Below are 72,089 nucleotides of genomic sequence, written 5' to 3' on the forward strand. Positions count from 1 at the left end.
TTCACTGTACTAAAATGGCCCCCACAGTCACCAGATCTCAACCCGATAAAGCATCTTTGGGATGTGGTGGAAAGGGAGCTTCATGCCCTGGATGTGCATCCCTCAAATCTCCATCAACTGCAAGATGCTATCCTATCAATATGGGCCAACATTTCTAAAGAATGCTATCAGCACCTTGTTGAATCAATGCCACGTAGAATTAAGGCAGTTCTGAAGGCAAAAGGGGGTTCAACGCCGTATTAGTATGGTGTTCCTAATAATTCTTTAGGTGAGTGTATATACATATATATATATATTAATATAATATGCATTGCATATTTTGGTGCATAATAAGATAGTCTAGTAATCATAACCCTTGTACATGAGAGCAATGATTGAGTCTGCAGTGTCGTAGGCTTGTACTTTGCATATCAGATTAATTTTCCTATATGACATCATATAATTAATGCAACACTCAGTTCTCTTCCTGCTCTGTGCTACTTCTGCAATGATGTCAGTGCTCGGCTTTGCGTATGAAATTTTGCAACACGTACATTTATTGAGAGAGATTTAAAGTGTTGGTCTAGTTTAGGCTGGGCACGTCCTTCCCATGTCTTCATTCAGAATATATGAGGATAATTAGAGAAGAGATCCATTAAAGGAGGTCTGTCACTATAAAATTCAGGGATATACCAGTCACAATACCTTTCATTTAGGCAATGTCCACATCTGTAGTCTGTTCCGGCAGAGGAGCGTACTACCAGAATTACCGTACCATATCCAGACACACCAGATCCACATTGACTATTATGGGCTCTGTTGCGTTTCCGGAATTATAAATCTATAACTGTTCCTAAAAAGACAAAATGTTTTGACAGCTTTTGTAAAAACCATTGCATCCTCGTTTTCCAGGACAATACAGTATATATATATATATATTTTTTTTTATAATAGCAAATCTGTTGTCCCCAAAAAGGGATCATTTTGTACTGTTTGTTAAACACAAACCATTGCTTCCTCCACCACTTTTGATAAGTACAGGTGTGAATCTGCCACCAATATCATAAATGCAACAGAGCAGTGTGTTACCCAAATTTGATTTGGACCTTATTGACCAAACAATTTTTTAATCAAAACATTACAAGAGCTATAACTTTTTTTTTTCTTCCTTAAAAAATTGGATTTTTTTTTTGTGGGACAAGTTGTCGTTTTTAATGCCTCCATTTTGGGGTACATATAACTAATAGATTAACTGTTATTCACTCTTTCTTTGGCAGGATAGGAAAAACAAGCTGAGTTTTTACATTGTAAATTTAGCAAAGTTCACTTTGCAGCATAGCCTACATGATAACTTTACTCTCTGGGTCAGTATGATTACACCACTAGTGAATACATATAGTTTTTGCACAATATAAACCATTTAAAAAATATATATTTTCACATTGCCGCATCTCAAGACTCATAACTTTTTTTATTTTTCTTTCTACAGACTTGTGGCAGCTTGTGGCAACCTATAGTTTTCATTGGTATTATTCTGCCTAGAAGAGTTTGAGAATCATTACAGATCACGTCTGCCTGTCACGGATGGTGTACAGGAAACAAGACAATACCATATAAACAATGTCTCTCTGGATCCACAAGTAAGGAACAAAGGGAGACCCCTGCAATAGAACTGCCGCTCTCCCTCACTGCTCAGCCTATGCGAACACCCCAAAGGTGGATGGCCGCATATCCACGTTCCTCGGCTATCTATTACCTGAAGACCCTACAATAGTGAAGGGACACGACCACCGGCTCCCTACACTGACACGGAGGGAGTCAGGGTCACCTGGATCCAGAAAAGACAAAATCATAAATACATAAACAGCACTTATCTTGCAGACGACTGATGACTGGGAACTGGGAACTGCATGCACACACACTCCAGGAAGTTGTATCAGCCGCACACTACTGCATTATGGGGAGGAACTTAAAGGGTAGCGATCAGTCCAACTGCATGACAGCTGAGAGACTAACGAGATGAGAAACTAAACCAAAACAAAGAAATTCAAGGAGGAGGATCTGAGAAGCTCCTGTGAGTGCTTCTCAGCTGTCTGACTGTGACACTGCCTCAGTTTTGGTATTTCTGTAGTGATTAGTGTGGTTATAGCACCATCTAGTGGTGTTGTAATACATTTTGTTTTTCTTGTTACAAAGAATGCTGCATTGTGGGTGGTGCAAAGCATTGTGGGAGTGCAAAGCATCCTGGGAAAGAGAAGTCTCCAGTCACCAGGGCACATCAGCAGAGCTGTCCTTATGCATATCTCCTTCTCAAACTCCACCATCCTTGTAAAAGCATATCTGGTGAGAGATCTACCTTTGTTTCAGGGATATTATGTTATGCAGAGCTGTTCAGTCAGTTGTAATTGTTAGGGTACTTTCACACTACCGTTTTTTTTTCCGGTATTGAGTTCCGTCACAGGGGCTCAATACCGCAAAAAAACGGATCAGTTTTATCCTAATGCATTCTGAATGGAGAGCATTCCGTTCGGTTTGCATCAGGATGTCTTCAGTTCAGTCCTTATTATGTATTTCCTGCATTTTCCTCTCCAGCCAAAAATCCTGAACACTTGCCGGAATCCCAGATCCAGCATTAATTTCCATTGAAATGTAGTAGTGCCAGATCCGGCATTAAAATTGCTGCATTGATGGATCCGTTCTTCCTGTCCGCGCATGCGCAGACCTTTAAGTCTGTGGAAAAAATATATATACCGGATCCGTTTTTCTGGATGACACTGGAAAGACAGATCCAGTATTTCAATGCATTTGTCAGATGTATCCGCATTCGGATCCGTCTGACAAATGCCATCAGTTTGCGTCCGGATTGCCGGATCCGGCGACGAAACTGTCTAATGGAATCATCTGACGCAAGTGTGAAAGTACCCTTACTCAGGGAGTTATAACTGTTAGATGTTAGACATGTAATACTATGTTAGGCAGCCATTTTAGCATGTGCTTCAGTGTTAATGTAATGTTATAGTACACGCTACGCTATGATTAATACTTATATGTGTTATTTGTATCCTTGTAGTTTTACCGCACACTTGTACAATCTCTCACTCACGCGCAGAGAGTACAATCTGTTGACCAAGAAACAAGTTAGACTACAAAGAATAGTCCTCTTATTTGGAAGACAGGAATGGTTTATGCCGAATGTCAGACTGCACACTGTGTGAACGTGTATGAGGACAGAACAGGTATCATTTTTGGGTACTTAACTGTTTGATCTCTTTTTATTCTATTTTTTGCGGCAAATAATCAAAACACCAATTCTGGCATTGTTTTTTTGTTACTTTTTTTTTACAGCATTCACCAAGCAGGATAAATTAAAATGAAAATTATATATTACAGGTGGGGATTTTATTTTTGCAATTGTTTTCCTTGGAAACATTTTTTTTCAATGAAAAAAGTTATATTTTTTTATGTAATAAAACTTTAATTTTTTATTTTATCATTTATTAGTCCCACAAGGGGACTTCTATAAGCAATCTTCTGATCGCTTCTATAATACACTGTACTGCAAGGTACTTCCATCCCTCAGGCCTCCAGTCCACATTTAGAGCCCCAGATTAAGCTTCCTGAGCCCTTGTAGTCCGACTTGACCGACGGGTTAGAGAGAGACGACAGGAACGACAGTTCTCTTCTCAGATGGTGGTCCAGCCTGAGGTCTATCCCAGAAACAACGCTGAGGTCTCTACCGAAGAACCCATGCAGGTCGACATGACTCAAGGGAATCTGCGCCGCAGACGTGGAGTGTGTTTTACTGCAGAGATCCTGACCAGTGTCCTAAGAAGGCCCTCTCCGTTAAGTCTCCCAAGGCAAGGCAACCTAAAGACCAGGTACACCCTGATATTACGAAATGTAAGCTTTTGGTACCTATAACAATATCTCTGGGGGTTAATAAATGGCCGGGTAAGGCTTTTATTGACTCTGGTTCAGCGGCTAGCTTTATTGACTCTGAGTTCGCCATTAGACTGGGTATTCCAATTTTTTCTCTTCCTACACCTATCCATGTCATGGCTATTGACGCCACTCCCCTGGTAGGTGGTATGGTGAGGTCATGTACCTCAGAGATTTCTTTAACTGTGGGGATTTCTTTAACTGTGGGGGTGTGCCACTCTGAGAAATGTTCCCTCTTAGTCCTGGAGAACTTACCGGTCGAGGCGGTACTAGGGTTGCCTTGGCTCCGATTACACAACCCCACTATTGATTGGTCCAGGGGGGAGTTGGTGAAATGGGGACCTAAGTGTGACTCGTGCTTGTCTGTGGTACAAGCTGGGGTCTCAGTAGAATCTGATATATTACCCACAGTCATTAGGGAATATTCTGATGTGTTCTCATTATTTACCCCGGAGGTTCTACCACTCCATAGACCTTATGATTGCGCCATAGAGTTAGTAGAAGGTGCCAGGTTACCTAAGGGGCGTATTTATAATCTCTCTAAGCCCGAACGCAAGGCCATGGAGGATTATATTAAGGAAGGCCTCGGTAAGGGGCACATTAGACCTTCTGTCTCTCCTATGGGAGCAGGGTTTTTCTTCGTTAAGAAGAAGGATGGTGGTTTTAGGCCTTGTATCGATTACCGGAAATTGAATAAGATCACTATCCAGAATAGATACTCTCTCCCATTGATTCCGGGTTTATTTAACCAGGTTCTGGGGGCAACCTGGTTTTTAAGATTGACCTGAAAGGGGCATATAATCTAATCCGAATCAAGGAGGGAGACGAATGGAAGACGGCGTTCAATACTCCGGCAGGGCACTTTGAATATCAGGTTATGCTTTTTGGACTCAGCAATGCCCCAGCTGTGTTCCAAAACTTTATGAATGATATTCTTAGAGAGTTTTTAGGTAAATTTGTCATTGTCTATCTTGACGACATTTTGATATTTTCTCCTGATTTCAAATCTCATGTGTCTCATGTTAGACAAGTATTAGAGGTGTTGAGGGAGAATCAGTTGTCTGCTAAACAAGATAAATGTGTCTTTGGTGTACAGGAGATACTGTTTCTAGGGCATGTCCTGACCCCTCACGCCTTCAAGATGGATCCTGGTAAGGTACTAGCTATTAAGAAATGGGTAAGGCCTTCATCCTTAAAGGCCTTACAACGGTTCTTAGGTTTTGCCAATTAGTACCGTAAATTTATTAAGAATTTTTCAGTAATTGCTAAACCGTTGACCGACCTTACTAAGAAAGGGGCGGATTTGGAGAACCGGTCTACTGAGGCCATTACTTCATTTGAAACACTAAAAAAGGCATTCAGTAGCACTCCCATTCTGATCCAGCCAGATCAGGAGAGACCTTTTTTTGTGGAGGTGGATCATCTGAGGACGGCGCAGGAGCTGTCCTTTCACAAGGTCCTGCTAGTCTAACTAACCTGAGACCGTGTGCATTCTTTTCCAGAAAATTTTCTTCCACCGAGAGAAACTACGACATAGGGAATCGGGAGTTGCTGGCCATTAAGTGGGCATTTCTGGAGGGGGCAAGGCATTGTGTAACTGTTGTCACTGACCATAAGAACCTTATGTTTCTCGAATCTGCTAAGAGGTTGAATCCCCGTCAGGCTAGATGGGCACTGTTTTTTACTCGTTTTGAATTCTCCATTACTTTCAGGCCTGGAAGTAAAAACGTGAAGGCTGATGCATTATCTCGAAGCTTCCATGCTTTTCAGCCTACAGAGGCACCGCCTGAATCCATCCTACCAGCAAATATTTTCGTAGCAGCCTTAACCCAAGATATCTCGGGTCTCATTAAGGCTGAACAACATCTGGCACCGGCAACCACCCCAACAAATAAGTTGTTTGTCCCCATACAATTTCGTCTCCAGCTGTTGCGTGAGTGTCATGATTATGCCTTTTGTGGACATCCTGGTTTTGAGGGCACTAGAGAGCTGGTTTCTAGATCCTATTGGTGGCCCACTCTATTTAGGGATGTCAAGTCCTACGTGTCAGCCTGTGAGGTTTGTGCTAGGTCTAAGACACCTAGGACTTGCCCTGCTGGTAACCTACGATCCCTACCCATTCCCAGTAGACCCTGGTCCCATATCTCGATGGACTTTATTACTGACCTGCTGCCGGCGGAGGGTAAGACTGTGGTTTGGGTAGTGGTCGATAGGTTTAGCAACATGGTTCATTTTATTCCTCTGTCTAAACTCCTGAATGCCAAGACCCTGGCGTCTATTTTTGTGAAAGAAATTGTACGTTTACATAGTATCCCGGAAAATATTGTATCTGACAGGGGTGTGCAGTTTGTGTCCAAATTATGGAGGGCTTTCTGTCAAAGATGTTAGATTTCATTGTCTTTTTCCTCTGCCTACCACCCTGAGAGTAATGGGCAGACTGAACGCCTTAATCAGTCTGTGGAACAATTCCTGAGGTCATATGTTGCTGATGACCAGCAATTATGGGTTAAATACCTTCCGTTGGCCGAATTTGCTTTGAATAACCGTGTTAATTCTTCTGCTGGGGTTTCCCCTTTCTTTTGTAACCATGGTTTCCATCCCCATTTTCATTCTGGGTCATCCGTCTCCTCCTCTAACCCTAGGCTCTCTTGTGAACTGTGCACAGTTTGGGCCCGGGTTCAAATGAACCTAGAAAGCTCAAAGTTCTCAAAAACTCAAAGCCAATAGGAAACGTTCAAGGGGCGCAAATTTTCTGCTTGGGGATAAGGTGTGGTTATCCTCCAAGAATCTCTCTCTCAAGGTAGATTCAAAAAAATTAGCTCCTCATTTTATTGGACCATATAAGATAATGGAGGTGATTAACCCAGTATCGTTTAGGTTGGAGCTGCCCGAGTCATTCCACATTCATAATGTGTTCCATAAATCTCTACTTAAAAGATATGTTGAACCAGTAGTACCATCAAAAGCCTCGCCTCTGCCGGTTCTTGTTAATGATGCTGTCGAGTATGTGGTGTCTAAAATAGTGGATGTCAGGAAGGTGCATAATTCCTTGCAGTACCTGATTCACTGGAAGAGGTATGGACATGAAGAGAGATCTTGGGTACCTGCCAGGGAGGTTCATGCTCCTAGACTTGTTCGAAAATTTCATTTAGAACACCCTGAAGGGCTATCGCCTGAAGTCTTGGGACCAGTGGCCCCTCGTAAAAGGGGGGGTACTGTCACGGGGCGCCAAAGGCGCACTCTGTCTCACATCAGCCGCAGACCTCCTGCTTAGCTTCGGGAGCGAGGATCTGTGTTTGGCTTCATTCCAAGGGCGGCTTTGCTAGCTGGGAGGCTCCCTGCTCCTAGGTCTGCCTTGAGCGCCGAGCTGATCAATCGGTGCTCGATTTGTCTGCCTGTCGGTCATGTGACGTTGGCCACGTCACATGACCCTCACATGACCCTCACTCCACACTATAAATACAGGCAGCCTGCTGGCCACAGGTTGCCTGTTAATTTTAGTATCTGGTGATTGTTTTGTTCCTGCATACTTACCTGATCCTGTGTTCCCTGACGATTATCTGCCTGCTCCTCCTGTACTGCGCATCTCTCCTGGTATCCTGACCCCGGCTTCCACCTGACGATTCTTTGCGGACTACTGTTGTACTTGGTTTCTCTCCTGGTATTTGACCTTGGCTTTTCCTAACTATTCTCTGCTCATTCCTTAGTACTGCGTAGCTCTCTAGGTATTGACCTGGTCCGTTCACGTTCCATTATTTGTCTTGTCTGTCTTCCCAGCACGTATCCTAAGTTAGGGACTGCCGTCTAGTTGTCCCTTGTCATTAGGACTTGCGAGGCAAGTAGGCAGGGCCAGGAGTGAGGGTGGAGCGCAGTGGTCACTATCCTCCCCCCTGTGTGTAGTGTACGTTACCGTCACACGCATGGACCTTCTCCAACTTCCCACTTAGGCTACGGTCTGGTGCACCTGCATGACCCCTTCCACCCTGTTAGGGCAAAACCCTTACTTCTATGACCTGCTGGGGTCCAAATCAGATAAAAGTACGAGTACTCAGAAGAGATAAACAATACAGACGCAAGGTTGTATCAGAATGATCTCTCATCTTTATTGGGCGGATACAAAATATTTATACCCATTTTCTAGAACTCAAGTCAAACATAGATATCGTCATTTAAGTAAGCATCACGTGATTAATAATAATAATAATTTATTTTTTGATGTTTGCAAGTCAAGCATATTTAATTACAAAAAACCTTATCTTATCCTTGAGTTGTTCATCCTTGAGAAGTATCTAGAACCAGTTGTACTCCCAGAACATCAGACACACATAGTTCTGAGAACTAACAAGTAATTAACTTTGTCTCAAGTACACACGGCTCAGCAATTCTCAATTCTGACCTAAAATAAACCAGCAAAGTAAAATGGAATCCAGAATACAAAATGAAGGTGCAATCTCTCACAAGTCCCCCATTTTGAGATATTCACTCGCTGCAGGCAACAGGTACACATACTTCAGCCGGGCATTTCCCTTTGCTGCTGGTTTTCCAGATTCTGCATATCCGTACCTGCATGAGGGATAATCTCAATACATTTTAATAATCTCTCCTACTACTGGTTTTGTTACACACTTTACTCAAGCACATTAATGCTAGCTTAATCACAATGTAAATAAGTGAAATAATCAACAAAATGCACTATGCCCACAAGCCATCCACCAATGTTTTTGAACCGATTTGCTGGGTTCAAGATAGAGAAAGTGTCTGACCACCAAGAATCTTTATTCGCACTATGTTCATCCAACCACTTAACTCTCATTTTTTACATCTTTTCAATACCTGCCCTTATCTGGAGGTTACCTTGTGGATCTACGGATGGAGTTTAGTTAACACTCCTGTTTTCTGAGATTTCTGAGTTGTGTTATCTAATCTAAGCAAACACCTTCAATTGCTTTTCAATGGCTTTTGTCTCAAGATAACGGGATGAGTTAAGAAATTTGAGTTAAGAGCTGGAGTGCTAACTCTGCATCTGTATATAATGACAGCAGGTTGGTCCTATCACTTGACACATTCCTTCTTTCCTGGCAGTGAGATAAACCAGAACTAAAGTATGCTGGTTAGTGACTAACTGAGATTGTACATCGTTAGTTTGATTTACAAGGCCTAACACATCCAGTATTTGGTCATCTAGATAATCTGTTGCCACAACTAGCTTATCCTACATCTGTATAATCATTGGGTAAATAAACAGAGTACTAAACAACTTATTTGCAATACTCATCTCTACTACATGAGGCTTCCCATTTGGTCTGGGTTTGTTGTCTGCAGCTCTTTTATATAATGTATGTTTAGGAACAGCATTTATATTAAGCTTATCAAGTGACAGTATAAATCTGTTGGACAAGAGTACAGGTTCAGTAAGCTCCAGGTGGAATCCACTTATATGCTGCCACTCCACAAGCAAAATATAGATCACCAGAAAGAGTATACTTATAGGTTACATGATAAAGGAGTATATAAACAACTGCAGTAATGGTTACACTTTCATTATATAAACACAATTTTTGGCCACCATTATTATCACTGCCTATTTTCCCCCCAAACCCACAGGAATAACTGTCATTAGTTTTGGGAGTCAATACAGCTCCGGGGTGTTCTTTAAAGTCATCACTATCCTTTATGGACCCTTCAAACTTGTTGTTATGCTCCCATGACACATTATGTACAGTCCTTTGTATTGCCACTATAGTGACTCCATCAGTCTGATCGTATCCCTGGACCAGTGCAAAAGAGACTGATACTGGAAAATCTAAATCTCCTAGATGAAACTTTTCTACTTTCTTTCTGGCCCACTTCTGTCCATCAAAATCCCATACTCTGACAGTGTTATCCTTTTTTTTTTCAGTCAAATTGGCCTGCCACCAGGGGGGCTCTACCCATCCAGCAATAGGAAGGGGCACTGCAGTAGAGTTAAACTTAAGACTTTCATTCTCTGATCTTCGAATCGATAAAAAGTCTCTACAGTTTATGTTAGCAAGCTCTAACCACGGTACCGGGATCGCTAAATAAGGCATAGTTTTTGAACTCACAAGATTGTGAGAACAGATCCAACAGTTATAATAATTGTCCGCATCTGTCATATTCTTTAACATGACCTGATGATGCCTAATAAGGGCCCAGTCCCAGTCACTTTTTAGGTTCACATGTAGAGCTTGGATACTTAGAGCCAGGAGTAGCAGTGCAAGGATCTCCATCCTCAGGGTTTGGCACTTTCTTGCAATGTGAGGTGTGAATCCAGTTAGGCTATCCTGCCACCTTTATGGAGGTTGCAGTTTTCAACAGGACTAGGAAGGGACCATCAAATCTGGGCTCAAAGGTTTTACTTGCGTGCCTCTTTATCACCACCCAATCTCCAGGTTCAAGACTGTGTGTACCTTCTACTGAGTCGGGATCTGGAATGGAAGCAAACACTTGTTTATGAGTGTGATCTAACCTTTCAGTAAGGGCCTTCATGTAACTGACCATACTGTCAGCGTGCAATTGCAACTGTTGAGGGAAATACAATCCTAGCCTTGGGGCACTGCCAAACAATACCTCAAAGGGGGACAAGCCTGTCTTCTTGTTTGGTGTGGTTCTTATTAAGTACAAGGCTACAGGCAAAAACTCTGTCCATGGTCTACCTGTTTCCTGCATGGCTTTCTGAATTTTCAGTTTTATTGTCCCGTTCAAGCGTTCGACACGGCCGCTGTTTTGTGGGTGGTATGGAAGGCTTGGGTCACCCCTAAAGCTTGCATAACCTCTCTCATCACTTCACCTGTAAAGTGGGAGCCTCTATCTCACTAAATAACCTCAGGAAGACCATACCTCGATATCCGTTCATTGACCAGTTTCTTTGCGGTGTTCTTTGCATTTGCCTTACACACAGTAAAAGCTTCCGGCCACCCTGAAAAGAGATCAACACACACGAGAACAAACCTATATACTCCTACCTTAGGCAGTTGTATATAGTCTATTTGCAGTCTCTCGAATGGGTAAAATGGCCTTGAAGTATGCTTGCTTGGAGTCTTCACCACTTGACCTGGATTATTCAAAGCACAGATCATGCAACTTTGTACAAACCTGCTTGCCATGGTGGAGAACCCTGGAGCAATCCAACTTTTGGCCACAGTGTTGATCATAGGACCTTTCGCCTGGTGCGTCACCCTATGGGCTTCTTGGGCCATCATCGGATACAGGGCTCTGGGTAGGCAGAACTTACCTTGAACTTCCTATAGTCCCTGCTCAGTTAGGGTAGCGCCTCTCTTAGTCCAAGATTCTTTTTCTTCTTCATCTGCTTGAGCAGACAGTTTTACCAAAACCTCCACAGACATCTCCTGAGGCTCAAAGGCATTGAACGTTACAGTCTCAGTGTCTCTGGGCTTGAGGGCGGCTTGTTTAGCAGCTCTGTCAGCTCTGTCATTTCCTTTTGGGCTTTTACCTTTATGACAGCCACTTCTTCAGGTAACAATAGAGAGTTCATTAGTTCAAATACAGAGTCTTTGTTTTTAATGGACTGGCCTGCCGATGTCAAAAAGTCTCTGGCCTGCCAAATTGGTCCATAATCATGTGCAATACCAAAAGCATACCTGGAATCCGTATAGATGTTCGCTTTCTTGTTTTTAGCCATTTTACACGCCTCAGAGAGTGCCTTCAAGGAGGGAGTGGTTTAGCAAGTACTACCTCATGCTGTGTGACCACTGCATATCCAGTGTGGAACCGGCCATCCTCTCCCATAAATCTGCTTCCATCTACAAAATATTCAAAATCAGGATTATCAAGAGGTTTGTCATGAACATGGGAAAGAACAGAGGTCTCTTGTTGCATCAAATACTCACAATCATGACCTTTTGTTTCCATTAACTGGAACTCTGTAAGTAATGGACCTGTTCCTCCCTCCCCCATTTCTGAATCTGTGATTGGTAACAATGTAGCAGGATTCAGAGTTGTGCATCTCTTAAAGGTAATGCTATCTGGCATGAGGAGGGAACATTGTAACCTCAGTTGTCTGGCCATAGAAATGTGTTTTTGCTGTACTTGACTGAGTAAGCCTTGAATGTCCTGTGGTGTTTGTACCACTAGAGGGAAGTCAAGGACAATGTCAGATGCTCTTTCCACCATGAGCTGGACAGCCGCCACAGCTCTGACACATGAAGGAGCTCCCCTGGACATTAGTATCCAATCTGGCAGAGAACTATGCAACTGGTCTGTGCCTATCACCATGTTTTGGAGTGAGTACTGCTGTACTGTGTCCCTGGAGCTCTGAACAAAACAGGTTAAATGGTTGATCATAGTCTGGGATTCCTAACGCCGGTGCAGACAATATTGCCAGTTTCAGAGTGAAAAAGGACTTGATTGCATGTTCCGTCAGACAAAAAGGTTCTTACGACAGGCAATCATACAAAGGCTGCATAAGCATGGATGCAGGCCTTATCCAGGGTCTGCAGTATGAGACCAGACCTGAAAACATCCTGAGGGGTTTGGCCCCTGAGGGAGTTTTATGTCCTTCACCGCTTGTTTTCTCTCCTCAGTAAGGTGTCTTGCACCCTCTGAGAGACAATGTCCCAGATATGTGTAACGGGGTTTTGGTGGCGCCCCCTAGTGTCTATGGGGTCCCTAACCCTAGTTAACTCACTATGCCTGACAGGCGGATCCTGAGCCTCCGCTATCTGGGAGTTGGGGTACATGTCTGCGGCAGTGCCTCCACCCAGTGGAACATCCGGGGTAGGGATGTGAGGCTCCACTGGGAACATACTTGGTGCAAATGAGACTGACACAGCCTAACTGGAATTAACTTTATATAGTGCGTAACAAAATAAACCAACATACACAGGAAAATACAATAGCGTAACACAAATAACAGAGTAATGTGGATTCTTCCTCACCCACCCACTAGCACACCTGCGTCCCACCCCCTATCTTCGCCCTAATGGCCGTTGGTGCACATAGGAGAGTTGGGGCCCTTATAAGCTCTTGCTCCGCAGGGTCACTGAAGCAGCCTGAGCTGTGTAATGTCCGTCACTGGACCTCAGAGTCTTTACTGTGAGTGAGGAGACAGGTGCCCTGTGGTGATGCAGGGAGAGGTTTGACTTACCCTCACAACACCATTTACCAGGCCAGTCCGCAGCAATCTCCTTTCACTGGATTCACCAGACGTCTGGACTCAGTGCTTGTCTTTGCCAGCGGTCCCTCTCTCAGCAGGTGTGATCTTGGGTAAAGCAAGTTCTCTCAGCAAGGTTCTATCTCTGTGCTGCAGTCTCTCAATGCCAGACCCATGTCCTCTCTCTGGCTGAGCAAATCGTAACTTCCAGAAACTTTTCCAGGACCTTCCTCTTTAGAGCTGTGCAGCCCGCGTTGTTTTAGGACCTGCGATGATGTCACTAACCATGTGACTCATTTCAGCCAGTCATGTGATAAATGCTCAATGTCTTATTAACAGCATACTGAGTCCATCTACTGGGCATTTCAGATAACGCAGCCGGTGTAACTTCACAGGGTTACATATGTAACTCTTGACTGGCAGTATTGCAGTTTTTCTCTGGAGACTTTACATCCACTTTTTGCCAGAAATATCAACAATGACAGTGTGGCTTCCCTGCAACCTTTCCAAGTTCCTGCGCGCAAAAGTAAATCATCAACATATTGCAATAGAACAATGTCATCAGGAATTTGACATCCAGATAATACAGACTGCAAAGCTCGTGTGTACATGGTAGGTGAATTCTGTGCTCCTTGGGGTAAAACTGTCCATGCATATTGATTACCTTTCAATGTAAATGCGAACAGGTATTGACAGGCTGGGTGTAGGGCAACACTGAAAAATGCATTTGTCAGGTCTATCACTGTGAAGTGTGTAGCACTTGGTGGTACCTGCGATAACAAAGTGTGTGGGTTTGGTACAATGGGAGTCTGCAGCACCGTGACCTTATTGACCTCCCTAAGATCATGAACCATCCTGTATGTTACTGGTTGTCCCTTTACTGGTTTCTTCTTAACTGGGAACAGGGGTGTATTTGCTGGTCCTTACTAAGACACCCTTTCTCTCATATTGTTTCACTTGTAATGCTACTGACTGCTCTTGGGCATGACTCAAGGGGTACTGCTTAACACGGGGTGGTTGGCAACCTGGTTTGAGATGAACCATAAAAGGGGTAACATTAAGTTGCCCAATGTCTAACTTTGTGGATGCCCATAACTTGTCCGGCACTACATGTAACTCCCCACAATCCTTGTAGTGTAAATGGAATCCTACATCGGGCTCTAGGCACAGGGCCATAACTTGACACAGAACCTCATTCAAGGCCCATATATCTACCTGTGTGGTACCGTCCTCATTAAAATGAATATGTGCCCCCAGTGCCTACAAAACATCAGTGCTGTGTTAACCACCGTGCTATCTTTGATCTTCAACTTTATAGGCAATGTTTCTGGAACATAGACTACTTCCCCCGTGATCCCAGATGCGGGTACACGATGTGCACTTATCTGTCATGGTTTAACATAATACAGATTTATCACTGTTCTGGCTGCCCCTATGTCTACCAGAAAGGGAACTTGTTGATTCCCCACCTGAACCGGTATTTATATTTGACATCCTGCTTTTGCTGTACTTATGGCAGATAAGCACACAGGGTTGCCGGCCTCCTATTGTGAACCCACAGAGGCAGGGGTGCATGCAGGCCCTTGAGTCTGAGGATCCTGGTCCTGTTGAGGCTGTTAGGGAGGGGAACGACAGTTTCTCCGAATATGTCCTGGTTTTCCACAATTGTAACATTTAAAATCATTCCTCCTCTGTCTCCCTTGCTCAGACCATGGTCTCTGTTGGACCTTGACCATGTTTATCTTTGAGGGCTTGGAACTAGACATGTCTAGCTCTGGACCTTTTGCAGCAGCAACTATTTGAGGTAATGGTGTTACCCTCCACTCTGGTTTGCAGGCTTTCAATTTTGACTGCAAAGCAGGTCTCAGCCCTTCCATGAAGACAGATGTCAACAGTTTCTGTCCCATTGGTCCTGTCGTGTCCCATCCCATGTCTGTCCACACAGTCTGTAGCCTGGATTCAAATGACACCACGTCCTCCTTGGTCTCCTGTACTACATCCTTCAGGCTCCGTGCACTGTCATCTTCTTTTGTCCTTGCCCATTTCCCAAAAATTCTACAGTATTCTGTCCCTGAGACCTCAGCCTTCTCCCAGTCACCCCATGCTAAATTCTGCTCATTCTTTACCCTCTCATTAAAGCAACTGCTCCTTAAGTGGACTGTAAGAAGACTCTCCCATTTTTAAAGCCGTTAAATCATTTAAGTCAGCCCATGTCGCACTGTAAGTGACCAGAATCTGATGTAACATACTATGGGCGAGCATTGGTCTTGTCAGTGGGTCAGGGACCCTACTTAGAAGCCCCATTTGGTCCTTAGGACTCCATGTTGCTTATGTTACTATATGCTGCTGGGCGTACTGAGGTTGGGCAGGTGGTCCATGAGGAGCCTGATTGTCCCCATCCCCACCACCAGGAGCACCGTCGAACAGAGGTGGAGGCTGTGGGACAAAACCTATTCTCACGGTTACTTAAAACAGTCCTGCACAATGTTGTCTATGTCTTGGTGCTCCACAGACCCTACACACGTCAGTCCAGTCAGGGTTTTGAGTGTCATATACTTGGCATATCCAACCGGCCAGTCCCTCAACCATAATCGGATAAGCCGGTGGTGGAGCAGGAGGGGCAGAGAGAAAACCATGCCCCCCCCTTCTTTTTCCCTTGAGGATCTGACTTGGTATCGTAATACAGATTACCTCTCATATGTCTGCACACCCAGTGCTGATTCTCCACATGATTTGCGACTTTACACCAAGCGTTCACTATCTCCTCACATTCATGATCCTTTATCCACTCTCCATTTAACTCCTTAAACTTCTGCCATGTTCTAGGGTTTAAATTTCCATACTTCATCCCATCCTTTTCTAACACTTTCTCTCTCTTTTTCCTATCTTTTTTACCTTCCATATCCTCTACCATTTCCTTAGCCAGTTTGTAGCCCTCGGGGATTTCATGGGAGTTTCCCATTTTACTTTCCAATCCCTTAACTGAATGGACTAATTATCTCCAGACGTCTGTATTTTTAATTCACTGCTTGTCCCTTCCTCGTGGTGCTTCCCCACTAGACTTCCTTCAGTGTACACTAGGTAGGACAGCAGAATACAAACCCTTACCTGCTTTTAGCAGTGCCTTATGGGGTTCCATTACTCTTGATTGCCCTGTGCTGCATTCATTGTGATTCTATACAAAATCCAGAGGACTACTAAGACATATATCAAGTTACAAAGTGCAAACCCAAAGGTGTTCCAATAAACAATATAATCCATACTCAGCGATCATAGGAATGACGTGGTTGGGGTTCTTACCTCTCAAATATGGTAGACTTTTTATACTTCCCCACAGTCCCGATCCCAGGCAGAAAGGCAAAGGAGACACAGATAGATTTGTAAGAATAAGCTTCTTACCTTAACCGCGCTGTTTTTAGATCATCTGTGCGTCCTGGTCCCTCTACTTAATCGGTCGGAGTTTTTGGGAGGGGTCCACTGGTCGAGCCCCACGTTGATGGCGCCAAGAATTGTTAGGGCAAAACCCCTACTTCTATGACCTGCTGGGGTCTAAATCAGTTAAAAGTACGAGTACTCGGAAGAGATAAACAATACAGACACAAGGAATGATCTCTCATCTTTATTGGGCGGATACAAAATATTTATATCCATTTTCTAGAACTCAAGCCAAACATAGATATCATCATTTTACGTAAGCATCGCGTGATTATTAATAATAATACTAATAATAATAATAATTTATTTTTTTATGTTTGCAAGTCAAGCATATTTAATTACAAAAAACCTTATCTTATCCTTGAGTTGTTCATCCTTGAGAAGTATCTAGAACCAGCTGTACTCCCAGAACAACAGGCACACATAGTTCTGAGAACTAACAAGTAATTAACTTTGTAGTAATAGAGTAATGAGCGAGCACTCATACACTTGGCAACCAAAGTTGAGTGCTCGCTCATTACTCTATTACTACATTTGCCTTTAAGAGAGGGTGGGGTGATTCCCTCTATATGAGCTTGCAGCACCATACCTTAACTACTTGCTAGTGAGCCACCACAACCTACCACTATTTTTTAAGTAATTAACTTTGTTTGTCTCCAGAACACACGGCTCAGCAATTCTCCATTCTGACTTAAAATAAACCAGCAAAGTAAAATGGAATACAAGATACAAAATGAAGATGCAATCCCTCACACACCCATGCAGAATTGCCTGCCTCTTCCTCTGCCTGTCATTTTCAAAATGACCCTGTGCCAAAGTCCCAAGAGAAGAGCAGTATTTGTGGAAGCAAGCAGGGCCGGCGTCATAACCAGGCATCCCCGGGCAAGTGCCGGGGCCCAATGCTCCTGGGGGGGCCCACTGAGCTGCTATGAGCACTTCCATCAATACAGATGGGAGCTCTCACTGCTGTCATTTCACATACGCAGTACCCCTTTGGTGGGCCCTCTGAGCTGCAGAGACTCAGGACACGCCCCCTCTACACAGGACACGCCCCCTCTACACAGGACACGCCCCCTCTACACAGGACATGCCCCCTCTATACAGGACACTGCTGCCTGAGGAGAGAGACCGCAGGGCTGGAGCTGGAGCAGAGAAGTGTGGAGACAGTCTGTGAGTCTGCACTGTGACTGTCTCTTCTCTGTGGGACAGAAGGAAAGGGGGGGACACTGCTGCTTCATTCTATTTAGTTGTGTTACTGTTTTATTAAGCTGATTGTCTCCATGACACCTGTCCCCCCCATATCCTGTCCTATATCACCCTTATGGAGCCCCTGCTGTCTCCTTTCCTCCCTCATGTATCCAGGGCTCCTGTCCCACCCTCCTATCTCCTATTGCTGCCCTGCACAGACCTCCTGCCACTACTTATATGAATCCCCCTCAGAGCCCCTTCAACCTACTTGCTGTGTCCACCCCTCCTGTCCATCCAGGGCCCTGTCTCACTCCTCTGCCTCTCATTATGGTGGCATCTGAACCGCATTCACCATAAGAACCTTCTAATGTCACAGGGTCATGTGACTGTGCCCCCCACCCCGTACTGTGCCCCTTTATACCCTGCATTGGGCCCTCCTACCACACCCTGTGCAGTGCCCCTAGTCATTCCCTGTACTGTGCCCTCTTATACCCTTTTATCCGGTCACTGTATGGTGGTTTTATCATTGTATGGTGGTGTTATCACTATATGGCGGTGTTATCACTATATGGCGGTGTTATCACTATATGGCGGTGTTATCCAATAACTGCATGGCCATAGCTGTACCCCTTTCCCTGCCCACACCACTTTTTTTAGACCTGGCATGAGCGGGAAAAGATACAGATTGCGGTGCTAAGGACCTTTGCGCCACATCTGTGTCAGAAATACGCCTAAGGCTACTTTCACACCTGTGTTCAGGTGTCCGCTCGTGAGCTCCGTTTGAAGGGGCTCACAAGCGGCCCTAATGCATTCTCAGTGAGCGGACACCTGAACGCTGCTTGCAGCGTTCGGGTGTCCGCCTGGCCGTGCGGAGGCGAGCGGATCCGTCCAGACTTATAATGGAAGTCAATGGGGACGGATCCGCTTGAAGATGACACCATATGGCTCAATCTTCAAACGGATCCGTCCCCCATTGACTTTCAATGTAAAGTCTGGACGGATCCGCTCAGGCTACTTTCACACTTAGAAATTTTTCTAAGTTATAATGCAGACGGATCCGTTCTGAACGGATGCAAACGTCTGCATTATAGGAGCGGATCCGTCTGATGACCCGCTCCGAACGCTAGTGTGAAAGTAGCCTAACATAGACTTATTTCTATATAATAAATGACCCCCTAATTGTATTATCATTCGGGGATAGGGCTAATATCTTCATATATATAGATTCTAGTGTATTATACTGTGCCCTGTATTTCCCAGTAGAAAATGATCCTTGGGAAGCACAGTCCTCATCCCTGACCACCAGGACCAGGTAGCGCTCTGTCAGTACATGGCGGCCTCCCCTCTCCGCCCCGCTGCTCCGCTGTGTACTGGTGCTTATTCTGACACTAGGGCTGGGTTCACATCACATTTTTTCCATCCATTTAATGTATACCAAAAATGTATGCGTTAACAGATGCCTCAGACTGATGCCGTACAGGGGCGTCCGTTCACCATACAGTTCCATGGTAGAAAAAACATATACGTTAACGTCTGCATTTTTTACTTGACTCTGCAGGATACAAAAACGTGGAGTGCTGCACATTTGTATACATCAAACCGATAGGAAAAACGTAATGTGAACACAGATTGGGGGGGAGGGGGGCGTACTAAATTTTGCTGTGGGGCCCAGTCAGTTCTAGCTCCATCACTGCACATCTCCTTCTCTCCTCCAGGCCTGGCTCACTGCTGCAGTGGGCCGCCGTAGAGAAGGAGCGCAGGGAGCTGCGGTTAGTGAATGACAGGACCACCAGCTCCCCTGCAATGATAGGTATGTGAGGGGGCCACTGGGGGGTCATTCATCACACTGTGAGGGCCCCTTACACAGTATAATGACTCCCAGTGCCCCCCATTTAGTATAATGATCCCCATTGACCCTCCATTTAGCATAATGACCACCAGAGCCCCCATTAAATATAATAACCCCTCGTGCCCCCTCCATACAGTATAACCCCCAGTGTGGGGGCGACTGGGGGTCATTATTCTGAATGGAGGGTCACTGTGGGGTCATTATACTGTGAGGGCCCTTTACATAGTATAATGACCCCCAGTGTCCCCCATTTAGTATAATGATCACCAATGACCCTCCATTCAGTATAATGACCCCCAGAGCCCCCTCCATACAGTATTCCCCCAGTGTGGGGGCTGCGGGGGGTCATTATTCTAAATGGGGGCGACTGGGGGTTATTATTCTGAATGCAGGGCCACAGGTGGTCATTATACAGTGGGGGGGGGGAATTGGGGGTTCATTATACTGTGTGAAGGGCCACTAGTAGTCATTATACTGTATAGGGGCCACTGGGGGTCATTATACCGTGTAGGAGCCACAGGGGGACATGTCAATGTAAAAAAAATGCCTCATGGGGGCCCACAAGGATTTATCGCCCAAGGGCCCACATGAACCTGGAGCCGGCCCTGGAAGCAAGTATATTGCAGGCCTCAATCAGTATTTGGTGGAAGCAGATATATCAAACCCCTTAATCAGTATTTTTTGGAAGCAGGTGTATCGCAAGCCTCAATCAATATTTGGTGGAAGCAGATATATCAATCCCCTTAATCAATATTTTGTGGAAGCAGGTGTATTGCAGGCCTCAATCAATATTTGGTGAAAGCAGTTATATTAATCCCCTTAATCAGTATTTTGTGGAAGCAGGTATATAGAACTTCCTTAATCAATATTTGTTGGAAGCCGGTATATCGCACCCCTCAATTAGTATTGTGTGGAAGCAGGTATATCAAACCCCTTAATCAGTATTTTGTGGTAGCAGGTATATCAAACCCCCTAATCAGTATTTTGTGGTAGCAGGTATATCAATCTCCTCTAACAGTATTTTGTGGAAGCAGGTATATCGCACCCCTCAATCAGTATTTTGTGGAAACAGGTATATCAAACCCCTTAATCAGAATTTTGTGGAAGCAGGTATATAAATCCCATTAATCAGTATTTTGTGGAAGCAGGTGTATCGCAGGCCTCAATCAATATTTGGTGGAAGCAGGTATATCAATACCCTTAATCAGTATTTTGTGGAAGCAGGTACATAAATCCCCTTAATCAGTATTTTGTGGAAGCAGGTATATAGAACTTCTTAATCAATATTTGGTGGAAGCAGGTATATCGCACCACTTAATCAGTATTTTGTGGAAGCAGGTATATAAATCCCCTTAATAAGTATTTTGTGGAAGCAGATATATAGAACTTCTTAATCAATATTTGGTGGAAGCAGGTATATCGCACCACTTAATCTGTATTTTGTGGAAGTAGGTATATAAAAACCCCTTAATCAATATTTTGTGAAAGCAGGTATATCGCACTCATCAATCTGTATTTTGTGGAAGCAGGTGTATAGAACTCATTAATCAATATTTGGTGGAAGCAGGTATATCAATCCTCTTAATCAGTATTTTGTAGAAGCAGGTATGTCTATCCCCTCAATTAGTATTTTGTGGAAGCAGGTATATCGTACCCCTCAATCAGTATTTTGTAGAAGCAGGTATATAGAACCCCTTAATCAATATTTGGTGGAAGCAGGTATATCGCACCCCTCAATCGGTATTTTGTGGAAGCAGGTATATAGAACCCCATAGACAATAGTTGTTGGAAGCAGGTATATCACACCCCTTAATCAGTATTTTGTGGTAGCAGGTATATCAATCTCCTCTAACAGTATTTTGTGGAAGCAGGTATATCGCACCCCTCAATCAGTATTTTGTGGAAACAGGTATATAGAACTCCTTATTCAATATTTGGTGGAAGCAGGTATATCACACCCCTCAATCAGTATTTTGTGGAAGCAGGTATATCAAACCCCTTAATCAGTATTTTGTGGAAGCAGGTATATAAATCCCCTTAATCAGTATTTTATGGAAGCAGGAGTATTGCAGGCCTCAATCAATATTTGGTTGAAGCAGGTATCTCAATACCCTTAATCAGTATGTTGTGGAAGCAGGTATGTCAATCCCCTCAATCAGTATTTTGTGGAAGCAGGTATATAGAACTTCTTAATCAATATTTGGTGGAAGCAAGCATTTCGCACCACTCAATATGTATTTTGTGGAAGTAGGTATATAAAAAACCCTTAATCAATATTTTGTGGAAGCAGGTATATCAAACCCCTTATTCAGAATTTTGTGGAAGCAGGTATATTGCACCCCTCAATCAGTATTTTGTGGAAGCAGGTATATAAATCCCCTTAATCAGTATTTTGTGGAAGAAGGTATATCAAACCCCTTAATCCGAATTTTGTGGAAGCAGGTATATAGAACTTATAAATCAATATTTGGTGGAAGCAGGTATATCGCACCACTTAATCTGTATTTTGTGGAAGTAGGTATATAAAAACCCCTTAATCAATATTTTGTGGAAGCAGGTATATCGCACTCATCAATCTGTATTTTGTGGAAGCAGGTATATAGAACCCCTTAATCAATATTTGGTGGAAGCAGGTATATCAATCCTCTTAATCAGTATTTTGTGGTAGCAAGTATGTCTATTCCCTCAATCCACTTAATCAGTATTTTGTGGAAACAGGTATATCGCACCCCTTAATCAGTATTTTGTGGAAGCAGGTATATCGTACCCCTCAATCAGTATTTTGTAGAAGCAGGTATATAGAACTAATTAATCAATATTTGGTGGAAGCAGTTATATCACACCCCTCAATCGGTATTTTGTGGAAGCAGGTATATAGAACCCCTTAATCAATAGTTGTTGGAAGCAGGTATATCACACCCCTTAATCTGTATTTTGTGGAAGTACGTATATCAAACCCCTTATTAAGTATTTTGTGGAATCAGGTATATCGCACCCCTCAATCAGTATTTTGTGGAAGCAGATATATAGAACCCCTTAATCTATATTTGTTGGAAACAGGTATATCAATCCCCTTAATTAGTATTTTTTGGAAGCAGGTATATCAAACCACTTAATCAGTATTTTGTGGAAACAGGTATATTTCACCCCTCAATCAGTAATTTGTGGAAGCAGATATATAGAACCCCTTAATCTATATTTGTTGGAAACAGGTATATCAATCCCCTTAATTAGTATTTTTTGGAAGCAGGTATATCAAACCACTTAATCAGTATTTTGTGGAAACAGGTATATCGCACCCCTCAATCAGTAATTTGTGGAAGCAGGTATATAAAAACCCCTTAATCAATATTTTGTGGAAGCAGGTATATTGCACTCCTTAATCTGTATTTTGGGGAAGTAGGTGTCACGGCTGTATGTGAGCAACAAGAGCATACACAGTAAATAGAGCTACTGACCGGACCCAAACTAGGGAGGATAAAGGGTGACCCCTGTCAGACCCTCAAAGCTCTCCCTATGCTGCTAAGCACATGCCCGGATCCAAATGGTGGAACGAGGCATGCCCGCGTACCTAAGACTGATGACCACTGTAACCCCTACAATAGTGGAAGGGGCACGGCCACCGGTGCCCTGCTCAGTATATGGACGGCCCCGGGGTCGCCTCGGATCCAGTCAGAAAACAAACAGAAACACTACAATGTCTGCACACTTATCTGAAGGAGCTGCAGCAGCCGTGAAGACAGATCCAAAGACAGCTGGCAATATCCGGAGTACTTGCTGCAGCAGAACACAGGTCCAGTGAAATGATAGCCCACAAGTGAAGATACTCAAGCAAGAGATACAACTCAAATGAGAAATATAATCCGCTCCCTACAAAGGAGGAGGGGTGATTTAAAGGCAGAGAAATCAAACACAGGAGGAACAGCTGGGAGGAAGGAAACAGAAAGTAAAGAGCTCATCACAGGGGCGGAGAAACAGAGCAGTGAGAACTCCTCCAAGCTCTAGTAGTGACATCATCATAGGGGTGGAGAAACAGAGCTGTGAGAATGTCTCAAAGCTCTGGTAGTAACAGTCCCCCCCCCCCCCCCTCTACGGGTGGACTCTGGACACCCAGGACCCACCTTCTCAGGATGAGCCCTATGAAATGCCCTGATGAGGCGAGTGGCTTTAATGTCCGACACCGGAACCCACATCCTCTCCTCAGGACCATAACCCTTCCAATGAACGAGGTACTGAAGAGAACCGTGGACAATGCGAGAGTCCACAATTCTGGAAACCTCAAACTCCAGATTGCCATCAACCAAAATCGGAGGAGGAGGCAAAGAGGAGGGTACCGTGGGCTGGACATATGGTTTTAAGAGAGATCTGTGAAATACATTATGTATCTTCCAAACCCGTGGAAGATCAATACGGAAGGCAACAGGATTGATGACTGACAAGATTTTATAAGGCCCAATAAACTTGGGACCCAATTTCCAGGAGGGAACCTTCAGTTTAATATTTCTTGTAGACAACCACACCAGATCACCCACATTCAGGTCCGGACCAGGCACACGTCTCTTATCAGCCACACGCTTATACTTCTCACTCATTTTTCTAAGATTACTCTGAATCTTTTGCCAAATGGTAGACAAAGACGAGGAAAATCTCTCCTCCTCAGGTAAACCAGAAGAAGCCCCTCCCGAGAATGTCCCAAACTGCGGATGGAACCCATATGCACCAAAGAATGGTGACTTATCAGAAGATTCCTGACGACGGTTGTTCAGAGCAAACTCAGCAATCCTCCTGGTTCTCTGCCACAAAACAGCGCAAATATGTCTCCAGATTCTGATTGAGGCGCTCAGTCTGACCATTCGACTGCGGGTGAAAAGCAGAAGAGAAGGACAGCCGAACCCCCAGTCGAGAGCAGAAAGCCTTCCAGAATCTGGACACAAACTGCGTGCCTCTATCGGAAACCATGGAATGCCATGCAATTTAACAATATGGTCGACAAAAGCTTGCGCCAACGTTTTAGCATTGGGTAAACCAGGGAAAGGTACGAAATGAGCCATCTTGCTAAAACGGTCCACCACCACCAGGATCACCGACTTCCCTGAGGAACGAGGAAGATCCGTGATAAAGTCCATGGACAGGTGTGTCCAAGGACGGGAAGGTATGGGTAACGGAAGAAGGGAACCTGAAGGCCGTGAACGAGGGACCTTAGCGCGAGCGCACGTCTCACAAGCAGCCACAAAACCCTCCACCGACTTACGAAGAGCCGGCCACCAAAATCTCCGAGCAATGAGATCTACTGTGGCTCTACTCCCGGGGTGACCAGCAAGAACAGTATCATGATGCTCCTTGAAGAGTTTGTGACGTAGCTCAGGAGGCACAAACAACTTCCCAGAAGGACAACGGGCAGGTGCCTCAGTCTGGGCAGCCTGGACCTCGGCCTCCAAATCAGAATATAGAGCAGAAACAACTACCCCCTCCGCCAAAATGGGACCCGGGTCCTCAGAGTTTCCTCCTCCCGGAAAACAGCGAGAGAGAGCATCAGCCTTCACATTTTTGATCCCAGGGCGGAATGTAACGACAAAATTGAATCTGGAGAAGAACAGAGACCATCTGGCCTGTCTCGGATTCATACGCCTGGCCGACTCCAAGTATGCCAGATTCTTATGGTCGGTAAAAACGGTGATAGGGTGCCTGGCCCCCTCCAACCAATGGCGCCATTCCTCGAAAGCCAACTTGATGGCCAACAACTCCCTATCTCCCACATCATAGTTTTTCTCTGCCGGGGAGAGTTTTTTAGAGAAAAAGTCACAGGGTCGCCATTTGGCAGGAGAAGAGCCCTGGGACAAAACCACACCCACACCCACCTCGGAAGCATCCACCTCAACAATAAAAGGTAAGGAAACATCGGGATGCACCAAGACGGGAGCAGACGCAAAACTCTCTTTAATCTTAGAAAAAACTGCAAGCGCCTCCTCCGACCAAGAGGAAAAATCCGCCCCCTTTTTTGTCATGTCAGTAAGGGGTTTGACAACAGAGGAATAATTCAAAATGAACTTTCTGTAATAGTTCGCAAAACCCAGAAAGCGCATCAATGCCTTCCGATTCTCAGGAAGCTCCCACTCAAGTACAGCACGGACCTTCTCCGGATCCATGCGAAAACCAGAAGCAGAGAGGAGAAAACCCAGAAATTGAATCTCCGATACCATAAAAAGACATTTCTCCAGCTTGGCGTACAATTTATTTTCCCGCAGAATCCGCAGAACCTGAAAAAGATGATCCTGATGGGTCTGAACATCAGGGGAAAAAAATCAAAATATCATCAAGATACACCAATACAAATTTCCCCATTAAATGCTAGAAAATACTGTTAACAAAATGCTGAAAGACGGCCGGAGCATTCATTAGGCCGAAAGGCATAACGAGATTCTCGAAATGCCCGTTAGGGGTATTAAAGGCAGTTTTCCATTCATCCCCCATTCTGACCCTGATCAGGTTGTACGCGCCTCTCAAATCCAATTTGGAAAAAACCTTGGCCCCAACAATTTTGTTGAAGAGGTCCGGGATCAGAGGAAGGGGATAGGGATCGCGAATCGTGATACGGTTCAGCTCCCTAAAATCTAGGCAAGGTCTCAGAGAGCCATCTTTTTTTTTAACAAAAAAAAAACCAGCGGCAACAGGTGATTTTGAGGGACGAATATGCCCCTTATCAAGACTCTCGGAGATATAGGTTCGCATTGCGATTCTTTCCGGTTGTGAGAGATTGTAGAGGTGTGCTTTTGGCAGCTTGGCGCCGGGAATGAGGTTAATGGGACAGTCAAACTCCCGGTGAGGAGGTAGCTCCTGAACACCGCTCTCGGAAAACACGTCCGAGAAATCAGAGAGAAATGATGGCACAGTTTTAGTAGACACCTCTGCAAAAGTCGCTGTGAGACAATCCTCTCTACAAAAGTCACTCCACTCATTTATTTGCCTTCCTTGCCAATCAATAGTGGGGTTATGTCTAGTGAGCCAGGGTAACCCCAAAACTAGAGGAGAAGGCAATCCGTTAAGGACAAAACAAGATATATCCTCCACATGAGTGTCACCTACAGCTAACCGGATATTGTGAACAATGCCCTTCAGAGATCTCTGTGAGAGTGGAGCAGAGTCAATAGCAAAAACAGGTATATCCTTTTCTAATGTGCAAACCTGAAAACCATGCATGGCTACAAATTGAGTGTCAATAAGATTGACGGCCGCTCCACTATCGACAAAAATCTCACAAGAAATGACTTTGCTCTCTAGCGCCACCCTGGCAGACAGGAGAAAACGGGAACTGCAGGTCAGAGGAAAAGCATCAATTCCTACATCAACTTTTCCCAAAGTAGCAGATGAAGCAGAGTTTGATGATTTACCTTTTGAGGTTTTTCTCTTATTATCGCTCTTAGTACAGTTCAAGAATCTCCTAGACGGACAAACATTTGCCAAATGACCTATGCCCCCACAACAAAAACACCATACTCTGAGGACTAAATCCTCTTTTATCAGGGGCAAGTCGACCTAGCTGCATGGGCTCCTCCTCAGAGGGGACCGAGACAGGATGAGGCCCCTGCACACTGAATGAGTCCGCACTACTGCCCCTAGACTGACAATGGCTGGACAGAGAGGTCTCGTTTCTTTCTCTTAGACGCCTGTCAAGGCGTACCGCCAATGACATGGCAGACTCTAAGGACGTTGGTCTGTCATGGAAAGCAAACGCATCTTTCAATCTCTCTGAGAGACCATGACAGAACTGACTCCAGAGTGCAGCATCATTCCAACCTGAATCAGCTGCCCATCTCCGAAATTCAGAACAATAAAGCTCCGCAGACAGTTTGTTCTGGCATAAAAAAACGTAAGTTAGATTCGGCCAGAGCAACACGATCCGGGTCATCATATATCTGCCCCAGGGCCACAAATTTTTTTTCCACGGATCGAAGGGAGGTATCCCCTGATGGCAGCGAAAAAGCCCAAGTCTGAGCATTACCCCTGAGCAGGGAGATGACAATCCTCACCCTCTGCTTCTCATTACCAGAGGAATGGGGACACAAGAAAAAATGGAGTTTGCATGCCTCTCTGAAGCAAACAAAATTCTCACTGCCCCCGGAGAACGTTTCCGGAAGTGAGACCTTTGGCTCGCAACAGACTCCATGGGCCGGAACATAGCCCAATGCATGAAGTTGAGTCATAGATTGACGGAGATCCGCTACCTCCAAAGAAAGACCCTGCATGCGGTCAACCAGGCCAGAAAGCGGATCCATGTCAAAAAGGACGGTTTTGGCGGATTATAATGTCACGGCTGTATGTGAGCAACAAGAGCATACACAGTAAATAGAGCTACTGACCGGACCCAAACTAGGGAGGATAAAGGGTGACCCCTGTCAGACCCTCAAAGCTCTCCCTATGCTGCTAAGCACATGCCCGGATCCAAATGGTGGAATGAGGCATGCCCGCGTACCTAAGACTGATGACCACTGTAACCCCTACAATAGTGGAAGGGGCACGGCCACCGGTGCCCTGCTCAGTATATGGACGGCCCCGGGGTCGCCTCGGATCCAGTCAGAAAACAAACAAAAACACTACAATGTCTGCACACTTATCTGAAGGAGCTGCAGCAGCCATGAAGACAGATCCAAAGACAGCTGGCAATATCCGGAGTACTTGCTGCAGCAGAACACAGGTCCAGTGAAATGATAGCCCACAAGTGAAGATACTCAAGCAAGAGATACAACTCAAATGAGAAATATAATCCGCTCCCTACAAAGGAGGAGGGGTGATTTAAAGGCAGAGAAATCAAACACAGGAGGAACAGCTGGGAGGAAGGAAACAGAAAGTAAAGAGCTCATCACAGGGGCGGAGAAACAGAGCAGTGAGAACTCCTCCAAGCTCTAGTAGTGACATCATCACAGGGGTGGAGAAACAGAGCTGTGAGAACGTCTCAAAGCTCTGGTAGTGACAGTAGGTATATAGAACCCCTTAATCTATATTTGATGGAAGCAGGTATCTCAATCCCTTCAATCAGTATTTTGTGGAAGCAGGTATATCGCACCCCTCAATTAGTATTTTGTGGAAGCAGGTATATAGAACCCCTTAATCAATATTTGGTGGAAGCAGGTATATCGCACCCCTCAATCTGTATTTTGTGGAAGCAGGTATATCAAACCCCTTAATCAGTATTTTGCGGAAGCAGGTATACAATATTGCAGACCTCAATCAATATTTGGTGGAAGCAGGTATATCAATCCCCTTAATCAGTATTTTGTGGAAGCAGGTATATAGAACCCCTTTAGTCAATATTTGTTGGAAGCAGGTATATCGCTATATTTTGTGGAAGCAGGTATATCAAACCCCTTATTCAGTAGTTTGTGGAAGCAGTTATATCACACCCCTCAATCAGTATTTTGTGGAAGCAGGTATATCAAACCACTTAATCAGTATTTTGTGGAAGCAGGTATATCAATCCCCTCAATCAGTATTTTGTGGAAGCAGGTATATAGAACCTCTTAATCAATATTTGGTGGAAGCAGGTATATCGCAACCCTCAATCAGTATTTTTTGGAAGCAGGTATATAGAACCCCTTAATCAATGTTTGGTGGAATCAGGTATATCGCACCCCTCAATCAGTAGTTTGTGGAAGAAGGTATATCAAACTCCTTAATCAGTATTTTGTGGAAGCAGGTATATTGCAGGCCTCAATCAATATTTGGTGGAAGCAGGTATATCGCACCCCTCAATCAGTAGTTTGTGGAAGAAGGTATATCAAACTCCTTAATCAGTATTTTGTGGAAGCAGGTATATCGCACCCTTCAATCAGTTTTTTTGGGGCAACAGGTATATCACACCCATTGCAAATAGTTGTTCAAATAGAGCTTGTCCCTCTATATACCTGCGGTATCGCAGCAGAACCGCACACAACTGCTGCACAATACAAATGCACTATATACTATCTATGTTAGAAAGTATATTATAGGTATATCACACCCCTCAATAATTTTTGTGGGGGGCAACAGGTATATCACATAATCATACCAGTTGCAATTAGTTATTCCAATAGCGTTTGTCCCTCTATATAGCTGCGGTATTGCAGCAGAACCGCACACAACTTCTGCACAATACAAATGCAATATAATTTACTGTCACGGCCTCGTTGTTTTGCGTGTGACACGTTTGCCATGACACTTTCACCACGCATGCTGGTTGCCAGTGGCAACGTGTTTTTGTTAGCATGCGTGTGTGTTTTCCCTTTATTGCTTTTTCCCTTCTCTCCTGGTGTGCTCGGGGTTAAGGTGTAAGCTTAGTGGAGATGGGTGTGGTCTCTTGTCTCTTTTTATATATTGTTGCTGTGAGACTGATATCAGTTGGATGCCTGCCTTTGTAGGATTAAGAGCTTGCTCCTATCTCTATTTTACTTGAGGGCCATCCTAGCTGTCATCGATGTCTCCTGCGATGTCATTCCCTTGTCTTCCCTTTGTCTTTTTGTCTATACCTTTGCTCACTTGTTGTCTATGAGTTTGGTGTGTTATTTTCAGGGTGATATTTGTTTGTCATTTGGTGTTCCATGTCTGGTCAGTGTGGTGTTTGTTATCAGCATGGTTGTTTGATATTTCCCCTATTTGTCTGTTGTGTCCTCTGGAAGGGGGTCTCATGGTTCCCTGGAGGGGAAACCAAAAGTCAAATCTGTGAGCTGTTGCTAGAGTGCTGGTTCCTGTCAGTACATACTGCATCTGATTGGTGTTTGGATTGCAGTGAGTCTGTATGGGTTCCAGTTTATCTCAGTGTGTTCTTCTTTGGTGCCTTCCAGCAGCTGCGGCAGGTAAGTCACCAAGTTTCCATTGTTCTTGGTTCAGTGGTTTCTTGCCACTGGATACTTAACTGCCGTTCCACTTGACTTCCTCTCCTTGCTGTTAGGCCTGCAGAGACCCCTGCTCTTCCATGTCTTTGAAGAGCAGGTCGTATCTGGCCCTGACTTTACTCTTCCAGGGATCGCTAGGGTCAGTAGAGCCCATGTTCTGGAATATGAGCCCCCCCCCCTACCATTGAGGCCGGCTAATACAGTTAGGAGGTCAGGGATAGGTTGAGGGACGTGCTACAAGGTGTCCCATTCCCTTATCCATGTTTTCTGGCCTGGTGGCATCCTATTTATCCCAGACATTGTACGGTGTGGGGTTTCCCCCACTCCCCACCATGACAGTATCACAACTAAGGCTCCTCTGTTTCCTATCCTTCGAAAGAGGGTTCAGCATGTGTCACCTTCCGCTTTCTGGCGTGCATGCTTGTTCTCCGGAGGGAGGATGAAAGGGGAGATCCTGTAAACAGTGCGGTTCTCTGTAACAGTGGTTGTAGTAGGTGTCAACCGTCACTTGTGTTTGTGTCTCCCCTCGTCCATGTCTCAGTGATTCAGTCGCTTGTGTTGTGGTGCTGGCTGCATTCCTTTTTGTACTGGCTCTTGTGTTTGCTGGTTGGGGATGCATGCTGGCAGCGACCTGGTGTGAACTGTGTCTTAGTGTGGACGCAGTGGACAGTGCGGTCTCTCCTGACTGTTTGTTGACTGGCTGCCTGGTTCCTGGTTAGTGGTTCTGGGGTGCTGACGACATTCTTGGGGAGACTCTCTGGCACTGACACTGATTCTGCCACTCCCCCCCCCCCCCTTATTTTGGGTCTTCCTTTTAGTTTCCCCTTTTTCAGTTGGGAGGGCTTTGAGGGTTGGGAGTATAACGGCCTCGGTGCCATGACACTTTCGCCACGCATGCTGGTTGCCAGTGGCAATGTGTTTTTGTTAGCATGTGTGTGTTTTCCCTTTTTTTGCTGTTTCCCTTCCCTCCTGGTATGCTCGGGGTTAAGGTGTAAGCTTGGTGGAGCTGGGTGTGGTCTCTTGTCTCTTTATATATTGTTGCTGTGAGACTGAGATCAGTTGGATGCCTGCCTTTGTTGGAGTAGGAGCTTGCTCCTATCTCTGTTATCTAAGGGCCAGCCTAGTTGTCATCGATGTCTCCTGCGATGTCATTCCCTTGTCTTCCCTTTGTCTCTTTGCCTATGCCTTTCCTCACTTGTTGTCTGTGAGTTTGGTGTGTTATTTTCAGGGTGATATTTGTATGTCATTTGGTGTTCCATGTCTGGTCGGTGTGGTGTTTGTTATCAGCATGGTTGTTTGACATTTCCTCTGTTTGTCTGTTGTGTCCTCTGGAAGGGGGTCCCATGGTTCCCCGGAGTGGGAACCAAAAGTCAAGTCTGTGAGCTGTTTCTGGAGTGCTGGTTCCTGTGTGTCAGTACCTACTGCATCTGGTTGGTGTTTGGATTGCAGTGAGTTTGTATGGGTTCCAGTTTATCTCAGTGTGTTCTTTTTTGGTGCTTTCCAGCAGCTGCGGAAGGTAAGTCACTAAGTTTCTATTGTTCTTGGCTCAGTGGTTTCTTGCCACTGGATACTTACCTGCCATTCCACTTGGCTTCCTCTGCTTGCTGTAAGTCCCGCAGAGACTCTTGCTCTTTTGTGTCTTTGCAGAGCAGGTCATCTCTGGCCCTGACCATAGTCTTCCAGGGTTCACTAGGGTCAGTAGGACCCAGGTTTCGTAGTATGAGCCCCCCTATCATTGAGGCCGGCTCATACAGTTAGGAGGTCAGGGATAGGTTAAGGGATGTGCTAGGTGGTGTCCCATTCCCTTATCCATGGTTTCTGGCCTGGTGGCATCCTATTTATCCCAGACATTGTATGGTGAGGGGTTTCCCCCACTCCCCACCATGACATATACTTTCTATGTTAGAAAGTATATTATAAGTATATCACACCTATCGATAAACACCTATAGCAGTAGTTAAAAGGACTTTTGTGGCCCTATTAGACATTAAGCTTGTTTTTTGGGGAGCTTAATGTGGCTTAACGTACAAAAAACAACTCAGATGTTAATGTAAAAAGAGTTTAATGTACCATAATGTGCCTAAACCTCAATCAATTGCCTTGAAACTTTGCACAACCTAAGATCTCAGCTTCCCAAACCTATCCTGTAAGTTTCATGGATTTTGGCCACCCACAAGGCTAATGAGTGACATTAAGCTTGTTTATTGGGGAGCTTAATGTGGCTTAACGTACAAAAAAACAACTTGGATGTTAATCGATTTCCCCCAAAATTCACATAATATAAGACTCTTATCTATTCCCATACATGATGAAAAAAACTGTGCTTTTAGTAAAAACACAGCACACTTTATTTTTTATTTTTTTAAATATGACATTGTGGACATGACTTCATATCCCTTCTTTTCCGTCAACGTTACCTTCATATTGCAATAACTCAGTTTGCAAGAAGACAATTATTTATTTATTTATTAAACTATATAAAACAAAACATAATAGTGATCTTGGAGGAAAACTTCAGCCTGTATCCATAACCTTTCGCTATGTCCCTATAGATGATAGAAAGCACCATCTGGAATGAAGAATACATGAGACATCCATTACAGAGGAGGTAGTGACGGTAATAAGTATGCACATTCTTATCTATGGCATCAAAAAAATTGTGGCCAAAACCAATATACTGGGCACTCTCGATATATTGGGACCATACAATTTGTTAATAACTAAAAAACACTTGTGGGTAACAATAGATAAAAAGCCTAATTACCAAATAAAAGGTTTGATTAAAAAATTTATAGCCTAAAAAGTCAAAATCAAAAGTCAAACTGCTGAAACAGCTCAGCAGGACGCCGCTGATCAGTGAGTATAGCGTGACGCCGCTAAGCAAATTACTAGTTATTTAACACATTGATATTGTGTCACTATCACATTGGGAGGATATGTAAATACCGCAACTGAACAGAGAGCCTCTATAAGATACAAACAGAGGCGAAGTCTAATTACTTATTGCAATCTTATTAAATCTACAGTGGAGCTACAATATTGTACCATCCCACATTACATCTTCACATTTATTACTAATCTGGACCTAGGTGGATTTTATTTGATGTTTAGGATATTGTATGCATTTTGACTTTTTAGGCTATAAATTTTTTAATCAAGCCTTTTATTTGGTAATTAGGAATTTTATCTATTGTTACCCACAAGTGTTTTTTAGTTACTAATAAATTGTATGGTCCCAATATATCGAGAGTGCCCAGTATTTTTTATCCAATCCCATTATTTGTTCGAAGGGTGATTCCTCTTTACTGTGAGCACCTCTACCTTGATTGTGTGTCATTCCTGTGCGCCACATTTTTTCACATACAAAACCAATATACCCCTACTTGATCGGTCCTGAACTGTCACCTCTATTTTACTCTGTGAGTGCGATCCCACATTGCACCCTACTAACAAAGTCAGATAGAAGAGACATTTCAGAACCGAACAGCTGTTCCAGGGCAGATCAGTTCTCCTGCACATACAATTTGCAATAGCGATCTGCCCTGGAACAGATGACAAAGCGTTGGAATGCTTGACTGAGTGGCGGTCACACATTCCACCACCAAAAAAATGGGTGGGATTACATTAAAATATGTAACCACGTCCAGTCACACATTCCAAACTTTGACAGAACAGCGGCCCTGTCTAATCATTCAATCAGATAGTTAGATTGTAATAGGCAACATGACCGTTTAATGTTCCCCATTATAATCCACTTTTCTAATTAAATGAAATAACAGCACAAAGTGTGCAGTTTCACCCGTATCACCCCCCCCCCCCCCCGCTCCTTATTCAGAATATAAATAGTTGAATGTGAATAACTTTTAGTATGTTTTATCAAATGACCCAAAATCTTCAGAATATTTTGGCATAGAGAGAATCTAGTAGAATGGGAAGTTTGGGGGAAATTGGTTAACATCTGAGTTGTTTTTTGTACGTTAAGCCACATTAACCACTTCCCATCTGGGCCATTTGCCCCCTTCCTGACCAGGCCAAATTTTGCAAAACTGACATATCTCACTTTATGTGGTAATAACTTTGGAACGCCTTTATTTATCCAAGTCATTCAGAGATTGTTTTCTCGTGACACATTGTACTTCATGATAGTCATAAATTTGAGTCAAAATATTTCACCTTTATTTATGAAAAAATCCCAAATTTACCCAAAAATTTGAAAAATTCACAATTTTCTAAATTTTAATTTCTCTGCTTTTAAAACAGAAAGTGATACCTCATAAAATATTTATTATTTAACATTCCCTATATGTCTACTTTATGTTGGCATCATTTTGGAAATGTCATTTTATTTTTTTAGGACGTTAGAAGGCTTAGAAGTTTAGAAAGAATTCTTCAAATTTTTAAGAAAATTGCCAAAACCTACTTTATAAGGACCAGTTCAGGTCTGAAGTCACTTTGTGGGGCCTACATAGTGGATACCCCCATAAATGACCCCATTGTAGAAACTACACCCCTCAAGGTATTCAAAACCGATTTTACAAACTTTGTTAACCCTTTAGGCGTTCCACAAGAATTAAAGGAAAATGGAGATCAAATTTTTAAATTTCACTTTTTTGGCAGATTTTCCATTTTAATCAATTTTTTTCTTTAACACATCGATGGTTAACAGCTAAACAAAACTCAATATTTATTACCCAGATTCTGCGGTTTACAGAAACACCCCACATGTGGTCGTAAACTGCTGTATGGGCACACGGCAGGGCGCAGAAGAAAAGGAACTCCACATGGTTTTTAGATGCCATGTCCCATTTGAAGCCCCCTGATGCACCCTTACAGTAGAAACTCCCAAGAAGTGACCCCATTTTGGAAACTAGGGGATAAGCTGCCAGTTTTATTAGTACTATTTTTGGGTACATATGATTTTTTGATCATTCATTATAACACTTTATGGGGCAAGGTGACCAAAAAATTGGTTGTTTTAGCACAGTTTCTATTTATTTATTTTTACAGCGTTCACCTGAGGGGTTCAGTCAAGTGACATTTTTATAGAGCAGATCGTTACGGACGTGGCGATAACTAATATGTATACTTTTTCTCATTTATTAAAGTTTTACACAATAATAGCATTTTTGAAACCCAAAAATTATGTTTTAATGTGTCCATGTTCTGAGAGCTATAGTTTTTTTATTTTTTGAGAGATTTTCTTATGTAGGGGCTCATTTTTTGCGGGATGAGGTGACGGTTTTATTGGTACCATTTTGTGGGACATACGCGTTTTTGATCACTTGGTGTTGCACCTTTTGTGATGCAAGGTGACAAAAATTGCTTGTTTTGACACAGTTTTTTTTAAAAAAATTTTACGGTGTTCACCCGAGGGGTTAGGTCATGTGATATTTTTATAGAGCTGGTTTTTACGGACGCGGCAATACTAAATATGTCTATTTTATTTAATTTTTTCTATTTTATTTTATTTTTTATTTTTTTATTCCTTACTTTTTTTTTTTACATGTGAAACTTTTTTTTATTTTATTTTTTCAACCCTTTATTTTATTTTTATTTTATTTTACACTTTTCGTCCCCCATAAGGTCATACAAGACCTCTGGGGGACATTTACTTCACTTTTTATTTTTTTTTACACTGTTGATTTCTCCTGTAACTGGGGCTGACATAGTAGCCCCAGTTACAGGACAAATACACCCCTATAGAGGCTGTACAGCAGCAATCCTGCGCTGTACAGCCTCACAGCAGGGCTGATCGAGGTCTCTGAGAGACCTCACACAGCTCCTGCACTCTCCGGTCATGGCGGTCACATGACCGCCGGGCCGGAACAGGAAGCGCACAGCGCTTCCTGCTCTGCAGACACAGCGCTCGGTGAGCGCTGTGTCTGCAGCGATCGTGAAGGCAGGGACACCTGGGCACTGTCCCTGCCTTGTCTTAGGGTTGCCCTGCTGTCACTGACGTTTTAAAACGTGCTGTCAGAAATAGACGTCCACCCATAGGACGTTTATATCCTATGGGCGGACGTGAGGCGGTTAAAGGGGTTATCCTGGCTTAACCTTTTTTTTTTTGGATTAAAAGCTAACCTGTGGAGGAAAGATTATTGAGCACATACTTACCTTCCACAGCGCAGCCGGTTCCAAGATCCATCACCCGGTCATGTGACTGCCCCTGTCGGGCTTTCTTGTCTTCTGGTGAGTCTTCATCTTCTTCTCTTCCGGAATTCTCTTCCTTTCTTGTTCAGGAGACGGATCGTCATGAATGACGTCACCGCCTCCTGCAAAAGAATGCTACGCCCGGCCGTCTTCACTTACAACGCAAGCGCACTATGCTAAATCATAGTGCGCATGTCTGGGACTGCCGTCCGCTCTCTGCAGTGTACAGGCTTCTATGTGAAGCCTGTACTGACTCCAGCACAGCGCGATGTAAGCGCTGTGCAGGAGTGACAGCATAGCGATCAGCCACAGAGGCTGATCGCTATGCTGTGCATGTCCCAGGGGACACTTTGGATGGCAAACAGGGGGCACTGGATGGCAAACAGGGGGCACTGGATGGCAAACAGGGGGCACTGGGTGACACCATGAGGGCACTGGATGGCACAAGAGGGGAACTGGATGGCAGAATGGGGGCACTTTGGATGGCATTCTGCCATCCAGTGCCCCCATTCTGCCATCCAGTGCCCTCATGGTGTCACCCAGTGCCCCCTGTTTGCCATCCAGTTCCCCCGTTTGCCATCCAGTGCCCCCAAACGGGGGAACTGGATGGCACAAGGGGAGCAATGGATGGCAGAAAGTTGGCACTTTGAATGGCAAACAGTGGGTCACTGGATGGCAAACAGTGGGCCCTGGATGGCAAACAGTGGGCCCTGGATGGCAAACAGTGGGCCCTGGATGGCAAACAGTGGGCCCTGGATGGCAAACAGTGGGCCCTGGATGGCAAACAGTGGGCCCTGGATGGCAAACAGTGGGCCCTGGATGGCAAACAGTGGGCCCTGGATGGCAAACAGTGGGCCCTGGATGGCAAACAGTGGGCCCTGGATGGCACAATGAGGGCCCTGGATGGCACAATGAGGGCCCTGGATGGCACAATGAGGGCCCTGGATGGCACAATGAGGGCCCTGGATGGCACAATGAGGGCCCTGGATGGCACAATGAGGGCCCTGGATGGCGCACTGGATGGCACAATGAGGGCACTGGATGGCACAATGAGGGCACTGGATGGCACAATGAGGGCACTGGATGGCACAATGAGGGCACTGGATGGCACAATGAGGGCACTGGATGGCACAATGAGAGCCATTTGATGGCAAACAGGGGCACTGGATGGCACAAGGGGGGAATGGATGTCACTGTTATGGACGCACTGTGGACGTCACTGTTATGCGGGCACCTTGGACGTCACTGTTATGGGGGCACCTTGGACATCACTGTTATATTAGCCCTGTGGATGTCACTGTTATGTGCGCTGAGTATAAGTGATAGGGCTTGTGCACAGAACCGTATCTGTTTTGTGGTCTGCAAATTGCGGATCCACTAAATAAGGTTACTGTCCGTGTGCGATTCACATTTTTTTTTGCATTCCCATTGAGTTCTATAGGTTTTAGATCTGCATTATGAGGACCAGAATAGGACCTGTTCTATCTTTCACAGAACTGACATACGGATGTGGAAAGCACAGGGACGTCCTCAGTGTGTTTTCTACATCCGTATGTCAGTTCCAGTAAAGACAGAACATGTCCTATTCTGGTCCTCAAAATGAGGACCTCAAATCCATAGAACTCAATGTGACTGCAAAAAATGTGGATTGCAAAATGGATACGGTTGTGTGCATAAGGGATTAGATACACACTTCAGCAGGCTGTATCATAGAAGATGGGATTAGATACACAGCTCAGCAGGCTGCATCATAGAAGATGGGATTAGATACACAGCTCAGCAGGCTGCATCATAGAAGATGGGATTAGATACACAGCTCAGCAGGCTGTATCATAGAAGATGGGATTAGATACACAGCTCAGCAGGCTGTATCATAGAAGATGGGATTAGATACACACTTCAGAAGGCTGTATCGCACACAACAGGCTCTGTATCAGGCACACATACATGTTAGGATTAGATACAGATGTGTTTGGACGTGTTTGCCGATTCCAGCTGTTTATCACACTCTGGAGATGGTGAAGGAAGAGCCCGTGGACGGTCAAAATTCCAATATGTCATGAAAAATTGGAAAATTTATCATTTTTCTAACTTTGAAACTCTCTGCTTGTAAGAAAAATGGACATGCCAAATAAATTATATATTGATTCGCATATTCAATATGTCTACTTTATGTTAGAAAACCCCTATAAATGACCCCGTTTTGAAAACTTCACCCCTCAAAGTATTCAAAATGACATTCAGAAAGTTTGTTAACCCTTTAAGTGTTTCACAGGAATAGCTGCAAAGTGGAGGAGATAATTCAAAATCTCCTTTTTTTACACTAACATGTTCTTGTAGCCCCTTTTATTTCATTTTTACAAGTCTTAAAAGAAGAAAAAGCACCACAAAATTCGTAGCCCAATTTTTTCTGAGTCAGAAAATACCTCATATGTGGATGTAGAGTGATCTGCGGGTGAACTACACGGCTCAGAAGAGAAGGAGCGCCATTGGGATTTTGGACAGAGAATTTTGCTGAAATGTCTGGTGGCCGGAGAACTAGTACGAGCCCCAGGGCTGCTCATACTACTGTGGGCCACAGGGTCCCTGGCATGGGGGGCTCCTGGCTCCACCGCCTTGAGGGCTCATCATCATCACTAGATGATGAGGAGAATGAGGATGACAACAGGAAAATGGGGTCATTCTCGTCCTCACTGGGGCTCTCGGAGTCGGAGAGCAACTAAGCATATGCCTCCTCGGCCGAGAACATCCGGCGGGCCATCTTCTAACGCTAAAGGGTAGTGTGTGTGTAAAACTTTATTTAGTGTGTGTATGTGTGGGGGGACGGTGTGTTTTTACGTATACCCTGCGGTGGGGTGGGCGATGTGCTAAACAGTGGCCAGACGCTCTTTTACAGCTAAGAGTGCCGGCCACAGTCAGCGCACCCACAAAAAAAATGTGTGGGGGGTGGCAAGCTGCAGCACCCCTGGGGTGCTGTGGACCTCAGACACCCTCAGATCTGGGTGCTCTCCCTGCCTAACCTAAAGCTTTCCCTAAATGTTTATGTGCCAGATGGCACTTTATAGTGGCTCAGGGGCCACGGGTGGCAGCGGATCGCAGCGGATCGCTCCCAAGGAAGTCTGTGGGCGGGGAGAGCGGCGATCCGTCCACCAGTCCGTCCAGCCAATCACAGGCGATCCTGAGAGGTGGCGTCACCGCCACCTCACAGGATCTACGGAGGGTGATTGGTGGTGTATATTACACCACCGATCACCCTCCTATTCCGGGTCATCGGGTCACCAGAGACCCGAATGACCCGGAAACGCTGCAAACCGCAGGTCTGAATTGACCTACGGTTTGCAGCGATCGCCGATATGGGGGGTCACAGGACCACCCTCGGCATTGTCACAGGGTGCCTGCTGAATGATTTCAGCAAGCACCCCGTTCTGATCACCGCCCGCCGTGCGACACTGATCGGAAATACACAGGGCGTACCTGTACGCCCTGTGTCCGTAAGAGGTTAAGCTCCCCAAAAAACAAGCTTAATGTCACTCATTTGCCTTGTGGGTATCTATGAAGCTTCCAGGATAGGTTTGGGAAGCTGAGATCTGAGGTTGTGCAAAGTTTCAAGGCAATTGATTGAGGTTTAGGCACATTATGGTACATTAAGCCATTTTCACATTAAATGTTTTAGGGTGTCCCCTGGGAGTTGTAGTTTCACAACACCCGGAGAGCCGGAGGTTGCCTACCCATGCTCTACTGTATGCAGCTTGCTTCTGTAAACACTCTGCATCGGAGCCACAGGGAAGTATGACCGCTCCTGTGACTCTGGAACCGTTCTCAACAATTGTATCCCTAAGAGTCTGAGGTTTTCAAATTCTGCTTGAAGCCTTTAGCAACTGCAGCAGACATGTCGAACCTAACTGAGGAACCAAACCCTATAGCTCTATGGTGTTGCTAAGGCAGAAGGAATAGAAGTAGAGCACCAAACTGCTCTGGATCCCGTGGCCATAAAGTGCCCATCAATAAACTGCCTCTTTGCTTGCTGAGACAATGTGACTGCAGGTATCTGCATTCACCACTAGGGGGAAATGCCAGCATTCATATATATACAGCCGCCGATGAGTTCAATGCTAGTTGTATACATCCAAATGCAGTTAGCTCCCCCTAGTGGAGGCAGCCAAAAGTACATCATTCATCAGGAATACAGAGCTCCTGTATACAGACAAAATGAGAATTAGCAAACAAGCCATAGTACATGTTTAGGATCTCTCAGTCGGTAAACCTTATTTTGCTCTGTGAGCTCCTGGAGGATATAATGCCATGTGCAGCTCCAATAGTTATACATTGCATTATATTGACTCTATCTCCATGAAGCTCAATATGGTTATATCAAACAGTCTTCAGTCTACTGCAGAAAGAAAAAAGGAAAAAAAAGGTCTCTGATACGTTACCTGGACTTTTCATGCTGCAGATCCTAGTATAGTGATGTGGGTCAAGGTTACTTTAAATCCAAATTGTATGAAAATAGGATCGGGCTGCAGATTTTCCTGAAGTCCTCTATCCACCATGTGGTTTTACACCATCAGATCCAAGCACGGCACGAAATATAAGTCCTCATAGAATTCCTCCCTTCATCCAAACCTATAAAAACCAAGAGGTCGTAGAATAGTGAAGCATATATGTCCCGTAAAGAGGTTTATTGTACTTAGCCCTAAGTAGACGCCCCTGACGAAGCTCAAGCAGTGAAACCCGGGTCGGGCAGTGTGGAGATGTTATATTCTGATATGCTGATTACAAGTGTAACTTTGTGAGTACAATAAACCTCTTTATGGGACATATATGTGAATGTGCTTCACTAGTCTACGACCCCTTGGTTTTTATAGGTTTGGATGAAAGGAGGAATTTTATGAGTATTTGTAAAACTCCTGTAAAACCGCATGGTGTGAAAGAGGACTTCAGGAATATCTGCAGTGCGATCATATTTACGTACAATTCAGTCTACTGCACCCCAATCTTCTGTTCAGGATAAGATTTTGACCCTCTATACATGGGTCTACTGAGGAACATAAGCATTTTTACTCTATGATGCATATCGTGGTCCATCCAGGTCCTGCTATAATCTGTAGATTGGTCCATCACATGTATTTAGTCTGTAGTAAATCCTATCGATACCAGAACTTGGACTGGAATATCAGACAGAGGTGGCCATGCAGATGAGCGAGAATCACTGGCTTGGCCATGTTTATAGCTCCCCTAGACCAGTGTTTCAAAACCAGTGTGCCTCCAGCTGTTGCAAAACTACAACTCCCAGCATGCCCGGACAGCCTCTGGCTGTGCGAGCATGCTGGAAGTTGTAGTTTTGCAACAGCTGGAGGCACACTGGTTGGGAAACACTGCCCTAGACCTTCATATATTGGCCCATGCATATCCATGCTCTGTTTTCCTACATGTATCATTCATAATGGATTTACTGAAATCCAGGTCATGGTGGTAGGATGGGGACCACCACTAACTTTAATCTGGTCAATTTCACAACAATATAGACGGATTGTGATCTGATTGGTCAGTGTCAAAGATACCAGATCGCTTTTTAATGAATCAATGAAAATAGATAAAACCAATGTCGGCAATCATTTTATTTTCATCAGACACATCTCAAACTTTCAATTTTGATGATTGCTAATAAGACACACATGGGATGGTTTACTTGTTGGAGCCAACTTGGGGAGATCCTGTGGAAGGACACATCTCTTGCTGTTAGGTAGGAGCGCGTAGTTGGGTTTACATGCACAGCCTAGCCTAAATTCTATTCTAAGGCAATTTGGGGGAGATACAACACCAGGGCAGTTATTGGCACAATTGGAATATGTTGTGTTCCCGCTTCAGAGTCAGCACTTATCCTTTTCCACACATTCACCCCTGATATTTTCTACAGTGCCCTTTGGGCAGAAACAACCTGGAGCACACATTTTATCGCATACAGGATCCGGGTTATCGCAGGTTGGTGGACAGTTGGTCCCACAATCAGTATATACTTTGCCATCTGTACAGTCTGAAAAAGAAGAATTAAGAACAAGTTAAAAGAATGTCTGAGTGTAGTAAAGTGTAGTGCCATGCCTTTCCAGAGGATGTTTGTAGTATCGGCTCTATTCCATGGACAGGAGGGGGCGCTGTTTCTTAAAGCAGCCTTTGTTTTATAGGATCAGTCGGACCCTTGGCTGTTGATGTGCAGCTTAGGGACACCGTCAGTGGCTCTTTTTATTTCATTTACACACTCTCCCGACCCTGGTGTAAATTAGGTGGGATTGGAAAACCCCTTTAAGTAATCAAAAAAACTAAACAATAAACTAATAAAATAATGTCGGTGATAACGGCAAACAATGTACAATATGCACATATGCCGAATTGCTATGGAAGTGTCGAAAGAGCAAGGATTGTCCCATTGCATTCCTTTATCTGGAAAACCAGGTGTGTGCTGAAATGCCAGTCCAGATATATAAACCAAGGAATCCAGGTATAGTGTGAGGCCTCGGCTGATAGCATTGCTCCGAGACACCAGAGGTGTGAGACCACTAGGTACGGATAGTTGATGGAGTCACATTCTTCAGCAGAAAGTTCTTCTTTTATTAAAGATCTTTATGAAGGAAGATGTTTTTTATATAATGGTTCATAAAAGGTAAGACCAAACCAACTATCCATACCCAGTGATGTAATTCACCTGCGTGTGCTAGGGAAGCAGTAAAGACCGGCCATTAGTGCTGGTGACGTCACCGGGCTCACTGCTAGGTGGAAGTCTCTGCCTAGGACACCCATAGTGAGACCCGGTACCTCACCGGAGGAAAAGAAAAAGCCCTTGCCCTGCGCTATGCACCGAAGGACAAGGGGAAACATTGGAGCGTGAAATGCTCCGATGCGCCACTCATTCATGCTGAATGAGGGAAAAAGGGGTTATGTCCGGGCTCAGCTCTGAACATGGACAACCCCTTAAACTAGACTGTAGAAGATTCAGTCTTGTTCTTTGGACACTTTCATCGACTCAGTATAGTATAATATAGTTTAGTATTATACACTGGTTGCCTTTATCCCATCTGTTGTTTTGTGAGGGCGAGTTAATGGTTTATTGGTATGTTACAATGTCACCACTAATAGAAAGTCTCATTGGGAATGATGGTTTCAATTTGAAGAAACAACAATTCTGAGCCCATTTTATGGCCGGAGCAGCAGCTGTCACTTTGACTAATGGACTGTTACCCGGGAACTAGAGACTCCATGTGGAGAAAGTAAAATCGAATACTTATAGTAACTAATCCTTACCAGGTATTGATTGTGCTGTTACCAGAGCAAGGAGCACACCTGCAAAATGAAAATAAAAATGCTAAGTTCATGTAAAGAAAAATTCAAAGAACATATGGAAACTAGTACCTAGTGCTGTCAGCAGTCCAACAAGTGAAAGGTATGAGAGGGACTACTGAGGTAGGAGATACAATGGGGTCTGGTCACCACAGGGGTCCTCGTTAAAACTTAGCAAATTATCCATAATGCTATGTCCCTGCCTCACCTTAAATAATTATTTGGAAGTATCTGTCTTCTAATGAGCAGCGGCCATTACAACGCCGGAGCCATAACACGCTACAGTGTGGCACTTTGTCCTGACATAGGCATACAAGCTCCTGAAGATACGTGACAACTACTTGTTGCGTGGAAACGCGTAGAGCTGCTGCTATCTATTGGAGCACGGCTCTCTAGGCAGGGTGCACTTGATGCAATATTTTACCCTGAAGCCTTAGAGTGTGTATGTGATGCATGAATGGAGCCAAAATATACTGGCTATGAGTGATTGTGTATAGCCTTAATACACTGGCTACAGATGCAGGGTTGTGACTCATATACTGGCCGCAGCTATACAAATAGGCTGGTCTGAACACTGCACTACATTATAGTGTGTGGATATGTCCTCAGAGACTTTACCTATGTAGAGACAGTGCGACCAACTGTATTTAGCATCACGCGACCTATGAACCAGGTGGCACAACCGCACCTGCACATACATCTAATAGAATCACCGGCTAGAAACACACTAGCGTCAATTTACACTGATTTCCGTGCTCCAAATTCGGACTTGCACATTAGCAACTATCAGCTAGCAAGCCAGATTTTTAGCCCGGTCCCTCAATTGCACAGAGGATTTATTTATGACCCTTCTCTGTGCATTTTTGAGACTGGTTGCCTGATAGTCACAGACTGTGACATATAGGCTTTTTGCCCCCTTTTAAACTGACTATAATAAAGGTTTGTTTTGTTTATTTCTAAACGTTCATCAGGCTGTGAATTTATTAGTATCAAGGAACGTCTACCTACTCATCTGTCTAAGTGTGAAATATTCTTCTAATGAGCAGACAGAAGAGATGAGACTACTGAATACTTTCATTGCCCACCAAGGACCAGACGCTGACTGTACCACTGCCTGTAAGGATGCAAACATTTTATAAGAAATTTTGAGAGACTATGGTCTGTTACGGGAAGGTTTATATTTCTCTTACAGCAGATGGTAATGACCTAATGAATGTCACTATATGTTCCTACAATGTATTGAGTTTCGCCAATCGGACATGATTTTGTGGGTTCCACCTTTTGAGGACAATCTACTTGGTGACACTGCTGTATTCCTTGCTGGTCCTAGCTAGTATTAAGGAAGATTCATCAGCTTCAGAAACATAGAGAGGTAAGGGTTTAGTTGTATGTAGCTGATTGGTATCATATAGTTCAGCAAATAAATTGTTCTTGAGATTGTGCTGAGACTTCCTGCTCTGAAAGGGAGAGAAAGAGCTGCTAGAGTCTGAAATCTAAACTCTTCATTGATTATCTACAGAGACCCGAGTGACAATGAAATACTAGTAAAATAAAAAGTAAAAACCAATGCTTTTACTTGGGGATGTAATTTGCAGTAAGAACCAATAGTATACAAACATATCATATGTGCAACTCACCTAGGGATATCAGCAGCAATGTGATTGTTCGTGTCATGTTTAACTGGGAGGTCTAACTTTTTTCCTGTAAATAATGAATTGAATTGATTAGAGTGATCAAACATTACGAGAGGTCTGCAAATATACTTATAGGATTCACACTTTGTCTGTTCTTGAACCAAGTTGCTTCCCCACTCCCAACACACACACCATGATGGCACATTTTAGTAAATCAGTTAGATCTTTTTAAGTATGACAACTTCATTTCAGATTGAAGTCACATCCACAATCTACTGATGGATGTGGGTGCAGCTTCTCTAATCTCTGGTGATCTGTAGGGGAAGCACAATGTGGCCGCTCAGTTTCCCTGCAGTGGCCACTTCAGGAGAAATGTGGTATTACATGTCAGCAATACAAGTGAATATGCATCCATGTAACACATGGACATGCTGAGTCCCCCATAATGAAGAAGATTCCATGTTATCCATATTCCCCAACTGATGGGACAAACCTTACAATCAAACAAGAAAAGACAAGTCAGCTATCAGCTCTGGTTGGCTTCAAACTGCTTTCCAGTGGGTGATAAGATTTTAGGAAGGACTTTCCCTCCTCATTTGAAAGGCAATAGAAGAAAATAATGGATAAGAATCTGCAATGGGAGCCTGATCCTGCTTTATAATCTAAGAGTTGGTAGAACCAATCTCTGGATCCTTCGTATTGAAGTGCATGTAGAGGTATGAACCAGCCCCAAAGTGAGGCCCCTCTGTGATGTTAGTACATACCTATCATATTGGTGAAATTATATAACATCTTTTCTTCCAGATAAGAGTAGAAGCTTTGGTATATACCTGGATGATGCACTGTGTATTGTCTTCTGGTGATGCAGGGATCTTACTGGTGCGCTATTATATATACATTGATGGTATGGGTGTGTTCAGGGTGTGTGATCGGTGACCTAGTTTTGGTTTATAATGTGTCATTGATGTCATTATGTAATATTCAATTATTTTACCAGGAATACAAGAACATTATGATTTTAAGAGCTGGTGCAACTTTATGTAAATAAGTAGTGTTGCGTGAGGAGAAGCATCTGAAGCAGAATTCGGTCCAAAGTTTAGAAAAACTTTGATTTTAAAATTAACCCCTTAACTACCCTGCCATTTTTCACCTTAAGGACCAGGCTATTTTTAGCAAATCTGACATGTGTCACTTTATGTGGTAATAACTTTAAAACGCTTTTACATATCCAGGCCATTCTGAGATTGTTTTCTTGTCACATATTGTACTTCAAGACAGTGGTAAAATGGAGTCAAAAATTTCATTTTTATTTATATAAAATAAAATAACAAATTTACCCAAAAAATGGAAAAATTAGCAAATTTCAATTTCCCTACTTTTATAATAGATAGTAATACCTTCAAAATAGTAATTACTTTACATTCCCCATATGTCTACTTCATGTTTGAATCATTTTGAAAATGACACTTTATTTTTTGAGGACGTTAGAAGGCTTAGAAGTTTAGATGCAAATCTTAAAATTTTTAAGAACATTTCCAAACCCCAATTTTTTCATGACCATTTCAGTTATGAAGTCACTTTCTGGGGCTTACATATAGGAAACCACCCATAAATCAGCACATTTTAGCAACTACACCCCTTCCAGCTATTCAAAACTGATTTTACAAACTTTGTTAACCCTTTATGTGCCCCACAAGAAAATGGGAAAATGGGAATGAAATTTCAAAATTTCCCTTTTTTTTAGCAGATTTTACATTTGAATCTATTTTTTCTTCAACACATTAAGGGTTAACAGCCAAACAAAACTCAAAATCTATTACCCTGAATCTGGAGTTTACAGAAACACCCCCATGTGTGCTCAAAAACCGAAGTATGGGCGCACAGCAGGCTTCACAGTGGAAGGAACACCACATGGCTTTTGGAGAGCGGATTTAGCTGGAATGGAAATTGGGAGCTATGTCGCATATGTAGACACCCTGAGGTCGCCCTACAATGGACACCCCCAAAAAGTGACCCCATTCTGGAAACTAAACCCCTCAAGAAATATATTAAGGTGCGAATTAGGAAACGCTTGGCTGTGAAAATGAAAAATATAAATTTTTTGCACATTTTTAACTTTCACAAGGGGTAACAGGAAAAAATGCACCCCACATTTTGTTACCCATTTTCCCCTGAATACGCCAACACCCAATATATGCTCAAAAAATGATGTATGGGTGCATGTCAGGGTCCAAAAGGGAAGTAGCGCCAAAGGGCTTTTTGAGGCAAGATTTTGCAGGATTTTCTTTTGTGAGCTATGTCGCATATGAAGACACCCTGAGGTACCCCTAGATTTGAAATCCCCAAAAGTGACCCCATTATGGAAACTACACCCCTCAAGGATTATTTCAAGATGTGTAGAGATAACTTTGTCCTCCAAGGTAAATCATGGAATTGGCTGTGAAAATGAAAAATTTATTTTTTCCCCCAGAAAAATGGATTTTAGGACCAAATTTTTCACTTTCAAAAATGCAGGCTGAGTGAAGAGCTCTGCTGCTGACCGAGCCCTTTTGAGCATATTACAACAATTTTTAAAGCACAAAATGGAAAAGATCGGCAAGGACAAACCTAAAGAAACACCTGGGAGGCTGAAGCGATCTGGACAGATTTGTGAGGAAAACTGAAGTGAGGTCAGAATCCAAGATGGCGACCGCACGCCGACCGGCTCTAACTGTAGGTAAAGACGCTGACTCAGAGGGGGAGAGAGATAGCGATACAGAGGAGACAGCAAGAGCATACGACTTACCTCTGTCCAGAGTCTTCATGAGAGACCTCCTGCACAACGCTTTAGAGCCACTCAGGCAGGATTTATCTGAAATCAAGCAGGATATACATCAGCTAAGTGCAAGTGGAAGCACTAGAATCTGGACAGCAATCCCTCATTGAATTTGGGGAGCAAGTGGCAATCAGTATGGACAATGCACAGGCCCACGTTAACTATTTATATGCCCTAGTGGAGGACTAAGACAACAGGGGTAGAAGAAATAATATAAGGCTCAAAGGGGTCCCTGAGTCGGTTTCAATGGAGTCCCTGAAACAAGAGGTGGTGTTGTTTTTCTCCCGCCTTGTACCAGACTGTCTTCCAGAAAAGCTAGAGATGGACAGAGTCCATAGGGCACTGCGGTCAATCCCAAAGCCACAAGATCCTCCTAGGGATGTCATTTGCCGCATGACCAGCTTTATAGCAAAATAACAAATCCTTGCAGCAACTAGAAACAATAAAACGGTGGACATTGAAAGTTCCGTCATTACACTATATCAGGACTTATCGCCCATGACTCTCAGGAAGAGACGGCACCTGAAACCTCTCCTGGACATTCTACAGCAAAAAAAGCTAACATATCGATGGCTTCACCCTTTCGGATTACTAATCAACACACCAATTAGAAAACAAGTTATCAGATCACAAGCTGATTTGCAGAGGGTGTGTGATGTTCTGGACATTAAAGATCTGGATGTTCAGGACTGGTGCGCTGCACAAAATTTGGCCTCATTACCTTCACTACCTGTAAGGGATTCCTGGCAGGAAGGAACAAATAAGCGGCAGAAATCAAAGAAAACCCAGGGACGACTACTCGTCTGAGGACGCATCAACATGGGACGGATCTGAAACACCGTCTGTACAAAGTGTCTCTGGTGACCTACGAATGCTGGGTCACATTATCTCTTGTTAAATGTGAAACAGGAACCCATGTCATGTTTCTGGCAAGTTTTACTATATGAGGTTCCTGCATAACTATCCTTGCATTTCCTCCTTCTCTAGCCTAAGTTATGTATTTAATGTGCTGGAAGGCTACTTCTAAATTCACTCTCCTCAAGTATTACTGTCTCCTCAACAGATTGTGAGAGTTCAATATGTGCTGAGTTTTATTGGTTAAAGGTTGTGGTAAAAGATTTTCTATTCAAAGGGTGACACCCAGGGGCGAAAGAGATAATTGCATTTATTCATAGCAAGTCACCTTTTTCTGCCACCAATGTTTTCTCGGGTCTATCCGATCAGTTGTCTTTATTTCCCACGACAGCTAGCTTAAGTGGGGACTCAGTCCACCCACTGTAGACCCACTCCCAAGTTCAAATGTCTCGTATGTGGAGACCCCACGTTAGATGTTATACTGTAACTAACTGTTACTACTGTTTTTTTCCTTTTCTTTACTGTAGGTCCTCCCTCCTTTATCCTACTCCTTTCCTCCCCCCCTCCTATTGTTGCGCGCATTACTGGTACTGGATTCAGGTATGGTTGTTGGTTCACGACCTAGGTGTAAAGATGTATGGCTAGCTTACAGATATGTACGTACAATGTCAGAGGCTTAAACGCACCTTCTAAAAGGAGCCAAGTATGTCATTATTTACATAAGTTGAGAGTGCAGGTAGCTTTACTACAGGAAACCCATTTTCGCACAAACCATGTTCCAAAGCTATCTCATTTGCTTTATAGCCAGTGGTTTCATAGCACTTCTCCATCCACGGCCACAAAAGGGGTCAGCATTGCCATCCATAAAAACACTCTGTTTACTCTTCAAGACACTTTAGTGGATAGGGATGGTAGATATATCTTTGTAAAGGGATTGATAGGTCCCCAATTATTCACTTTTTGTAATATATGTACCTAACACTGCACAAACCACATGGTTTCTAGAAAACATAAAAAAAACTTGAGAATTTTGCTGAGGACATTGTCATCCTAGGCGGCGACTTTAATGTCGCATTAGTCCCTAACCTTGATTCTTCCACTGGATCCTCATCCATGTCAAAAATATCGCTTTGTAAGATAAAAAAAGCACTTTCCCAACAGGGTGTTATAGACGTCTGGAGGGCAATGCATTCCAACGAGAAAGACTATACCTATTTTTCTTCTGCTCACTGCTCTTACCAGAGGTTAGATTACATCTTCCTTAGTACGCAAGCACTCCAATATTGTGCCTCGTCCAAGATTGGGAATATTCTTCTGTCAGATCATGCCCCAGTCCTCCTCACATGCTCTATCCCTAGCATGCCCAAAACGGAATATAGATGGAGGTTAAATGAAACACTACTGAATAGCTCCAGTATCCCAAAATTAGCAGATCTGATAGAGGAATATTTCACCTTGAATGAATCAGCAGACTTATCTCAAGCGGTACTGTGGGATGCCCACAAAACTGTTATAAGAGGCCACCTAATTGCTTTGGGTTCCCATGTTAAAAAACAGAAACTAAAGAGAATAGAGGAACTCACCTCAGCTATTTCTAAATTGGAGTCGCAGCATAGGCGTTCATTAAATGAAGACACTTTGGCACACCTGGACACCCTAAGATCAGAACTAAAAAATATACTAAATGCCAACACAGCAAAACTGTTTCTATCCACTCAATATAAATCTAAATTAGCAGATCTAATGTCTCAAATTAAAAAACGAAAAATAACCTCCTACATCTCTCATATAAAATCCCAGAACTCGCAGGCAGTCTATAAAACAGAATTAATTGCTGAACAGTTCTGTAATTATTACAGCCAACTATATAATTTACAAGCTAATCCAACCGCGTCCCAAATTAGTGGGAAAAAACTACTCATTCAAAACTGGTTAGATACTATTAATCTCCCTACTTTAACTAAAGAACAAGCTGCAAAACTATCCTCCCCACATACTCTAGCTCAGGGGTGTCCAAACTTTTTTCGAGGAGGGCCAGATTTGATAAAGTGAACATGTACGAGGGCCGACCATTTTGCCCAACATTCTTTGAACCATTAAAATTACATGCGAATTAACTATTTTATGCAAATGTTTTTGCAAACGGCATACCTTTTCATTTTGTGACTTGGATGACAAATCTAAACAGGTGTTAAATCACTCTGCCTTCAATATAAAAAACAGGAGGCAGAAATATGTCGGAAACAGTACATTACAAGGTTGTCTGTTAACTTTTAAATTCCAAAAATGTGAACAGGAACATAACACCAAGTATGCACATATGTTCAAATATATTTATAACTGATTGACCAACTGACATTGAAGGGAACCTGTTATCAACTTTATTCCGCCCATACTATGCTAAAGGCAGAATAAAGTAGAGACAGGTGAGTTGATTTCAGGGGTCTGTCATTTATAAGTTAAAAGTAAGTGGTTGCCGAGAACCAACATCACAATCATTGCAAACTGGGCCTGGAAAAGAGTCACGGCCACCTGAGAAGAGTCCTGGTTATTCATGAATTCCTGCTCTCCATGCCCACCTGCTGATGACTGACCGTCTTCTACCTAGTTTTCCCCCTTTCTCTCTAGGAGAGAACTGCCAATCATCAGCAGATAGGTGGGGAGAGCAGGAGTTTATGAATAACCAGGACTCTTCTCAGGTGGCCGTGACTCTTTTCAAGGCCTGGGCTGCAATGATTATGATGCTGGTTCTCAGCAACCACTTACTTTCAGCTCATGAGTGACACACCGCTGAAATCAGCATTTCTGTCACTAATTTATGCTGCCCTCAGTGAGATTAGCATAAAGTTGATGACAGGTTCCCTTTAACTGAGATTTTACAATGTATTCATCTCAACTGAAAAAAATCTTGCCTGCACTAATGTGAAGGGTGAAACTGAGATCTGGACTGCAGCAGATAGGCTAGATCTGGTTCAAAGGCTGTGGTTTTGATGCGCAATATATCACGCAAGTGAGAGTCACTTAGTCTTGTCCGCATGCGATTCTTGTTAAGGTTCATAACAGAGAATGTCTTCTCACACAAATATGTTGAGCCAAACAAGCTCAGCATTTTCTTTGCCAATGTTCGAATCTCTTTAAAACGGCTCTTTCACAAGAGAGAGCTGTTGGTGCCGACTGCGTAACTCACTGTCACAATGCAGGTCAATGAGCTCGAGCTGCAGCTGATCTGGAGCATTGTCGGGGTCAACAGAGAATGGAGAGGAGAAAAGGGTGATCCCCTTTTCAATAGCTGAAAAATCTTGAAAGCCACGTCTAAACTCCCCAGCAAGAGATACGATGTCTGCTGCATACCTGCTCGCTTGTGCACTGATATCATCCTGTGGAAAACTGTTCATTATTTCCTGCAACGCTGAAAAATGAATGGTATTGGGCGGTGTTTGTGCCAAATGCTTTTGGAAAAGTTGCAGCTTTGTTCCAAAGGCTTTGAGGTGTGAATAAAGCTGGTTCACCGCTGCATCTTTGCCCTGAAGACTCGTGTTCAGTACATTCAGATGCTTTGTTATGTCGACTAGAAACCCTAAATCAGCCAGCCAAATAGGATCAGATAGTTCTCGCATCGGTTGTCCCTTTGTTTCCAAGAATTCTCCAATTTCTTTTCTGAGAGTAGAAACGCTGCAGTGCAGACCCTCGACTGAGCCATCTTACATCGTTATGATATAAAACATCTTCGTATTCAGCCTGGATATCCAGTAGAAACTGTTTAAACTGGCGGTGGCACAGGGCTCTAGAGCGAATATAATGAATGGTCTTTAGCACCAGTTTCATAACATGGTCATATTTGAGATGTTTAGCACAGAGAACTTGTTGATGAATGATACAATGCAGTTTAATAGCTTTGCCTCCTTCTTCGATCACCTTGTTACAGATTAGGGTTGATAATCCACTTCGTTCACCAGCCATGGCAGGTGCCCCATCAGTAATTATCCCAGTAACTTTGTTCCAAGGCAGTTTCATGTCATCTATGGCAGAACTAACAGAAACAAATAAATCTGTTCCTCTTGTTTGGTCCTTAAGGCTCTGGAGGTCAAGTAGCTCTTCAGTCACATTCATTTCATCGTCCACCCCTCTCAGAAAAATCAGCAACTGAGCTGTGTCGGAGAGGTCCGTGCTTTCATCACAGGCTATTGAAAAGAAGTCAAAATCAACGCCTTTTGACGTTAACTTAATATCTGATGAAATTTCTTCTACTCTCCGTGCTACAGTGTTACGAGCCAGGCAAATTTTGGAAAACTCTGACTTCTTCTCGGGACAGATATTTTGCACCATTTTCATAACGCATTCTTTAATAAAGTCACCCTCAGCAAAAGATTTGCAATTTTTAGCAATTAACGTTGCTACCTCATAGCTAGCCCTTGTGGCATTTTCATTTTGACATTAAAACAGCTTCAAGTTGCTTCACCTTGTCACTGCGGTCGCGCCCTGTTAGCTTGACGTATGTGCTGTGTCTCGACTGGTAGTGTCTCTTGACATTAAATTCCTTATTAACAGCCACAGTCTCTTGGCATATTAGACAAACATAGTGATTCCGTATTTCAGTGAAAAAATATTCCACTTTCCACCTGTCCTGGAAGCGGCGTCCCTCACTGTCAACTTTTCGTTTCTTATTTGTAGTTGCCATTATAAAAATTGGCCAGATGGGGAGAAGTTATTTGTAGAGAGTACTAGGAGCACAATCAGATAATCAGATTCTAGCCCAGTGACGTACAGTGAGGGGTTAATGAAGGGTATGACAGCTTGCTACCACTGATTCGGATTATGCCCCCTTTTCTGCTTTAGTTCACAGCCCAGCCTGCAAGTGTGTGTTTTTTTTCCTCAATAGACTCAAATAGGCTCAATAGCCCTTATGGTCGCTCTGGCCTTGTGGCTGTAATTGTGGAGGCGCAGGGAGAAGGAAAGGCGACGTTAATTGGTGATGACTTTGATTGTTATGTTTGGACCTGGAACTCAGCGCTAGAACGCAGCCAGAAATGTTTTAATAAATTTTTTCTTCTACATTTGGGACCTTCACACTGTATAAATGTCCTCTGGGGGTAATGTGACCGTGGAGGTAGGAGACCTCAACAAACTGCAACTTAATCGATTACAATTCTATGTTATGTGCAGTATGACCGATATTCTGGCCTTACAAGAGAAGAAAAGCCGAAATCTTGCGATGTCCGAGATCTCGTGACGTCAGAGATCTCGTGACATCTGAGATTTGGGGTTTCCTTCTCCCTGAGCCCAAATCCTGCGAGATCTCGGACGTTGTGAGATCTCGGCTTTCCTTTTCTGTGAAGGCAAAGACCAAATCTAGCGTGATCTTGGACGTCGCCGCGAGATTTGGCCTTTGCTGATGCAGCCTCTTCCTGTGAAGCTGTGGGCTCCCGGTGAGTAGCTGGTGGTGACAGGTGAGAGAGGCCGGGGGCCGGAATACCAACGATTTAATCAAACCTCTGGGGGGCCGTTTTACTCCGGACCGCGGGCCGCAATTGGCCCGCGGGCCGGACTTTGGACATGCCTGCTCTAGCTGAATTGAAACTAGCCTTAAAAAACTCTCCAATGAACAAGAGTCCTGGGCCAGACGGCCTACCAGTCTTTTACTACTCATCGTTTACAGAAGTCTTACTGCCGCGGCTACTGGCAGTTTGTAACGAGGCGAGAGAGGGGAAGCCATTCACCAGAGATATGTTGTCTGCACAAATATCCATCATCCCTAAACCTAATAAGGACCACTCACTCTGCTCAAATTACAGACCAATTTCGCTCCTCAATAATGACCTGAAACTTTAAGCATAAGTGGGGTTATGGCAATGTATTATAATCCTACAGCGCGTGTCCTGGTGAATGGTACCCTATCTCCAGTATTCGCAATTTCAAACGGCACACAGCAAGGCTGCCCCCTTTCTCCCCTACTGTTTGTTCTGGTGATAGAAACGCTTCTTCAATCATTCAGACAAAATGCTGAAATCGAGGGAATGAAAGTAGGGTCTATTACCCACCAATCAGCTGCTTTCGCAGATGATGTACTCCTACTTATCACCAATCCAATCCGAGCCTTTCCAGCAATTATGTCTACTCTCCAGACTTACCACTCCCTATCTAATTTTTCGGTGAATTTATCTAAATCCACAGTCCTAAATGTGACCCTGAGGCCGAAATTTATGGCCACGGTACAAAAAAACACCCCTTTTCAATGGACGACTAAGTCTATAGTATTCTTAGGGATAACATTGACCCCGGACTTCTCGAATTTGTTTCGGGACAACTTCCAACCATTACCAAAAAACGATTAGAAGATCTGTTAGGTTCTTGGGATATCCCATTTATATCATGGTTCGGTCGAAGGACACTGATTAAAACAATATTGCTGCCCACTGTTCTATACTTTCTGCAAGCATTGCCTATCCAAATCCCAAAGGCTTATTTTGTAAAATTGCAGGGAATCTTATCAAAATTCCTATGGGGTGGTAAGAGATCTAGACTACCTCTTACTCTTATGGTGCAACACCCTATGAATGGGGGTCTTGGTATTCCGGACCTATATACAGTGGGATGCGAAAGTTTGGGCAAACTTGTTAATCGTCATGATTTTCCTGTATAAATCGTTGGTTGTTACGATAAAAAATGTCAGTTAAATATATCATATAGGAGACACACACAGTGATATTTGAGAAGTGAAATTAAGTTTATTGGATTTACAGAAAGTGTGCTATAATTGTTTAAACAAAATTAGGCAGGTGCATAAATTTGGGCACCACAAAAAAGAAATGAAATCAATATTTAGTAGATCCTCATTTTGCAGAAATTACAGCCTCTAAACGCTTCCTGTAGGTTCCAATGAGAGTCTGGATTCTGGTTGAAGGTATTTTGGACCATTCCTCTTTACAAAACCTCTTTAGTTCATTCGGGTTTGATGGCTTCCGAGCATGGACAGGTCTCTTCTAGTCACACCACAGATTTTCAAATATATTTAGGTCTGGGGACTGAGATGGCCATTCCAGAAAGTTGTACTTGTTCCTCTACATAAATGCCTTAGTGGATTTTGAGCAGTGATTAGGGTCGTTGTCTTGTTGAAAGATCCAGCCCCGGCGCAGCTTCAGCTTTGTCACTGATTCCTGGACATTGGTCTCCAGAATCTGCTGATACTGAGTGGAATCCATGCGTCCCTCAACTTTGACAAGATTCCCAGTCCCTGCAGTGGCCACACAGCCCCACAGCATGATGGAACCACCACCATATTTTACTGTAGGTAGCAGGTGTTTTTCTTGGAATGCTGTGTTCTTTTTCCTCCATGCATAAAGCCCCTTGTTATGGCCAAATAACTCAATTTTAGTTTCATCAGTCCACAGCACCTTATTCCAAAATGAAGCTGGCTTGTCCAAATGTGCTTTAGCCCACCTCAAGCGGCACTTTTTGTGCTGTGGGCGGAGAAAAGGCTTCCTCTGCATCACTCTCGCATACAGCATCTCCTTGTGTAAAGTGCGCCGAATGGTTGAACGATGCACAGTGACTCCGTCTGCAGCAAGATGATGTTGTAGGTCTTTGGTGCTGGTCTGTGCGTTGACTCTGACTGTTCTCACCATTCGTCGCTTCTGTCTATCCGAGATTTTTCTTGGTCTGCCACTTCGAGCCTTAACTTGAACTGAGCCTGTGGTCTTCCATTTCCTCAATATGTTCCTAACTGTGGAAACAGACAGCTGAAATCTCTGAGACAGCTTTCTGTATCCTTCCCCTAAACCATGATGGTGAACAATCTTTGTCTTCAGGTCATTTGAGAGTTGTTTTGAGACCCCCATGTTGCTACTCTTCAGAGAAAATACTCTTTCTCATAATTGGATTCACCTGTGTATGTAGGTCAGGGGTCACTGAGCTTACAAGCCAATTTGAGTTCCAATAATTAGTTCTAAAGGTTTTGGAATCAATAAAATGACAACAGTGCCCAAATTTATGCACCTGCCTAATTTTGTTTAAACAATTATAGCACACTTTCTGTAAATCCAATAAACTTTATTTCACTTCTCAAATATCACTGTGTGTGTCTCCTATATGATATATTTAACTGACATTTTTTATCGTAACAACCAACGATTTATACAGGAAAATCATGACGATTAACAAGGTTGCCCAAACTTTCGCATCCCACTGTACAGCCTTCTATTGGCCCTAACACGCCCGGATAAGGTCCCCTTCATCTCAAAATGGGAGAGTGAACTAAATATCCAGTTCTCAGCAAAGGAAATACTTAGTGTCCTGAAGGCGCCCCATAGGGTGTCCAGGTGTGTCAAACTACAAGAAAACAGCTATAAAGTACTAACTCAATGGTACTACACACCACAAAGAATTAACCGTATGTTTCCTGAATGCAGCCCGATCTGCTGGAGATGTGAGATGGAATTAGGCACTCACAGCCATTTATGGTGGAATTGCTCTAAGATTGCTCCCTACTGGCGAAAGATATGTAAAGTCATTTCTGATGTGTGTAAAATATTTTTTCCGGTCTCTCCGAAGGCGTGCCTCTTTGGGGTGTTCGGGGATCTTAGATGTCCTAGAGACACACAAAAGTTGGGTCAGATTTTATTGCCAGCATCCAGAATACTTATAATATAGAGACACCCCCATTAAAACAATGGATTCAAAGATGTGATCAATTGTACCGCCTTGAACAGATGGCTCACTGGGAGGCCCAAACACCACACAGATTTGAGGCGATTTGGAAACCCTGGAAAGAATATAGAGGTTTTTCGAACTGACAAATCATCGATGTATTGTTCGTGAACACATACGATAATGTTTAACCAGATATTCTTATCCAAGTACTACCTTTCTGCAACATAATTGGTGCCCTCACCCCATTCCTTTTCCCTCCCTCCGACCTTCCTCCCCCCCTCCCTTTTATTCTTTGATTGTTTTTTCCAATTTAATTGTACTGTATCAGCTGTATTCTTATATAGGCGCCCTGGTAGGGCATTCAACGAATGTACGATCCCTCTGTTGTAAAACCAATAAAAATAATTTTAAAACGAACAAAAGGGGGAACTGGAGAAAATGTACCCACTAATTTATTGACCATTTTCTCCTGATTAGATCAATACCCCATATTTGCTTGTAAACTGCTATATGGGCTACCACAGGGGTCAGGAGGAAAGGGGCACCAAATAGCTTCTGGAAGGCAGATTTCACCGGAATAATTCACAGGCACCATCTTGCAATTGAACACACCCTGAGGTAGCCCTAGAGTGGAAACCCCCAAAAAGTGACAACATTATGGAAACTACACCCCTTAAGAAATATTTCAAGGTGCAGTGAGCATTTTAACCCATCAGGCATTTCACAGAATTAGGAAACGCTTGTCTGTGAAAATAAAAAATGACATTTTCCAGAAAAAAGTTCCTTTACACCCACATTTTTCACTTTCACAAGGGGTAACAGGACAAAATGCACCCCACATTTTGTTACCCATTTCCCCCCGAATACGCCAACACCCCATATTTGCTCAAAAAATGATGTATGGCCGCACAGCTGGCGTCAGAGTGGAAGGAGCACCATATGGCGGTTAGGAGAGAGGATTTATCAGGAATGGTAATTGGAGCTTATGTCGCATATGAAGACACCCTGAGGTGGCCCTATAGTGGAAACCCCCAAAAGTGACCCCCTTCCAGAAACTACACCCCCGTGCAAACATTTTAAGTGGTGGAAAGGGTACTTTTTACTAAACAGGTGTCTCACAGAAGGCAGAAATACTAGAGAGAGGATTTCAAAGCACACATTTGTAAAAATGAAAAATTACTAGCAGACCCTAATTTTTCACTTTCTCAAGGGGTTAAAGGAGAAAATGCACCCCAGAATATGTTCACCATTTTCTCCCCATTTTGCGAACACCCCATATTTGCTCGTAGGCTGCTGTTTTGGCGCACAGTAGGCCTCTACAGGCAAATTGCAAAATATGGTTTTTGCAGGCCTGAATTGGCAGACATGGATTTTAGCTGCCATGTCGCATTTAAAAAAAATTCTGAGGTCCCCAGAAATTAAAAATATACAAAAAGTGACCCCATTTCGGAAACAGCACCCCCGTTCGAACATTTTAAGTGGTGGAAAGGGTACTTTTTACCAAACAGGTGTCTCACAGAAAAGAATATGTAGTGGTTGTTGGAAAGTGGGTATTCAAGCGAGGTGGACTAAATCAGATATAAAATGGAAATATTTCAGGGAGCATAAAAAGTAATATTCCATGAAAGTATGGTATATTCTGAAGCAGTCCTGCATGCACAGGGCAGGTTTTTCAGGGCAGGTTTCGCATTGGTAAATGGTGTCTTTCCTTATCCCTCTTTTGTGACACACCCTGCATCTTTTTTGGGTCCTTCCCTTCCTTGTTGCCCTGACTTCCTGAAGTACTTGGACCCTCCCCCGACTGGGTTTGAAAAATTAGGGCTTTAATTACCACCTCTTGGAACTGAAGGAAAGTTCCTCTGTGGCCTGAAGATTGAAATAAGATGTACGCATTGCACATTGCCATCTGTACAATGTGTACGGTCAGCTTTTTGTACCACACTTTTGTTTTTCGTGTGGCACTGTAGGACTTCATAAGTTGATCTGCAAGATCCACCCCTCCCATGTACCTGTTGTAATCGAGGATGCAGTCTGGTTTGGGGACAGTGGTAGTGGTGCCTCGTACAGCGGCAGGGGAGCTGGCATTAGTGTGAATGGTGGTCAGTACAAGGACGTCCCTCTTCTCTTTGTACTTAAAGAGGACCTTTCACCGATTATGACAATGTGAACTAAGTATACAGACATGGAGAGCGGCGCCCGGGGATCTCACTGCACTTACTATTATCCCTGGGCGCCGCTCCGTTCTCCTGCTATGCCCTCCGGTATCTTCGGTCACAAAGTTATGGTAGGCGGAGTCTGCCCTTGTTCTGCTGTAGCGCTGGCCAATCGCATTGCAGAGCTCACAGCCTGGGAGAAAATTACCTCCTAAGCTGTGAGCTCTGTGCTGCGATTGGCCAGCGCTACAGCAGAACAAGGGCAGACTCTGCCTACCATAACTTAGTGACTGAAATCTCCGCCTACTATAACTTACTGAGCTAAGATTCCGGAGGGCATAGCGCGAGAACGGAGCGGCCCCCGGGGATAATAGTAAGTGCAGTGAGATCCCCGGGCGCCGCTCTCCATGTCTGTATACTTAGTTCACATTGTCATAATCGGTGAAAGGTCCTCTTTAACCACCGGCATATTCTCATTCCTCACCCATTCTCAGTGGTTGCCCTACCAGGGATCTAGGGAGGCCTCTTTGATATTTGCATACTGTGCCGCAAGTCGCAGTACCCCTGGCAGTTAGGGACCTGAATAGGGGTATGCTGGTATAATACTTATCCACATAGAGGTGGTAACCCTTATCCAGCAGTGGATGCAGTAATTCCCACACAATCTTCCCACTAACTCCTAGGACGGGGAGGGGGGGCATTCTTGGGGTTCTATTCTATAATCCTTCCCTTCGTAAACACGTTATTTGTGGGTATACCCGGAGCTACTCTCACAGAGTTTGTATAGTTTTATTCCATACCTTGCCCGTTTGCTAGGCAGGTATTGGCGGAATCTAATCCTCCCTTTGAACAACAATAGGGACTCATCTACACTGACATTTTTCTCTGGGTTGTTGCTGAAGTGGTCAATGACAGGCCTAACCTTGAACAGTCGGTCAAATGTTGGGTCGTTTTGGGGTGGGCACTGTGTAATGTCATTGTAGTGTAGGAATTTTCGGATTCATTCAAATCGCTTCCGGATCATGGTCCGACTGTAAATTGGAGTCTGGTAGAAAATGTCAGAACTCAAATATTGCCTAACGTTTGGCTTCTTTACTACGCCCATATGCAGCACGAGTCCCCAAAACTTCTTCATCTCTGCTGCATCTACTGGGGTCCAACCTAGGGGTCTAGCGTATGGCGAACTAGGGTTCTGTGCAATGAATTGCAATTGGTTTTGGCCACCATTAGATTTACAAAATCCTCAGAGAAGAAGATTTTGAAAAAATATAGCTAGAGGGTCCCTCATCAGAGGATGATCTGCAGAAAAAAAAAAACTTGCAGCGCAAACTGAGTAGACGCGATCAGTAATGGACACTGTATCCAGCGCAACACACCACAGGGGCACAACTAAAGATTAAGACCGCTGAAGAAGGCCCTGCCAGGCCGAAACGTCCGGTCGCCATTCTGATTTACACATGCTCGTCCTATATACTCTGTAATTGCACTGGATCATGATCATGTGATGATTAAAATTTAACAAGCAAAGAAAGAAAAAAATACTGTGTGCTGCAATTTTCTACTACTGTAGACTGTGAACATGCACCCTAGACTAACTCATGTCTCACATTGGTTGCCAGAGACGCAGCGTTTTCAGGGAATCGGGCATGATTTCGGCGAAACACGTTGGGGGGCAGAGTTTGAGTATTTCATTTTAGTACAGTTAGGGGCACAGATTTATGGTTACATCTAAGAGAAAATTAGATTAGAGAAAGAAGCATTCTGGCAGCGCGCGCCGCCAACGCTGAAAAAGTGGTAGTTGCTAGTATACACAGCTGATAACATGGGAACAGTAGTACTCCCAGTATAACTACATAATCCACGATCTGTGCCACCACTGAGAGTTTTTCTTTGCTCTACTACAAAGTTTAAATATGTGAATTAAATAAAAGTGAAGTCCTATCTGTTTAGCGACACACGTGCTGCTAATAGGACACACATACTCTTTTGACTATATAGATAATTTTACCCTTGGTCTGCGCACAACTCAGAGCGGTAGCTACTTGTCAGAAGTGATGGACAAACATCTGCCGGGACGATTCGCAAACGCGATCGCGCCAACGCAATCAAATGTTCGCGAACCGCAAGTTCGCGGCGGGTCCCATTCATTTTAATGGCAGGCGAACCTAAAAAACCTTCAGCTCATATTTGCAGCCAAGAAATAATTACTAGAATTGCACAAATAATCCCACAACATGGACAGTGACATACCAGATGTATTATTTGAATTTGCGGTCTCCATTTATTATTTTTTTCAATACGAAATATCGGCAATGTATTTTTCGCGTACGCGCATGCGCAAATGCACTATACAGTACCCAAATGCACTATAAAGAAAGTATATTGGTATATAACACCCCGCTTCAATCAGTTTTTTTGGTATATCACACCAGTAGAAATTATTTGTTTCAATAACGCTCGTCCCTCTATATACCTGCAGTATCGCAGCAGAACCGCACACAACTGCCGCACAATACAAATGCACTATAATATACTGTCTAACATAGAAAGTATATTATAACATTGTAGAAGGAAGGCAATCCATTAGAATATACATAAAGATAAAACTAACCTTTAATAATGTTACTATGAGGGTCCATTCACACGTCCGTAAGTGTTTTGCGGATCCGCAAAACACGGACACCGGCAATGTGCATTCGGCAATTTGTGGACCGCACATCGCCGGCACTATAATAGAAAATGCCTAATCTTGTCTGCAATTGCGGACAAGAATAGGACATGTTCTATTTTTTTGCGGAAACGGAAGCACAGATGCGGAAATGCGGATGCGGATCCGCAAATGCGGACAGCACATTCCTGCCCCTTTGAACATGAATTGGTCTGCACCCGTTCCGCAAAATTGCGGAACGGATGCGGACACATTTTGCGGACGTGTGAATGGAAAAGATATCCCTCAAAATGAAAATAAATTAAATTATGAAAGTTAAAGGGTTTCTGCACTTTGTTTTAACTGATGATCTATCCTCTGGATAGATCATCAGCATCTGATCGGCGAGGGTCCGATCCGCCGATCAGCTGTTTCTGACTCTGACTCTGCGGTTAGTTTTGTTGGCTTCAGACTAAACATATGCTGACCTGACCGCACTGCACTGCTCTCCAGTATACTGCACTTCACTGACTCACTCCTCTCACTTCCTCCAACTAATCTTCTTCTTACTGCTTACTGCCTTGCACCTCCTATATACATGACGAGAAAAACAATGTTTTGAACTTTTGATTTTCTGGCTCCATATCTCACCGTCCACTACAGCTTCGACTGTGAAGCAACCATCATTTTATAGACAATCATCTTGGCTATCTCATAGATATATTGGACTTGCTACTATCTAGCATATGATTACTTCTGCAGATTCTTGTCATGTAACTGCATTGTTACTGTTTTGCTCCTAGTGGTGGAACAATCTTTTTCTTCTTGTATACTACAAATTACAACTAGAATTGAGAGAATTTAAAAAAAATTTGATTCGACCGGTTCACCGAATTTCCCAAAAAGATTAGATTTGATCCGAATTTATTTGTGACGAATCACGTTAAAAAAAACAGCTAGAGCCTGTATAGTGGTGTAGAACACTGTGCCTTGCAGTAACACGAATAGGGAATCTGCTGTGGTTGTGAAACAATACTGTGAGTCAGTATGACACATAGATGACAAGCGTTGCTCTCATAATCACTGCACACTTCACTTATTTAGTCAGTTACGGGGCCAAAACTGACCAAATAACTCAAGTGTGAACTCAGCTTTACGGGTCAATGTTAGCGTGAAGAAGAAGCGCACTCCTTTTTCACCGTAATCAGTTGATTCCACATAGATTTCTACAGAATATGTTCTGTTAAATGATGAAACAAGTAGTGCTCCCATGACTGAGTGGTGATGGGGCAACAGCATGAGGAGTCAACATAGTGGCCCTTTAAAATGTGGTAACTGTAATTTTCTGTGACGCCAGTTGCATTTCTGCAACGAGGGACTAAGTCCCCCTATGTAGAAGGTGATGGTGGAACCCAAGTAAAGGAATGCCAGAGTGGTGTAAGGGTGGTCTATAATGTCCCTTTAGGTGTTGTGGCTGTGCACTTGTCACGGTGCTCCTACCTGGATATCCGGGAACCTCAGGCATCGCCGGATGAAGCAGAGCAAATAGGGCGAATAGGTGGTGGAGAAGATGATGAAAGAGATTGAGTCCAGACTTCGTATATAGTTCAACAGCAGCTTTACTTTGCATAAACGTTTCTTCAAACGGTTTACAGACTTGGTCTTGGTTTCCAGTAAGCTTTAGCATGAAAATGGCAGGCTAACACTTTCGGCACTGCTACTCTGTGGCTCTGCTGTGCTGACAGAATTTAATATGAACTTTTACTTTTGCTTTCTGCTGCGACTTCTCTCTTTGTCTAACTTTATGGCAAGGCACAGGGCAAGTTCTGGCTAATGAGACTTCTAGAACTGTTCTCTCTGCTCCAGCAGAACTGGAGGTGTTCTGGCTGGTGTGGGTACCACACGTCCAGTAGGGGCGCAGCACCACAGACCTGCTCCCTTAGCAGGGGGTCAGCTAGCACTCAACTACTGAACTGGAACTAACTGGTCCCCACCCTTCCTGCAGGAGATAGGACATGCCCACTACTCCATGGGGGGGGGGGGGGGTACAATAGACTGCCACCTGCTGGTAAACCAGGCACATTACATTTAAACATAAACAGATGCATAACAGGAAATGTACAAAATATGGGACCTGGAATAAATGTATAAAATGATATTGAGATTGCATACCCAGATATAAACAGGGTGTAGATGAGGTAATGCCCCTCGGGGCATTACATTCTCCCTTACTTAAGAGGCAAGCCGTCCTCGGCATGTGCTTAGGAGGTGCTCCAAGGGTACCGAATAAAAGTTAAGGTGCTGCATTAAACTATGTACTATTACTAAATGATAAAACAACGGCTACCAAAAGGTCTCTGACCGTATGAGTAGGGTATACATTCACCATTTTCCCTCTCAGTAGAAACCAAAGAACCAAGAGGTGTGCAAAAAGCGGCCATTACTGGCTTTCTTTCGAATATTGTGGCCACTAATACCAAAGAAAGCATGGGGTGTCTTCACTCAGTAATTCCACCATGTTGCAATGAAACGTCTGCAAATAGAAGGGTGGCCTAATCCTGTACTCCTTTCCAGCACCAAGGTCTAATCATGCTTTACGCTTTGTCACCTTGATATATGTACAGGTAGCTGCAAAATTTCCTTAAGGTGGTGCACAAGGCCTCAGGACATAAAATAACCTTGGCAAAGCACAAGGTACCAATTAGGAGGATGAGATACCGGTTTTCTCCCAAAACTCCCTTGAGGGTTAATTACTCCCTCTAAACATACATATAAGCAGCGGGTTACCCTTGGCGTTGTTAGACCTGCTTGTGACGTATATTAACGTACTTAGAGGCAGTCTATAATAACTAAGCAATACAGTGCTAACTATCTGAAGAACAATATAAAGTCCATATAAAAAGTGCATCAGAAGTCACATTGCGGCATCTGCAAAAGAAATACACACAATGGGCTAAAGTGCTTAAACGTTGCAGAACCTTTAGAACATTAATGCAAAAATATGACAGTAGAAATCACAAAGCGCTCAGGTAAAGGTTTGAGTCAAATCATTGGGTGCAGGCTTGTAACGTTGCAAAACTGGAACATATAACTCAAAAAGTTATTTGTAATCCACATGAGGTAGCCACACTGGTATTTGTAATCCATATGAGGTATGGTGTCAAACTGCATAGGATGATGAATGGAGTCCATGAAATCCAGGCACAAAAGGGCAGATGAAAAAGAAAACTGTCAAAATATAACCACAAAACAAGGGGAAAGTTTCTCAAGATATGTCCATGGCTTGGCTCCTATTGTCTCTGTAGCTAAATGCTCGTTTCAAAGAATTCCCGATAACTGGCAGGTGGATTACCTTTATTGGTCCATTGGGATCTCCGCAAGAGCAGTTCCGAGTCTCCAGGGGTAGAGGTAGAGTCCTGGACTTGTGCAGGGGGATCAGCTGTCTGTCTTGGAGTAATCTCAGTAACTGGCATCAGGACTCGAATTTGAGGCTGGAGTGACCACTGAAGGGGTCAAGCACAGAAGGCAATTCTGTTGGAGTCTCACTTTCTGAAGACCATGGCAGTTCGGGTGCCTAATCCACTTCTCTTGACTGCTCCTGAACAGGTTCCTGCAGGCATTTCTTGAGCCTGTTGCGGTGTACTCGCTGAGTAACTTTATCTCCTCTTTGGATCTCATAGACTTCCGATGAGGGGACAGCCACTACAGTATATGGCTCGTGATCCCAGCGACTATCCAGCTTGCTTACTGGCTGATTGTTTCTGAGCCAGACCTTGTCTCCTGGTTGTAAGGGATCAGCATGTGCATGCAGATCAAAGTCCTGTTTTAGTTTTTTCTGGCCCTTCTCTATTTTAGGGTCCACCTTTTCTTTGGCATCCTCTAGGCGCTTCTGATGCTCTTTGACCCACTCAGATTGGGGAAGGAGTGGTTCAGAGTCCAGCACGGGGATGTTGAGGAAGAGGTCTGCAGGTAAACAGCCCTGTCTTCCAAACATGAGATAGTAAGGGGTGTACCTGGTGGAGCAATGAGTGGTGTTATTGTACAGGTACACTTATTCATGGAGAAGCGAAGGCCACTCGGCTCTCTTGTGAGAAGGCACAGCCTTGAGCATATTGATCAGTGTCTGATTCATCTTTTCGCACAGTCCATTTCCCTGTGGGTGATATGCGTTCGTCGTCAGTTTTTTGCAGTTGTACAAAGCACAAAGTTCATAGAACAACTGAGACTCGAATACAGATCCAGTGAATATCTTGTCAGGACACCCATATGGCAGAATGAAGCTCTTCCACATGGCAGCTGCTGTAATTTTAGCAGTTAAGTCCTTTACAGTTACAACCATGACGAACTTGGAGTAGTGGCCTATGATTTTAATAGAATAAGTGTATCCGGATCTGCTGGGTTCCAATTTCACTTGGTCGATACCCACGATTTCTAGATGACTTCTACTCACTATTGGATGAAGGGGGGCTCGCTGATCATGTCTTTCTCTTCTGGCCAAAGCACAAGTGGGACATTCCCGGCACCAGGCTTCAATATCACTTCTCATGCCAGTCCAGGAGAAACGTCGCCTGATGGTGGATTCCGCATTTTTTGGGTTCCAAAATGACCAGACCTTTTATGGTACATGTCCATTACCATCTTAGCATCTCTTTGGAGCACCACTATCTGATGGAAGTGACTGGATCAAGCATTCTCCTGAGGAGTAGCTCACTCTGTAGAAAGAGCATTTTCCATTGTCGACAGAGGCAAATTAAATCCGAATTGGCTATCCGCTGCCGAATTCTCTCCTGAACACACCCACTGGAAAAATATTCCAACAGTTCTCCGTTGACTCTACTCTCTGCTTGTAGTTTGAGACAAAGCTTTTTCTCACCTGGAGGTGAGGGACCACAGGTATTTGGAGAGCTAGTGGCTTTGGATATCCGATGCTTAGTGCGTAGAGCTTTTCTATTGGGAAAATCGGGAGTAGAACATTGGCATCTACACATCTTCCCACTGATGCTCTTTAGAAATTAGTTCCTTCTGGACAGTTAGTCTGGACAAGGCGTCGGCATTGTCATTACTTTTTCCAGTTCGGTACTTAATGATGAAGTTGAAGTTCGCCAGGCTAGAGGCCCATCTTTTCTCTAGAGCACCCAGGCGCGCAGTGTTCAAGTAAGCCAGTGGATTATTATCGGTGTAGAAAGTGAAAGGTGTGGCCGCCAGAAAATCCTTAAACTTCTCAGTTACAGTCCATACCAAGGCTGGGAATTCCAATTTGAAAGACCTATAATTCTGGTCATTTTGCTCAGGTTCTCGTAAAGACCTGCTATCGTAGGCGATGACTCTTTCAGTTCCGGCTTGTGTCTGAAATAGTACGGCTCCAAAACCTTTCTTACTTGCTTCAGTATAGAGGCAGAATGGTAGGCTATAGTCAGGATAGCCCAGAACTGGTGGCTCTGTAAGTTTTTCTTTTAACAGTTGGAAAGCAGTCTCTTGCTCTTTGTTCCACTCTACCGGTATCTTAGCATTCTGACCACCTTTGGGATGACCCTTCAAAAGCTCCTGGATAGGCTCCGCAATTTAAATGAAGTGTAGGATAAATCTACGGTATTAACTTGCAAATCCAAGAAAGTCTTAGGAGCGGGCCAGCTTTGTACTGCAGCTTACTTATCGTGTTCTGGTTTCACGCCCTCTGCACTCACATGTCCGAAGTATTTTACTTGGGGCTTCAGTAAGTGGCACTTTGAAGGCTTTACTTTCAATCCATACTGGGTCAGAGTTTGGAATACCTCTGTCAAGTGCTGTAAATGGTCTTCGTAGGTCTTGGAGTGGACAATCACATCATCTCAAAGTTTTTGTGTCCAAGACATATCTCCATGAGTCTCTGAAATGTCCCAGGGGCATTGCACAGCCTAAATGGCATGTAGTTGAACTCGAACCAACCCATTTGGGTACTAAAAGCTGTTTTCTGTTTATCTTCTGGTGTCATGGGGACTTGCCAAAAGCCAGTGGTTAGATCCAGGGTTGAGAAATAAGCAGCAGATCCCAGAGCTTCTAGAGATTCCTCAATTCATGGCAGGGGTTACGCATCTTTGTGTGTAATGTTGATCTTGCAGTAATCCACACAGAAACAGATGGTTCCATCCTTCTTTTTACCAGAACCAGAGGGGCAGCCCAGGGTCTGTGACTATCCTGGATGACATTAGCTGTCTTCATATCGTGAACCATTTTCTTCACCTGCTGGTATAGGGTTGGAGGCACTGGCCTATATCTTTCTGTGATTGGAGGTTGAGTGCCTGTTGGAATAGTGTGCTTTATTAGGGTGGTTTGACCATAGTCCATGGGGTGTTTGCTGAAGACTTGGTGGTGTTCCTTGGCTAAGTCCAACACACCTTTGATCTGTTCTGCAGAGGTAGTGGCATCTCCAATATGTAGTTTGGCCCACCAGGGTTGCTCAGGCAGGTATTTGGCTGCATCCACCGTTTGTAGAGATTGTTGCGCAGGAGCAGTATGGGGATCTAGGAAATCTTGCAGCTGGACATGATACAGACTCACCACTGGATAGTACTTTTTTACTTCTACGACTTCATCACTTAGATTGACCAAGCGTATGGGTACATTTCCACGTGACACAGTGACCAAGCTCCTAGCGACTAGGACAAGGGGATGATCTTGTAGCTGCAGAGGGCCGGGTAATCCTGACCTCGGACACTAATGCAAGCCCGGCACCATATCAGGGTCTCTGCTCCAGGTTAGAGTCAAATAGGCTGAACATCCTTGATGCGGACACAGCAGATTTCACCCTGTCAGTTGCTGAATTTTTGTTGGGCAGCTAGCACCTGGATAGTCTGGTTTATGACACGTTGAGTCACACAGGGTCCAGTCAGTAGGCTTTTCCTTAAAGGATGGAACCTGAATCACGACTACCGCTTGGTGTAGAAGTTCGCTAACTTCAATCTATAGGGTAGGTTCCCAATAGCCCAATATAGGCACTGGTTGGCCATTGGTAGCTATGATGTGGAGCCAGGATTTGGGGGTTTGCGTTAGCTGGGCTCCGTTCCGGCATCTTTCAAATGCGGATTGACGGATGGTAGTCACTTGAGATCCCATATCTATCAAATCAGAAAACATTACTCCATTGAAGGTAACTTCAAACACGGGGCAGGCGCTCACGTATCAAGGCATAAAAGCCATATCTTTGGGACCTAATATTCTTCCTCCTGAGGGGCGTTCCTTGGCCTCAGGGGTACCCGTTTAACTGCCAGCAGTCCCTTTCAGTATGTCCAGACCTCTGACAATGTCAGCATACACGCTTTCTGACATCTTAATACCCAGGGTCTGACAACCTACCAGTCGGTTACCGTCGATCTTCTCGTGGACCGGATGTAGGACGATCTCTCGGTTTAGTAGTCCCTTTCTCAGCCTTGGGCTCCTGTTTCAGTCACTCTAGCTGCTTCCTCATCCTCTCTATTTTCTCAGCTATTAGGGAGACTTGAGCTGTCAGAACTGCGACAGCATCTGGGACGGGCGCCTGAGCCCCACACTCCGCTATCTGGCTGTGTGCAGTAGGTTGGCCATGCCTTCCTGTCTTCAGGAGATTCAGAATTGGGACTTTCCTCCAAGATGCCGATAGCAAGCTCCTTAAAATCAAAGAAAGGGGTATATGGGTGCTGAGCTGACAGCATCTTCAGCTGACGTTTGAGGGATTCGTTGAGGACATCTTCAATAAACTGCTCTCTGAGGGTCTGCTCTTGTCTCTCAGCTTCACAGAGATCCGTGTCGATAACTGCCCGCAGGGCTTCCTGCAGGGACAGGGCAAAGTATCTTAAAGTCTCCTCCAACTGCTGTTGTTTCCCAAAGAAGTGCATCTTAAAGGAAACCTGTCACCTCCCAAAACTATCCCAAGCCGCCAGCAGTACCTGATGATGCCTTTCTGAAAGTACTGAAAACGTTGTTTTATTCCCTGTCTGGCGCGCTTCTGCACACATGCTTGAAGTCAAGGAGGCAGCGGCCTCCTTGCTTCAAGTCACAGCTACCAAGCCCCGTTCCCTGTCCTTTCGCTGTGACTGACAACCGGCAGTTCGTCTGGCTTTGCCGAACTCTCTGCATAAGCGCTGTCAGTCACAGCGAAGGGGCTGGGAAGGGGCATGGTTACCATGACTTGAAGCAAGGAGGCCGCTGCCTCCTTGACTTCAAGTATGTGTGGAGAAGCGAGGACTTAACCTCCCGGAGAGCAGTTCCCTGTAACTGGCCAATCAGGATTTCCTCTTTCTGGTCCTGAGATACTGAATATAGCTTAAAAGTAGCCAACGTTTTATCATGGAATTCCCTGAGTGAATGGGTTCTCCTGAATAACGTGGGAGCCAAGGTGCTCCAAAGTAGTATGGCATAGTAAGAGGCATGGCGCAGGCGGTTGCAGCTGCCTCTGGGAGATCACTGCAGTCCAAGTGGGCGCTATCTTCGCTGTCAGACATGGCTTTTGTTATCCTGTACCAGACTAGAGGGGTCAATGTAGGCTAGATTGCAATTTAAACGCGCGTTGCTAAGGGCAACGACAGCAGAATTGGTGCATGGCTCATTTAAGAGTCACTGCAACTGCGCAATTTTGGAGGATATAAGGCTCTGTCAGGCAGATAATAGTCCCATACAGTCTTTAGCAAGGTTATTTTACCCTGAAATACTCACTCAGACCTCTGGACATTGCTTCTCAGGATCCAGGGCAAATAGAACTGCATTTTCCCTTTTCCAAAATGGCCACCACTTCACTTCCTCTTTGTCCTCCTGGGAACTTGTACCCTAGAAATACCATAAAGGCCATCCCCACTGGACAGTTCCTGCGTATACGGAGGATCTGTTCAGATGATGATGTTGATGATCACAGAAACAATCTTATTTGCTACAGGTGAAGAAATATAAAGCTACGGATACAAAAATCAGGTACGTGACCACATATCACTCCCGATGGTAATAAATGAAAGACATTTTGGCCAGACATTGGCATGTTCTTCAAACGGACTCGGTCTTAGAGAAATTTGTGCCTATGTATCCTTCCATTTCTGCTCGTAGAGCGGACAGGCTACACTCAAATTTGGTAAACAGTTACCTTGAACCTAAGCCCCTACAGAATTTCACCTTAAGGACCAGGACATTTTTTTGCAAATCTGACCAGTGTCACTTTATGCATTAATAACTCTGGGATGCTCTTACCTATCATACTGATTCCGAGATAGTTTTTTTGTGACATATTCTACTTTATGTTAGTGGTAAATTTTCGCCGACACATTGGAAATTTAGCATTTTTCTAACTTTGAAACTCTCTGCTTGTAAGAAAAATGGACATGCCAAATAAATTTTATATTGATTCGCATATTCAATATGTCTACTTTATGTTAGAAATCCCCCATAAAATGACCCCGTTATGAAAACTTCACCCCTCAAAGTATTCAAAATGACATTCAGAAAGTTTGTTAACCCTTTAAGTGTTTCACAG

At 43.9% G+C, this 72,089-nt stretch overlaps 1 protein-coding gene across 1 annotated transcript; it reads right to left on the reverse strand.

Annotated features, from left to right (window-relative positions):
• Window positions 1-42,246: 42,246 nt before the first annotated feature.
• On the reverse strand, window positions 42,247-46,383 carry LOC120993339 (cysteine-rich venom protein 6-like). Its single transcript, XM_040421866.1, has 4 exons — window positions 46,332-46,383; window positions 45,505-45,568; window positions 43,832-43,870; window positions 42,247-42,569 (listed from the first exon to the last, which is right to left on the reverse strand). Exons 2-4 carry the CDS (start codon window positions 45,539-45,541, stop codon window positions 42,406-42,408), a joined length of 240 nt encoding a protein of 79 aa, XP_040277800.1. The 5' UTR covers window positions 45,542-45,568; window positions 46,332-46,383; the 3' UTR covers window positions 42,247-42,405.
• Window positions 46,384-72,089: the final 25,706 nt, after the last annotated feature.

The sequence above is a fragment of the Bufo bufo genome, chromosome 1 (assembly GCF_905171765.1).
Source record: "Bufo bufo chromosome 1, aBufBuf1.1, whole genome shotgun sequence".
Taxonomy (NCBI): Eukaryota; Metazoa; Chordata; class Amphibia; order Anura; family Bufonidae; genus Bufo; species Bufo bufo.

Coding starts and splice junctions, on each gene's coding strand:
- LOC120993339 (XM_040421866.1), bottom strand. CDS start 45,541: ATGACACGAACAATCACATTGCTGCTGATATCCCTAG. Junction 43,871..45,504: donor ATTGCTGCTGATATCCCTAG/GTGAGTTGCACA, acceptor TTCATTTTGCAG/GTGTGCTCCTTGCTCTGGTA. Junction 42,570..43,831: donor AACAGCACAATCAATACCTG/GTAAGGATTAGT, acceptor CTTCTTTTTCAG/ACTGTACAGATGGCAAAGTA.